We start from the raw sequence: 72,089 nt of genomic DNA on the forward strand, positions 1-72,089 counted from the left end.
GCAAGCTCTCTGGTCCCTGGCAGAGGAGCGGGAGCAACTCACCGAAGAGCAGAAGGCCTTCTTCCTCAAGAAGGCCGAAGTTGAAGAGCAACAGTGGCTTGCCGCTGAGAAGCTGTTTGTGCAGGAGGGCGAGCTGGCGCAGTGGAAAGTTAACCTCGACAGCCACGAGGAGGAGCTTGCCGCGCGTGAGCAAGAATTCGGCGGAGCCCTTAAGCAAGCAGAGGATGCTGCCGCAGTTGCCGAGGCCGCCAAGAAGGAGCTGGAGACGAAGGTAGCGCAGCTGGAGGCCGATCTCAAGGCGAGTGGTGAAGAGCTTGCCGCGCTCAAGCGTGAGCGGGAGAAAGACGCCCACAGCAACTCAGAGCTGCAGGCTCGTCTCGCCGAGAAGGGCAAAGAGCTTAGCGCCGCCAAGGACTCCAACGCAGATCTTGAGTTGAAGCTGACCACTTTGACTAAGACGCTGGAGAAAGTGGAGCACTGGACGGAGGGTCTCGTGAGTGCTGCCGCAGATATCGACAGGGAGCTGGCGCAGCTGGGGGTGGAGGATCTCAGGTATCCCTTTGATGAGAACCTCCAACCCAGCGCCAAGCTCACCTTATTCTTCAAAGGCGCGGCGACGGCCCTGCAACGGCTCCGGGAGAAGATCCCAAAGCAGCTGGCCGACGAGTCGCGCAAGATCTGCGCGGGAGCTCTTTAAAAGGTGTTGGTGAAGGTGGCCTTCCGCAACCCGGGCCTCAACCTCACCAATGTCCTCAAGACCCTGCCGCCGGATGCTGATCTGGAGGCGCTCAAGACCCTTGTCGCACCCATTGTGGATAAGGTGAGCGGGATCAAGAGGATTGAGGGCGATCGCGTAGACTAGGCTGCCCGTTTTCTTCTGTTCTTGTCGCTGTTGGTCATGTTATGAGAACAATCTGTTACAGTCGCGACAAGCTACCTTATAATATAACTCTATTCTGGGTAATGATTGCAATGTCATTCTCTTTACTTGATTCCTCCCTTTGTATGTTTTTGCCCTACGCTTTTAGGGAACTTGCCGGTGCAGGCACCTTAGCCGCGAGCGCTGAGTGCGGGACGTCAGCAGCCTGCTGGCGGTGCCGCTACCGACAAGAAACCTTGTCGCAACTAGTCGCAGCTCACTTAAGTTGTTGAGTGGACTCGAAACAAAGTAAGGGCGCAACTAGCTACGAGTTGGTTCCTCCGCGCACAGGTTTTCCATACAAAGTGCGGTCGTTCAAGGGAGATAACTTAAAATTTTTAAAAATTTGATTGCTCAAACTTTGGCAACTTAGCTTTTCTGTTGTTTGCTTCCCGGTAAGGCGAAACTTTCTTGAACGACGCCTGGTCTATACCATTATCTTCTCCATCTCCGCATCAGTGGTGTCACGGGTGAGGCTATCCTTTTCGTCGGGGCGGACCGGCACTTCTACCAAGCCGTCAAAGAACTGCTGCACGACGTCGTCTGCAGGCTCTTGCCAAGTTGGGACAATTCCATGCGAATCGCACAGAGGCATCATTGCACGGATGCGGTCAAGCGCGGAGTTGTTGCACAGCGGAACGACACCCTTCGGCAACCTGAACACTTCGGGATGTTGAGGGTCATACTTGAACAGCTCCTGGAGCATCGCGTTGAGCTCCAGAACAGTGAAGTTGAACTTGAGGCTCGGACGTAGCCTCATGATATCTGCCGCATTCTTGAATTCCCAGGTGGGTCTCCCCCGTTCCTGTAGGGCGGCGATGCGGCGGCGAAGAAAATCTGCGCCAACAGCGCCTACAGTGAGCCCGGCAAGCCTGAGGCATAGGATCCGGGTGACGGCAATCTTAAGCCTATCATCTTCCGGGGCCACGTCACTCCAATCGCTGCCGCGTGCTATTGGGGCTTGGCGCCGGGCGGTAAACGGCTGCGGGTTCTCCTCGACAATCCAGCACCAGTCTGCTCTCCATTCCTCCCACTTGCCGCGGAACTCTCCCTCCAGATAAGTGTCCTTCTTGCCGGCCCTCGAGATCCAGGCGATTCCGCCGGATAAAGGCTCTCCTCTCTCTACTCGGGGCATAAAGAAGTGGCGAAAAAGGGCTACATTGGGATGGACTACGACAAAGTTTTCGCAGAGATGTGCGAAAACTGCCATGGTCAGAACGGCATTGGGGGTGAAGTCAAGGAGGTGGAATCCATAGGTGTTCATGATATCGCAGAAAAACTCAGAGAAGGGCGGGCAGAGCCCGCAGTAGAAGAACAAGGCGAAGAAAGGATATCCGTTTGGAGCCATTTTACAAGCGGCGGCTGGAAGTACCTTCGTGCGCGGATGCGCTCGCGTCTCCGTCGACCAGAAGAGATAGTAATCCTCCCTCAGCTCCCTCGCGGCAAGCTTGGGGGGGAGATTGCCCGTTCCTTTCGCAGCACCGCAAGCCGCTGCGCCTCGGTCGACTTCACAACCTTCCCCTTGTCGGCTCTCGGAGCCATGGTGGAAGTGGTGGAGGAGGTTGACGGCGTTGGTGGTGCTGGTGGCGATGGGGGGCGGGGCGCTGCTCTCTTTCAGCTTTGGGAAGACGAGGGAGCGGCGGAGGCTTCCAAGATTGGAGTAGCAACTGGCGAATGGGCGAACTGCCCCTGTTTCCCCTTCTTATAAGGAAGGAGGGGGCGGACGTTCCGCATTTCCGAATAAAGAAACCACCCACGATCTCTCCCACGATGCCGCATTCAACGCGTGCCGTTCGGGGAGGGCGCGGTGGATACGGAGAGAGATACGGCGTAACCCAGGCCGCGCGTGCCCGTGCCCTGTTTTGGGCCTGGCCCAACAGCGCTCGGCACCATGTATGGCCCTGGCCCGGGGGCTCCTGTCGGTGTACTAGAGTAGGGGTACCCTAGTATCCCGAACTTGTGCACGGGCAGTCGCAGCATCCCGCGGCGAGGCTTGCCGGGTGTCCGCCAAGGTCCTCCGTGGTTCCTTTGGAGCCATTCAAAGACAAAGTATCCAAGCCAAGGAAACAAGACCCCGGCAAGAGGAGCTTGCCGGGAAGGCCAACCAAGGCATCTCAAGGAACTGGACAAGACCCCGGCAAGAGGAGCTTGCCGGGAAGGCCAACCAAGGCATCTCAAGGAACTTGCCGCGACGCGCCATGCGTCCCGGCAAGGCCCGGTGAGCGACAAGCTCCCGGACGCGACAAGACAACGACCGCGGCAAGGCGTTTGCCGCGGCAAGCCACCACTCTGTGTCCGCGCTCCAGCACATCCACCAACATGTCGCTCTGGGACCCTTCCAGGCGTACGTGGCGGGAGGCTGTGCAGCCAGCGGTGCGCGGTGGCAAGCGGCGCTGACAAGATTGCCATCGTGGCAAGCGGTGGCGTCCCTGACGGTCCCTTTTGCACTATTTAGGCGACACAGGCGGGCATTTAATGCCCTTGTCCCCTGCCGTCAGGGTTAGGTATGATACACTGTAGCAGGTAGTTGTACCAACCGCAGCACCTTTCCATTTTTTACCCTTGTCTGCGTTGCCACCTGTCGGTGACCCCTTGAGCATATAAAAGAAGGCCCATGCGCAATGTAGAGGGGGGGTTCGGAAGGAGAAGAACACTCACGCTCGGTCTTGTTAGCTGCTGGAGTGTATTGTAGCACTCCGCGCTCCCGAGCAAGAACTCAATACAAACCACAAAGCAGGAGTAGGGTTTTACGCATCCGTGCGGCCCGAACCTGGGTAAGCTGCTCGTGTGCTTCGCCTCGATCCGCTCTTCGTGCGACCCTCGCCCCCGCCGAACCGAAAGGGACTCGGTCCGCCGGTCCCATAGGTGCTCGTGGGTCAGTACCCCGGCAAATAGCTTTGGCAACAGGGGTGTACAGGGGAGTCAGGTTTCGATCCCGTGGAAACTGTGGGTTATGGGCCCACCATGTGGGTTAAAAAGTAGGAAGGGAGATGTCGTCTTGCATGAACATGATAGCAAGGCATGTAGGAGAATGGACTGTCAGTTATGTCGGCAACAACATCGGTACCAAGGGCGAGGGACGAAGAGAACCATTTTCGTGCTCGTTGAAATGAGGCGGACCAATAGGCAAAGTTCTCGTCCATCGGTGGCTACCGGAATGTCATCAACAGTAGAAACAAGGTCTCACTGACAGAGTTGTACACCGAGGTGTTTACGTAAGCAGTGAATTATTACTTCTTAGATTATATAGATCACAATAAAGGTTAAACAAAACAATGAAAAGCAAAATGTGATCATCAGATTAAACAGAACAATGCAAAGAAAATGTGTTGATACACATGTTTCAGGGGTATATCCTCTATAAGGACAAGCAGAGCATGATATCCCTGACATGATAGAAAGTAGAAAACCCTTTAGGAAAGGGGAGAGAAATTTCATGACATTACCCATACAAAGATGTTTGGATAATTTGATAAAGAAAATTTAGCATTTGTGCTTCAAATGTTCGTATTGAAGATCAGAGTACTAGTGACATGCTTCGGGATAGCATTGACAAGGTCTTCAAGCAAAGGTCAGACTCTGGATACATGAAGGATCCATCAGGAACAACTTGTAGAATAAGTCTTACAATTTCCTCATGAAAGAATGGATAACCTTGCAGAAAAGGAAACTATAACACTAGGTGCTTCGGCCAGTTGTGCTAGGCATGACATCACTTTACCGTCATATAAAGACCAATGTAATAACTCTTGGGAATATGTGCCAACCATCATATCTGACCGAGAATCATATCTGATTGGTGCCAGGATACCTCAGACTCAGGATGCCTAAGAAGGAAGGGGTGCAACACAACTTGATGAGATGGCATTGCAAGACTCTCGGGAAATGAACTATGGAAGCGACTTCCGAAACAAGAGTTCATCATTAAACCAAGGAGAGGATGAGGAGGTGGCTGATGGACTTGGTGACAACTCATCGAGATTCCCAAAAACATGGATTTCCACCATTAGGGGAACAAGGAGATAACATTTCTCAGATCAAATGGTATGATGATGTATGCTCGACAAAACACACACAATTATACTTTGGTTGAAAAGGGCACCCGAAATATGGGCCAAGTAGCACGATCAATGTTAGAATGGTGATTCAATAACCAAAAGACTTAGAATGAAACTATCGACCATTCACTTCAAAGCAATAGGGTTGCTAGAAGTTTTGAATTCCCGCATCATAGCTCAATTGTCGGTATTCCGGTTAGAGAAAACATGGGTACCAAGAAATGAACGGAGATGGCGAGAAGTATTACTATATCAAGAATTCTTAAAAGGTGGTGAAATTCCCATGACATTCTTGACATAAAATATGGAAATACTCCAAGGTAAAGAAGAACAGATGTTGGGTAGCAAGGAACTCAAGGTATAACACAAAACTTGAACAAGTTTGTGTTGGAGGGAAGTCAATAAAGTGGTCGATTATAACACAAATCATCGAGGGAAAGGATGGTATTTCTCACCATGAACTCAATTGATATCCTAGAAGAGCTCGAAATGCTGATGATGATAATGACACAGTTGTCGAGATATTTCATTAAGATGTAATCGATTGGCGATGACATCAAGTCAAATGAATGATGGAGCGAAAGGTTATTGAAATCACTGGTACAATACAAACTTGAAATCAAAGATTGTTGTTCAAGGCGAAATGATATGCCGAGGAAGATCGACGTAAGTTTAGCTCATCCTCGAAAATTGTGCTCCAAGAAGAAGGACCAGGTAGCACAGTTAAAATTTAGCACACTAATGATATAGCCGTTCAGGCTAGGAATGACTTGAAGGATTATTAAACTCATAAGCAACGACAATTACGGTTATCGATCCAGAATGCGGAATCAATTCACATATTGGAGTTCTCGGTTGATGACAACCCCGAGCCCAGGAAAATTGGAATGGGTGAGAAATGACAGTTGAAGAAGAACCCATAGGAAGCTATGCAGTTCCACATTATTCTCGAGATATCAGAGTGTAATACCCGACGAAAGTAAAGGTTGGACAGTTGCAATGAACTATAGAAGACAAGTACTTCAACTTGTCTGAGAAAAGAAAAAGGAATCAAAGAATATCAATATGGTCGGAACCACGATTTCAAAAGACCTGATCCCAGATATAAGATGAGCTTATACCAAGGGAATAATTAATTTAAGAGTAGCTTCCATGATAAGATCTACATTGTGTCCATGGGCATGAACACAAAGTTCAAGGTCGACTCCCACTTCTCCAATGCATGACCATTCATTCACTGCTCTATTAAAATGAGTTGAGTGTGAAAACCTACCTGGTGAATTACGAGAGGAGTATGACCCGTGAAAACTTTCGGGTTCACACAGATTAAGGAAGGCATAGGTTCAACCCATCGGGGCATCGTGTAAACATATACCACATGCTTCAATAGTAAATATCACCAACTCGAAAGCAGAGCATGGTTGGCCAAACCAGAGAATAGGATTTACCAATGGCATTATATATTAGGGAAAGAACTTCCAAAGTGATTGAACACGAGGGACGTTGTCGGATAAAATCCAGCAAAGGATCCAATGGTCCTCAAGGGATCTGATGTAAACATTGGTACTCAAACAGAGGAAGAAACAATGCAAAGGCATTGGATTCTAGAAACAACTAACTAATTCAAAGCTCAAATGCAAAGGAATTGTGATTTCCAAATCAAGGGATCAGAAGCAAATGCTCTGACTAAGGATGGATAAGTTGGGTAGGCTTAGGGATAACATCGGTGGTAATTTGATTGGTCGAGATCTAGCTCATGTTTAAAATGACATCTGAGCCGGAAGGATGAACTTTGGGTTGGATTGATGATTGTGAGCATTCGCAAACATATTGGATCAAAGACTCAAAATGATAATGATAATGGATGTCAACAAGATTACTAGACTTATGGAAGTAATCATAGTGCAAGCATGTAAGAAAGAACAAGAGCAATAGGCTAGTGAGGATTTTCGAAAGATCGAATAGTATTGCAAAGAATATTGTGAGTCACATGAACAATTGGGGATGAATGGATACTCAGTGAGTGCAAGAATTATCCGTAGGGGTATTCAGGTGGCTTATAACTGCAAGGCAGTAGGCACAAAGTTTTCTCGGAGCAATAGAGAGAATATCGGGGTATCTTGTAATAACAAGATCAATTCGGAGTAATTGTATGAACAACAAGTGTATGTCGTTATCCATATGGATATATCGGTATTAGGGAATTGAAAATCAGAGGGCACAAGGGTCTCGGGAATGATCGAAGAGTGTCTTCAATATCTTCTGGTGAAGCAATCGATCATCTGGAATGAAGCGGATCTTCGGGTGGATGTGATCACGAGATACTAAAGTTAGATTTTAGTAAAGTCATTTAACCCGAATAGTAGAGAGATCAGATTCCCAGAGCATAGATCGAGGAGTAAAAGATCCTAATACCACCCAAACGGCGACGTGGGACCATGGGCCGCACATCCATGTTAGTAAAACAGTTTTCATCGACTAGACTCAACTTCGACCAAGGAGTGTGGAAGAGGGATTCCTACAGGCAGTCGGCTCTGATACCAACTTGTGACGCCCCCGATTTAACCGTACACTAGTCATACACGCAAATGTGTACGATCAAGATCAAGGACTCACAGGAAGATATCGCAACACAACTCTAGACACAAATTAAAATAATACAAGCTTTATATTACAAGCCAGGGGCCTCTAAGGCTCGAATACAAATGCTCGAAGACACAAGAGTCAGCGGAAACAACAATATCTGAGTACAGACATAAGTTAAACAAGTTGCCATAAGATGGCTAGCACAAACTAGGTTATAGATCGAAAGAGGCGCAGGCCTCCTGCCTGGGATCCTCCTAAACTACTCCTGGTCGTCGTCAGCGGCCTGCACGTAGTAGTAGGCACCTCCCGAGTAGTAGCAGTCGTCATCGACAGTGGCGTCTGGCTCCTGGACTCCAATGTCAGGTCGCAGCAATCGGGTATAGTAAGGGGGAAAAGGGGGAGCAAAGCAACCGTGAGTACTCAACCAAAGTACTCGCAAGCAATGAACTACACTACATATGTATGCATTGGTATCAAATGGAAAATGGGTAACATATGTGGACTAAACTGTAGAATGCCGGAATAGGAGGGGGATAGCTAGTCCTGTCGAAGACTACGCTTCTGGCCACCTCCATCTTGCAGCATGTAGAAGAGAGTAGATGGTAAGTTCACCAAGTAACATCGCATAGCATAACCCTACCCGGTGATCCTCCCCTCGTCGCCCTGTGAGAGAGCGATCACCGGTTGTATCTGGCACTTGGAAGGGTGTGTTTTATTAAGTATCTGGTTCTAGTTGTCATAAGGTCAAGGTACAACTCCAAGTCGTCCTATTACCGAAGATCAATGCTATTCGAATAGATTAACTTCCGTGCAGGGGTGCACCACATTTGCCAACACGCTCGATCCCCTTTGTCCAGACACACTTTTCTAGGTCATGCCCGGCCTCGGAAGATCAACACGTCGCAGCCCTACCTAGGCACAACAGAGAGGTCAGCACCCTGGTCTAAAGCCTATGGCGCAGGGGTCTGGGCCCATCGCACATTGCACACCTGCACATTGCGTACGCAGCTGGTGAGTAGACCTAGCGTCCCTTATACAAGAGCAGGCGTTCCAATCCAAACCGGCGCGCGCCACTCAGTCGCTGACGTCACGAAGGCTTCGGCTGATACCACGACGTCGAGTGCCCATAAATGTCCCCGCGTAGTTGGTTAGTGCGTATAGGCCAGTAGCCAGACTCAGATCAAATACCCAGATCTCGTTAAGCATGTTATTTTGAAGTAACCGCGAACACCGACCAGGGCCAGGCCCACCTCTCTCCTAGGCGGTCTCAACCTGCCCTGTTGCTCCGCCACAAAGATCAACTCAAAGGGCCGTCGGGACAAGCGTCCTTTCGGGCCCAATCTGTGAATCACTCGTGGGTACTCTACGAGCCAACCCGGCTTTAATCACCACAGGTATCATATAATATGTATATAAGTATACACCCGTGATCACCTCCCGAGTGATCACGGCCCGATAGTATAGCATGGCAGATGGACAAGAATGTAGGGCCACTAATGATAAACTAGCATCCTGTACTAAGCATTTAGGATTGCAGGTAAGGTATCAATAACTGCAGCAACAATGACAGGCTATGCATCAGGATAGGATTTACGAAAAGCAGTAACATGCTACACTACTCTAATGCAAGAAGTAGGGAGAAGAGTAGGCGATATCTGGTGATCAAGGGGGGGCTTGCCTGGTTGCTCTAGCAAGAGAGAGGGGTCGTCAACACCGTAGTCATACTGGGTAGCAGTGGCGTCGGTCTCGGTGTCTAGCGAGAGAAGAGGGGGAAGAAACAATAAATATTAAGCAAACAGATGCATAGCGATGCATGACATGACAAGTATCGGTGCTAGGGGTGCCCTAACGCGGTATGAGGTGGTACTGGTGAAGGGGGAAAACATCCGGGAAAATATCCCCGGTGTTTTGCGTTTTCGGACAGATAAATCGGAGGGGAAAAGTTGTGTATTTTCTATGCTAGGGATGCGTGGTGGATGAACAGGTTGCATATTCGGATTCGCCTCATCGTTCTGAGCAACTTTCATATATAAACCTTTTTCATCCGAGATACAGTTCATTTTATATTAATTTTTGAAGTTTTATTAATATTCTACAATTTCTAGAATTCTTTTTAATTCGAATATATTGAATACAGAACTGTTATGGGTACACATAAGTGTACCCACCAATGTGTGGATGTCTATGTCAGGTGGGACCTGTTGACTGCTGAGTCAGCAGTCAACAGTCCCTGTTGACTGGTCAAAGAGGGCCAATGGGGCCCAGGTGTCATACATACAGTTTTAACAATTTCTTAAAAAATATATATAGAGGTGGGGTCTACTTGTCATTGGGTCAGTTAACTAACATATTGTTTTAAGTAGATTAAGTGGTGGTAGGTCCCGATGGTCAGTGTCACATGTGGATAATTAAGTTTACTAGTAGACCGCCCGTGCGTTGCTACGGGCTACAATACAATGCATATAAATGAACTAAACAAATGACTAAAGTTGTCTTCAAGGTCGAAGCTCAATTCTTCCTTGTATATTTGGGCATGTTTGGACATCAAACGGACGGCCGATAGGCTCTCCAAATTCAGCTGTGTGGACAATCGCTGCAACATAGCTAACACTTTATTTGCAATCAGCCACTCTCTTCTCGTAACATCCTTTCTTCCTATCATTGTAGCCCAATTGTTGAGCTCCCTCCATAGTCACACATTTCCTCACACCGCCAACCTGTCAATCACGTTGGGGGACACCCGAAGACAACCGTCCTTATCGTCGCCCTCTCGCTAGGAGGGACAAAGAGCGAGGCATAAACACACACATACGTAAGTTAATTCATTATTTCATTAACTGATTACTTAATATGATGTCTTGTATCCTCTACATGGACAAAAAATACAACAAAAATATTATCTTCATTCTACAGAATGAAATTGAAAACTTGTGAACAAAATCACAAATAAGTGTTGAAAAGTAAGAAAACACGAGGATCCTTAAATTGGTGATACGATTTACATGATACTAACTCCTTCCATATACATAGGTCCCCTATCAAAATACTGACAAAAAAGAGAAGTGATTAAAGCCCGTCTCATGGGCCTCGCATACTTGGACAGACGATGTAACTGAAATCCATATATTAGCTCAATTATAAGGTGCTTCCAATCAAAACAAAACATTTACAAGGGAAGGGGCTACTACAACTTGTACAGTCCTGAGCCACCACGCTGCTAACACACTCATTGTCCAGTGCATGCAAGTCATCTCTTCCTCTCCCCATCACAAGTGACATGTTCAAACTCCAAAGTCGATGGATTGGATCCTTCAATGCGAAGACACCAAATTTTGAGCTCCAAGGTGCAACCTTGCAGCCTTCACATGATGCAGTATATTGGCGAAGGTAGCATACTATCAAATTTAGATCCGATTATATTTTTATACCTCTCATAACATAGAGATTGACAAGATACGATGATTATCACTTGAGAATATATACCAGCAACAAAAACATCCACAAAATATAAACACATATCACTTTTAAAAAGGTAAAACTTTGAGACACAGCAAAACACTATATGCCTAGATGTAAAAAATGACAAAAGGAGAATAGGAATAAATATGAAGACGTGGAGTATTTGAACCCGAGCTCACATGCTCCTTGATGAATAGTAAAATCCGAAAACACAGTAAAAAAATATAAAAAATCTGATTTTTTTCAATTAAAATTTATGAAAGTTTTAACTTCTTGCAAATGCTTTTGATGAAATGACATTCGTGTAGGTCTGGTCAAAAATGAATCGACGCTCCAAAACATTTGTTCTCGGAAGCATTTTGGAGCATCGATTTTTTTCTTTTTGTCCAGACCTCCACCAATGTTATTTCATCACCAAAATTTGCAGGAAGTTAAAATATCTATAAGGGAGGCCAAGTGCTACTAAAACAATGTATGAGCACGAACCAGTGGCAGAGCCAGAACATATCTATAAGGGAGGCCAAGTGCTACTAAAACAGGTTGGGGAGGGCCAAAGTGTTGAAAAATAGATTTTTAGCAGCAAATTAGTACTAATTTTGCCACTGTTCATAGCAAATTACATGCAAAATCATGGTGTTAGGGGGGGCCAGGCCCCTGCTGGTCCCCCTGTCTCCGCCACTGGGTACAACCTAGTGAGACCAGCTTAGGACTTTGTACAACTAAAATCATTGCGTGGACAGTTGATCAAGCACAAACATAGACATGGAGAGAGAAGAATAAAAATTCTAATATATTCACCTCAATGTACCAATCATCGTCTTCGTATTGTCTGCAATGAACATTTGTTTCACCGGGAAGTGGACCCCCAAATCTATCGGCTTGTATGTCATGAACCCTCGCCACAGATGGATTGCAAGCTATAAATTTAAGTTTTCAGAAAGGAAATGTCATGAGACCATTGCCCATCAGATCTTCATTGCACCACAGTGAACACATGAGAAGCATCAAACTCACAATAGACTTCCGTGGTTGGTCCATGCATCCATGGTGGGCTGCTTCTTGGGTCCTCTGATGATAACATTCCCAAACAACTCCTCTGCGTCCTCCGGCATGGTTGGCCACATGCTCCTCTCGAGGTCCAGTATTAAGGTTGGCCTTCGGGCTGTGGGTACAAAAATCTATATTAATTGTTAAAAATGCAAAGAAATCATAAATATTATTCATGCATAGACACCTTGCTGGAGAGGACAATTTGACAGAGATGGAGAAGAGGTGTGAAGGAGGGATTCTCCTGGCTGTCATTTTCATCGCCAAGTGTGCTAGTATAGGGAGGATATGGAGGAGGTACTCGTGCTCACCGCAGGTGACCATCCTCGACCGGCCATGAATCATCTCCTCGCAGTGTGATGGAACTGACCATCCCCAACCGGCCATGAATCGTCCTCGCAGGTGATCGTCCGTGACCAGCCATGGATCATCCTCGTAGTGCGATGGAACTAACCATATACAAATGAATTAAAGTAGCTAGAAAATAAAACTAAAGATATTTTTTAAATAAATAATAATAAGTAAGAAGAATGGTGTCAAGGGAGGGAGGCTGGACCTAACGTGCAGCGGAGGACTGATAATTATGTATATATTTTGGCTGTGTTAAACAGTAGAAATGTTTAAATGTTTGACCAATTTTTGCCGTGTTAAACAGTACATAAATATGACGTATGAGCATGTGCGTCGGACTGCTCACTATGTATATATTTTGGCTGTTCAGCATTGAGAAGATGACACTAATCCAAAATGATTATATCAATTTAGCATCATTTGTTCAGATGTTGCGGAAATATTGTGAGTATAGAAATAAGACAAATATGACATATAGTACACTAAATGACGCCTTGAATTTCATAAAAGTCTGTTGGCCAACTAATCAACAACGTAATTCTAAAATCAACCAAGAATTCTACCCTGCACTCAAATCTTCAGTTGACCAAATGATATATATCAAGATGAGAATAATGTAACATGATGCAAAAAAAGAAGATGGAACCAATATGCTACAGGAAGTTACTGAAACAACAAAGCAAACATGAATTATATCACCTAGAGTGGTCATCAACAGTGGCAACAGCTTTTCCTTCAGCGCACTTGGTAATATAGCAGGCAATCTAGACACTCCATGATTAGTTTCCAAATCCATAATTTCAATGAGAGAAAACAAGAATGGAAGCTACAGTACCTATGGGCAGGCTGACGGGTACTGCAAATTGTGTCAAAAAATTGTACTCTCTCCTTGTATTAATTAGTATGTTATTTCTGTAAGCAAATTAGGCAGCGGCAGTGCCTCAATAAGAATAATTATTCCATTCAAAAATAATAAGAAGAATCATTATACAAGACACAATGGCATACATGGCAGCTTGAAAATCACGGCTCACAAGATTGAGAGATAAGACAAATATGACATATAGTACACTAAATGACGCCTTGAATTTCATCAAAGTCTGTTGGCCAACTAATCAACAACGAAATTCTAAAATCAACCAAGAATTCTACCCTGCACTCAAATCTTTAGTTGACCAAATGATATATATCAAGATGAGAATAATGTACCATGATGCAAAAAAAAGATGGAACCAATATGCTACAGGAAGCTGCTGAAACAACAAAGCAAACATGAATTATATCACCTGGAGTGGTCATCAATAGTGGCAGCAGCTTTTCCTTCAACGCACTGGTAATATAGCAGGCAATCTAGACACTCCATGATTAGTTTCCGAATCCATAATTTCAATGAGAGAAAACAAGAATGGAAGCTACAGTACCTATGGGCAGGCTCACGGGTACTGCAGATTGTGTCAAAAAATCATACTCTCTCCCTGTATTAATTAGCATGTTATTTCTATAAGCAAATTAGGCAGCGGCAGTGCCTCAATAAGAATAATTATGCTATTCAAAAATAATAAGAAGAATCATTATACAGGACACAATGGCATACGTGGCAGCATGAAAATCACGGCTCACAAGATTGAGAGATATACATACCAAGAAAAAGACAAAGAAAAGCTGAAGAACCACACCTGCATTTCCCAAGCACGACACAGATAGACGAACGCCCTTGAGGTCGGGGCAGAGCAAGAATCCTACCAGGCCAGAGGCATGATCCAAATCAGGGACGCATGCGTGCATACTGACATCTCCACAAGCTTGTCCGTGCAACCGCAGCTTCATTCGCTCTCGCAACTGCTCGGGTCGACACAGCGTAGGAACATAGTACCACTTGCAACTCTAAGAGCATATCAGAGCAGTAGTTAGTTTCATCTTATCGCAAAATTCTGAACTAACAAGTGCCTACACATCTCCATCCCCATAAACAAACCACATCATAGGAACATACCATCTAGTATGAAACTTCAGACAGGGAAATTGATTGAAATTAAATTCCAATCCGGGTGGCTGCCGCCTCTGAGATATCCGCCCTTACAAACGACCAATCCTCTGATTTTTGTTGTTGCAAACTGCACTAAAGAGCTTTTTGAATCGCGTGGTCGATCAAAAGGCCCTGGAAAAAAATACCAAACAATATCAATAGATTGATGTTCAGACGTGAACATAGTTGAAGGGGCGGGGGAAGACGAACCAACGGTAGTCTTCTCTTTGGGATCATTTGCGTAGCCACCTTCTTGACCTCATCTTCTGTGAGCATCCCATCAATGTTCATGTTCCACTTGTTAATGTGAGACACCCAAAGGAAAATTTTCATCAGTATGTTAGATTGACTTAAACTGAACATAGCTTAGTCCAAGATGTGGTCAGTAATCTCCGTCTAGACCTCTTTGAGCCGATCCTTGTTAATGCCTTCATCCGACTCAATGTTCCTCTGCCTCGACATATCCCGAACAACTTGTTAGCAAACTCCTTGGAGTTCTCCATGCCTTGGATCTGAGAAGCATGCCCATTAGAAAGTTTAACAATTATATGGCACTGCAAAAGTAATTAGAAAGTCTAACACATTTGCGCAATTGTATCATGAAACCTGTAAAAACTCGGTTACTGGACGAGCATACAAACTGAAATCCTACTATTTTATACAATCTTCACATTCCATTCATCAAGCAGATAGTAGCAATCATTCTAATAAATGGAATCAAAACTTGGAGACTCCCAATTACGAAAAGCACAAGCGTTGAACAAAATGAGATGGAACATACATGGCGTAATTTGTTCTTCCCAATTCACCCAAAGTAACCGGCCAGTGATACAATCAGTTGTAGCAGTTAAGCAGCTAACAGATCTATTTTATTAACTGCAAAGAGGAGAGATCATTCGAACCAGCGGTAGTCTTCTCTTTGTGATCATTTGCGTAGCTACCAACTAACAAATATATTTAATTAACTGCAAAGAGGAGGACCGGTATCTATCCTGCACTGTGATTGACCCAGAAATACTTGGAGATGGTGCAGCCTTATGGCTGATGCATCTATTCACATAAACAGAGAATACTCACCGTGTGGCCCGAATGAACATCAACATGTCCTCAACGGCTACCACCCGCATGCACCTGGCCGCTGCCTGTGCCATGCTCACGCCCACCATTGTCGTGAGCATTGACCACGCACCCTGCTATGAGCGGCCTTGCGTTGTCGCCTGCCGCGCCCTCTGGTAGGCCCACAGCCCGTTGGTCACCGTCACCGTCGGATATACGTGTGGAGCAACAGCAAGGACGAGGACGGGACTGCAAGAGGAAGAGGAGGCATCACCGTCGGAGATAGAGGTGGCTAGGGTTAGCCACGGGGCCGCACATGGGACCAGAACAGCGAGGCGGCTGCATATATTGGAAATAGGAGATCTTGTCGGAGTCGGTAGCGCCATGGGGGCACCAATCGACGGCGGAGGTGGCCGGTAGTGGACGCTGACAGCGATGCACGCGCACAGAAGAGAAATATTGGGAAAACGGAGAGAGGCCAGCGAACCAGAAATAGAGAGGGATGGCGATCTCAGAGGTCGATGGCGGCGATCTTGGACCTCGGCGGCAGCGATCTTGGACCTCGACCGCAAAGCGATCACACCCTGCCCTGCCCTTGGGTTCCGCGAGGCGGCGGCGGCCGACGAGTAGGGTGCCCCAGAGGTCGGCGGAGGAGGAAGACGGTGCGGCGGCGGCTCCTCCCGGACCTCGGTGGCGACGGCTCCTCTCGGATCTCGGCGATGGCGAAGGCTGTCGCCGCTGGGCGTCCTGAGGATCAACCTGGGAATAGATCGAGGGGAGCCCTGTCGAACCTGCGTGCGATTTGTTTGTTTTTTTCGCTGGTTAATTTTCGTAGGTTGTTTTTTGCTGGTTAACCTTCGTAGATTTTATTTGCTTTGCTTTTTGGATGGTTTTTCACTTGTGGTGCGAGGGCGTGGGGCGGGTGGGGCCACGGTATGAGGTTTTTTCGGTTCATGATGGCTCAGTGTGAGGTGAGAGGAGGTATCAAAAAAACCATGGGAGGTGGGTCGAAAATTGATCGGTGAAGACTACCAACTGCTCCATTAGGAGTAGAGATCAGAGGGGTAGTGTCCTGATTAATTGGGTTAGTGGTTGGGGCCCACCCAGCTTAGGCCTAACCGGCCAGCCACGCGTGTGCAGACAGGCGCGTAGCTGCCGAACCCGCAGCAGCGGCGGTGGCCAGCTGGGCTGGAGGCGGGTGAGGCGGTGGCCCGCGGGGCCGGAGGCAGGCGCGCCAGCGGCGACCGGCGAGCTGCGGCGGCTCGTGGGCCAGGCCAGGTTGAGGCGGGGCGACGAGCGGAGGGGGGCGCAGCGGGGCCGCGCGGGCGGGCGCCGGAACGGGGCGCCACGGGCGGGCGGCGAAACAGGGCTACGCGGGCGAGCGCAGCAGGGCACCCGCACGCTGTGTGCGCCGGAGCAAGGTGCGGTCGGCGACTAGCAGTAGCGGCGGCAGTAACGAAGCAGCAGCGGCGAGATGCGGAGGCGGCGGTGGAGGCGGGCGAGCAGCGGTGAGGCCATGCGCGGGTGACGGGCTGCGCGAACAGGCGGTGCGCCATCTCGCAGAGGCAGGCTCCGGCGTGGCGCAAGGCCAGGGCGGCAGCAGCACGGGACATCAGAGGCTGTAGGCGCGAGCGGTGGCCAGCGGTAGCGGCAGGATTAGTAGCGGCTGCAGCAGTACGTACGCACACACGGATGCAAAATTTCGGGGAAACCATGGCGAACGGACCTCGCGGGGCGGACACTACGGGCACGGATCGAGCCAAAGAAAAGGGGCAACCGGAGGAGGGGCTTACCACGGTGCCGAAGGTGAGCTCGAGGTGGCCGGGAACGTACTGGAGATGAGGGATCGAGCGTCAATGGCGGCGGCGGCCGTGGGTGAATAGGTGGACGATGCGTCGATTGCAGTGGCGTTCTCGTCCAATCCGGTGATGTAGTCGATGTAGAGGTCGATGGTGCTGCTCCTGGACAACAGTGTGCGGCGCTATAGGGCTTCAGAGGATGTCTACGACAATGGCGTGACGGCGGCTTTGCTCAGGTGGGCTCGGGATCGGGAGGGGGATGCGTGGGGGGAGGCGAACGAGGGGAATAGGGTTCGGAGGGGATCGAAGGGCAGCGGGGGCTCATCTTATCCATCACCGCGACCGCGGGATGGCCGATAGCGCGACATCCACTGCGTGGACGGCGTGCGAGCAAGGCTCGACCTTCCCCTTGGCGAGAGGTTGAGGAAAAGGCCGGCCAGGTTGAGCCGGGCAAGCCTGTAGCAGCGGTTGGGCCGATGCACTATGCACTTAGGCCCAGTGCCTCGGGGAATTTCCTTTTCTCCTTTTTTTGGTTTTGTAATTTATCTTACTATCCGATGATCTTAGTTTAGTAAGAAACTTGGCACTTAAATACTAGGCCATAACTAGGAGTGGTCCAAAATATTTTGAGGTCAAATGGACTTAAATATATATTTGTTTATTTTAAAAGGCTATTTTAGTTGATGTGGGACCTCTTTATAATTTTCCTAGGGATTACTAGGTGAGTCAAATAATGTTGTTTTATGTACGAAAAATAGTTAGTTAAAATTTGCAACCAAAACTACAATTTTATTTTAATGTTTGATGAAGTAATAATTTCACTTGCTAATTAAATTTGGGTTTGAATTTTATCCAGGGGAAATTGATCTTTGTAATTAGGGTGACATGGCAGCATTAACGTGGGATTACTGTATCCCAAGTATCCGGGCATCACATCATGGCATTTATGTGCTGCTTTAAGCCATCAGCTCCTTTACCACCGGATTAAGGGCCGTTTCAGCATCCTCAACCCTCTTCAGCAGAGTTGATTTTTCTGTATCCCTTCCTGTCCGCCCGTTTTTGAAACTCTCCTTCAGTTTTTCCATTGCTGCTAAGGCACTAGTTAGTTCATCCTTGGACTTGGAAGTTTCGTCTTGTTGAGATTTGATATTTTCTTGAAGGACGACGATTTGGGTTTCCTTTTTGCTAAGCTCAGCCTGCAAAAGACAAGTAACTTATGAGATAACAATGCATATTCAAAGTCCCAAGCACATAACAAGTATTATCCTTGTGAAAGTGCAACTATCCCTAGGTGGTTTTGGTAATTTATAACAACATATAGCTCATTGAGCTAATGCTATTCCAAGATGATTATTTCAGGAAAGCTCAATGATTGGCATGGCATGGATGTGAAAGTGGAACCCTCAAAATGCTAAGGACAAAGGATTGGCTCAAGCTCAAAAGCTCAAGACTCTTCATTTTATATTTTAGTGATCCAAGATCACATTGAGTCTTTAGGAAAAGCCAATACTATTAAGGAGGGATGAGGTGTTGCTTAATGAGCCTCTTGCTTCATGTGCTTAGTGATATGCTCCAAAGCCCTCAACTACTTTCCCATATCCACATATGACCTAAACCCTAAGCCAAACTCGGTCCTACCGATTCTTCCTATCCGGCGCCACCAAGTTTCACTTGTCACTAGCCACTGCCAAACCCTAGCAATTCGGTCCTACCGATAAGGATCTCGGTCTCACCGAGATGGGGTTGCAAACTCTCTGTTTCCCTTTCGTAACTTTTCGATCTCACCGAAAGAGCGAATCAGTCCCACCGAGATTGCAATGTAAACTTAGTGTTTCCCCTTTGTAACTTTTCGGTCTCATCGAGTTCCACTCGGTCTCACCGAAAGAGCAAATCGGTCCCACCGAGTTTGCCTGACCAACTCTCTGGTTAGCTAATTACCAAATTCGGTCTCACCGAGTTTGTGTAATCGGTCTCACCGAGATTACGTTATGCCCAAACCCTAACCGAATCGGTCCTACCGAGTTGCATGTCAGTCCCACCGAAATTCCTAACGGTCACTAGGTTTACTACTTCGGTCAGACCGAGTTTTCTGATTCGATCCCACCGAGATTGGTAAATTGTGTGTAACGGTTGGATTTTGTGTGGAGGCTATATATACCCCTCCACCTCCTTCTCATTAAAAGAGAGAGCCATCAGAACACACACACCATTCCTACTCATATGTTCTGAGAGAAAACCACCTACTCATGTGTTGAGATCAAGACATTCCATTCCTACCATATGAATCTTGATCTCTAGCCTTCCCAAGTTGCTTTCCACTCAAATCTTCTTTCCACCAAATCCAAATCCTATGAGAGAGAGTTGAGTGTTGGGGAGACTATCATTTGAAGCACAAGAGCAAGGAGTTCATTACCTACACACCATTTGTTACTTCTTGGAGAGTGGTGTCTCCTAGATTGGCTAGGTGTCACTTGGGAGCCTCCGACAAGATTGTGGAGTTGAACCAAGGAGTTTGTAAGGGCAAGGAGATCGCCTACTTCGTGAAGATCTACCGCTAGTGAGGCAAGTCCTTCGTGGGCGATGGCCATGGTGGGATAGACAAGGTTGCTTCTTCGTGGACCCTTTGTGGGTGGTTGCTTCTTCGTGGACCCTTCGTGGGTGGAGCCCTGTGTGGACTCGCGCAACCGTTACCCTTGGGTGGAGCCCTGTGTGGACTCGCGCAACCGTTACCCTTCGTGGGTTGAAGTCTCCATCAACGTGGATGTAGGATAGCACCACCTATCCGAACCACGGGAAAAACATCCGTGTCTCCAATTGTGTTTGAAATCTTCAAACCCTTCCCTTTACTTTCTTGCAAGTTGCATGCTTTACTTTCCGCTGCCTATATACTCTTTGCATGCTTGCTTGAATTATGTAATGATTGCTTGACTTGTCCTAAATTATCTAAATCTGCCAAGAACTAAAATTGGGAAAAGGTTAAGTTTTTATTTTGTCAAGTAGTCTAATCACCCCCCTCTAGACATACTTTCGATCCTACAAGTGGTATCAAAGCTTTGGTCTCCATTTGCTTGATCTCCATAGCTTTTGGTGGTCATAGCCTTGATTTCACAACCTAGGAGAGTATGGCATCTAGCGAGGGAAATTATCACCGTAGAGGTCCTTACTTTGATGGTACTAATTTTGCTAGTTGGAAGCATAAAATGAAAATGCATATTCTTGGACATAACCCCGCCGTTTGGGCTATTGTGTGTGTTGGTTTGCAAGGTGACTTCTTTGATGGGAGAGAACCAAACCGTGAAGCTACCACGGATGAGTTGAAGATGTTGCAATACAATGCTCAAGCTTGTGATATTCTCTTCAATGGATTGTGCCCCGAAGAATTCAACAAAATCAGCCGCCTTGAGAATGCAAAGGAAATTTGGGACACTTTGATTGATATGCACGAAGGTACCGACTCCGTCAAGGAATCCAAGTTGGATGTGCTTCAAAGCCAACTTGACAAGTTCAAGATGAAGGATGGTGAAGGTGTCGCTGAAATGTACTCTAGGCTTGCTCTCATCACAAATGAGATTGCCGGCTTAGGAAGTGAAGAGATGACCGATAGATTCATCATCAAGAAGATCCTAAGAGCCTTGGATGGAAAATATGATACCGTGTGCATATTGATCCAAATGATGCCCAATTACAAAGATCTCAAGCCAACGGAGGTGATTGGAAGAATTGTTGCTCATGAGATGTCACTTAAGGATAAAGAGGAACTTCACAACAAATCAAGTGGTGCCTATAAAGCCTCATGTGAAGCCCCTACATCATCAAGTGAGAAACAAGACTTCAACGAAGAATTGAGCTTAATGGTGAAGAACTTCAACAAGTTCTACAAGAGTAGAAGCAAAGATAGAAGCTCCAAGTCAAGGTCCTACAATGACAAAAGATCTTCTAGTCGAGAGCGAAACTGTTACAATTGTGGAAGACCCGGACACTATTCCAATGAGTGTACGGCTCCCTACAAGAGAAGAGAAGATTCTCCAAAAAGAAGAAGCAAAGGATCACCACCAAGGGAAAGAAGGAGTAGAGATGATCGTTATGAACGAAGATACTCACGGAGAAGCAAGGATTCGGAAAGGAAGGAAAAATCATCAAGGAGCTACACAAGACGAAGACATCAAGCTCATGTTGGTGAATGGGTATCCGGCTCCGACTCCGACAGCCACTCCGAGAGAAGTTATCACTCCGACTCCAAAGATACTCAAGATGAAGGTGTTGCCGGTCTAGCACTTGTGTCAACCAACTCCTACGACATATTTGACTCACCAAATGTAGGAATTGGAAGATGCTTCATGGCCAAAGGTCCTAAGGTAACACACCCCGAGTATGTTGATTTCAATAGTGATGAAGATGACTTGTTAGGTGATGATTTGCTTGGTGACAACTCTAGTGATGAATACTATGATGAAAGACCAATTAATCATGCTAATCAATATAAAACGAATGACAATGATAAGGAGAAGATTGAGGCTCTAACTAAAGAACTAAAAACTCTTAAGTTAGCTCATGACACTATCTTCGAAGATCATCAAGAACTTTTAAGAGCTCATGAGAAACTACGCTTTGAAAAGCTCAATCTTGAGCACGAGCATGAGTTCTTAAAGGCAATCAATGATGATCTCCGCAAGAAAAGTTCTTCTTACATTGCCAAGCGTTTACTCTTATCCACTTACATGCCTCAAGTCAAGTCTAACAAGAAAGATTCTTCCTCTAGTAGTAACAATGATCATGCTAAATCCAATATTGTTGCTTCTAGTAGTTCTCTTGATTCCACTAATGATTCTCTTAGCCAAGTTACACTTGAGCAAGAAAATAGCTTATTGAAGGGAATTATAGAGAAAGGAGTGTACAAAAGCCTTGCCGGGAGTAAGCAATTCGAGGAAATTGTGCGCAAGCAAGGAATGCACCGGAAGAATCAAGGTGTTGGTTTTGAACAAAAGTTCAATGCCAATGGAGTTGAATGGGAAGAAGATCAATACCCCAAGACAAAGTTTGTCCCTCAACAAGAGAAGTATACTTCTTTCAAGGGGACACAAGCTCAAGATGATCTTCCACCACAAGACTACGAGCAAAAAGGCAAGGACAAGCTTCAAGAGGAAATTGATGCATTTGAAGAAGCTCCAAAGACCTTAGTCAAGTGGATTCCCAAGACTACTTCAAGTTCCACTTCATCAAGTACGACTACAACTCCAAGGATTCCCATTAAGATGATGTGGATCCAAAGGAAGAAGAACTAGAAAGTTCTTGAGGGTGACTCCGCCAATATACTTCACTCTTATCATTTTGGCAAGAACAAGTGCAATCAACTTCCACATCTTGCACTAGTTCAAGGAGTCACAAACCCTCTTGTTGGTAAGACAAGGGACAAGGTAATCTAAAAGTTTTCATGGACATCATCTTTTGTGTGCATCACTCTATGTCTATGGATATCCTTGTTTGTTCCTTGTGGGACTAACCCATGTAGGTATTGAAAGAACAATTCACTCAAATGGATAGCTCCAAGAGATCTACATCAACATTGAGCATCCACATCTTCAATATCTACACGAAGTCATCATCGACAAAACCCAAGGTTAGTTCATCCCTCTTAGGGGGGATATCACATCTAGGGGGAGCTTTACTCTAAGACTTGAGCTAAAGCAACTCTAAAGATGTGAACACAACAATGCTTTATGTAAAAGTGGTAACCCCACTTGAGCTTAAACGATGAGTATGACCTATGATCAAGTGTTCTCACTTGACTCCTAAGTCAATATACTCATATATAGATGACCTAGTCATCGCAAATTGCTTGATAGATGCTAGAATTGGTTGTGCATGCCTTGCCACATATTTCATTTGCCATCTTATTGTGTGAGCATGCTGGTTGCATAATTTACTCATTCGAGGACATCCACTTGTTGTTTTTGATTGTTCGACTTTATTTCTTTTTGCCAAGTGGATGGACAAGAATGCCTAAGAACCTCCTCTAGCTATCTATGCTTTTCTCGTCTCAAACTCCATTCATGCTGCATCACAAAATTTGATCAAGTCAGATTCGAACCACTCTGTGTGAGGAGCTCTCAGAGTCCCCGATTCGTCATAGACTTAAACTTCCAAAACCTCTTTATGATTCTCGGTCTGACCGATACTCCACTTTTGGTCCTACCGAGATCATTAAGTTGATCTAGGTTTTCGATCTCGGTGCAACCGATTTGAACCTTTTGGTCACACCGAGTTTCAGTGAATCTCGGTGCCACCGAGTTGTTCCACTCGGTCACACCGACAGGGTCGGGCTATATATAGTCACGGGTAAAATTTGGAAATTTCTCCGAACCCCTTCGCCCGCGCGATAGCCTGCTCTTCCCTTGAGGTCTCCGGATCGTCTTCTCACCGCCAGCAGCCTCCATTCGCTGGTCTCCATCACCGTCAACGGGAATTCTGCCCCGCCGTTGCCGCCGTAGCAAGTCCACGCCGAACTAGGGTATGGACTTGATCTTTGTGCTATTCCTCAATCTGATTCCTAGCACATTGTGATCATATTGTTTCTAGCCACGTTTGATAAACTTCTATCCAGTCAAAACTCTCATAGGTTAGGTTTGATTCGAAAATTCTAGGTTTAGGTTTCCGCCGAAACCATCTCGGACCCACCGAGTTGAAAAACTCGGTCCCACCGATTTGGCTTATGCCATTGCACAAGTGAGACTCGGTCTGACCGAGAATTACTTATCGGTGTGACCGATTTTTGAGTTCAGTGAAACCCTAGCAGTCTCGGTGCCACCAAACTGTGACTCGGTCCTACCGAGTTCACTAGTTTAGGTTCCAAAACTGCTTCGGTATCACCGAGTTTGAAAATCGGTAGATCCGAGATGATTTCAGTGGGAAACTAAAACTAAGTTTTTGGATCATTCTTTTTGCAAAAATCTCTGCATTTTGTGATGCTCATCCACTCTATCTCCTCTATAATCTATTCACAGGGTCAGCAGTCAGTTTGCAGCATGTCAGACCAGAGTGATAGCCAGAATCTGTCAGAGCAGCAAGTGGTCATGAGTGAGGGCACTAGTCCCTCCAGTTCATCTGATGAAGGCAGCAGGAGCACTCCTAGCAATTTGCCAAAGGCTGCCACGAGACAAAGGAAGAAGAAAACTTCAGACTCTGAAGATGAGGACTATGTGGCAGAGGAAGAGGCCACTTCCAAGAGAGTTGAGCCAGCTCAAGGCACAAAGCCAGGGCTGAAAATCAAAAGGCCAGCAGGCAGGCAGCCCATGTCAAAGGCAAGAGCCTCAACTGAGAAGCCCACTCCCCAAGAGCCAGTTGCTGCAGAAGGCAAGAAGAGAAAGGAAAGGGTAAAGAAGACTGTTGCTAGAGTACTTGGCAAAGCTTCCATCATGGAAGAGGAGGAAGAAGAAGAGGCAGCTGCACCAGCGCCCAAGGCACCCAAGCTAATGGGAGATGCCATAAAATCAGGGGGAGCTACTTCCAAGGCCAAGCCAGCTCCAAAGCCAAAGCCCAAGAGGAACACACGGAGCATTCCTGCAGCTGAGAAGAACAAGGCCCCAGTGCCTGAGACTGTTGCTGAGGATGAGGAAGAGAATGTCCTTCGGAAGCTCAAGCCCAAGATCCCAGACCACAACGATGCTCATCCTGTGGCTGAGGATATGAAGCTCAGGAGAGACTCAGGGCTCAGGAAGTGGAGAGAAGCAGATCCATATGCTTCTAGGAGAAGGACTGCAGTGGACTACAGGTTTCATACCAAGGAGCAGCAGGATTTCTATGAGACTGTGCTGCTAGATAAGAAGCCCATTGTCTGTGATATGCGATGGGTTGATTGGACATATATCAAGGAGAATGAGGAGTACTACCCAGGAGTATTTGACAGTTTTAGTGCTTGTGGAGTAGCTGACTTTGTTGGGCAGAAGCTCACAAAGTGGAACGAGGAACTTATCATGCAGTTCTACTCCACGACACACTTTTATCCAGATGGGAGGATCACATGGATGTCTGAGGGTACAAGGTACCAATCTACAGTGGCTGAGTGGGCACAGATCATTAATGCCCCAGAAGAGCAAGATGAGGACTTGGATATCTATGCCAAGAAAAAGATGGACCACAACTCCATGTCCAACATGTACAAGGAGATTCCGAATGAAGCACTTGACACATTCAAATTTGGCTCAGTGCATTATCTGCTCTCAGGACTGCCTACGATCAACTGGATCCTTAGGCACACCCTTCTGCCCAAGTATAGAGATCACAAGATGATCAGAGGCCATGCTATCAACTTGCTACATGTGTTTGATGTGCCTCAGAAATTCAAAGTCATGAGCCTCATAGTGGAAACAATTAAGAGGACTGCAGCAGATCAAAAGAGGAGCTGTGGATATGCCCCTCAGATTCAGGAGCTCATCAACTCCAAGATGGGCAAGGGCGTATATTTGTTGGATAAGGAACACCTGCCCATCCGTCCAGATTTCGAGGACAATGAAGTTGTTATGACTGAGAACAAGCCATCGTCTGCACAAGCATTTGCAAAGAAGGAGAAGGCGAGGAAGGAGAAAGCTGCCAAGATGCTTACTCAAGAGGAGGCATCTGAGTACTTCTTGAAGACCAAACAAGAGCAGCTTGGTTACTTGATTGCATCCACGCTGAGGATTGAGCAAAGTCTGGCCACCCTCACTAAGAATCAGCAGAGCCTAGAGAGAATCATGGAATAGAAGTTCTATGACTTGGATGTCAAGGTAACGGAAGTTCAGTCTGCAGTGGAGCAGCTCCAGGAGGACATGAATGAGAGGAGAGGCAGGACCACGACTCATGCTTTTTCTAGAGTGCCACGAGGCCCGAGGTCGTCTGCTGTGCCAGTTTCTGACACCAGAGCCACCACCTCAGCACCAGCTACAGCCTCAGCTCCAGCGTCTACTTCAGCTCCAACTCCAGCGACTACTTCAACATCTACAGAAGCCTTCGTCCTTGGAGTGATCCGGACTCCACCACCACCTGAAGATCAAGCCTGAGCGTCGATCTAGTGCTATGCATTTTCTAGGAACTTTTTGGTAACTTGTTGCCAAAGGGGGAGAAGATGTATAGATCATAGGCTTCGAGAGAGAGAGTGTTGCTTTTCTCTCTTGCTTTATTTGGTGGTTTTTCGAACTTTTTCTGCTTTTGAGTGCTTGATACTACGTCATTATTTGTGAGACATTGATGATCATGTGTTTGATCATAAGCTACACTTAATGCTTGCTTAATGCTATTATCTTATCTTATGTGATCATTCATTATTCTTGGTGATGAGTGCATGTATTTCATTCTTATCATTTTGAGCGCTCCACCAAGATGTATGTGACATGGAAGAGTAACCCATGACTCTAACTCTTTGTGCATTTGCAGTCCAAAGCAAATTTTAAATATGCACAAATTTAGGGGGAGCTCTTACTTATCACATACTTCTCAAAGCGACGATATATTTCATGCTTATTATCATTTGTCGAAGCTTTGATCTATATGTTGTCATCAATTACCAAAAAGGGGGAGATTGAAAGTGCAACTATCCCTAGGTGGTTTTGGTAATTTATAACAACATATAGCTCATTGAGCTAATGCTATTCCAAGATGATTATTTCAGGAAAGCTCAATGATTGGCATGGCATGGATGTGAAAGTGGAACCCTCAAAATGCTAAGGACAAAGGATTGGCTCAAGCTCAAAAGCTCAAGACTCTTCATTTTATATTTTAGTGATCAAAGATCACATTGAGTCTTTAGGAAAAGCCAATACTATTAAGGAGGGATGAGGTGTTGCTTAATGAGCCTCTTGCTTCATGTGCTTAGTGATATGCTCCAAAGCCCTCAACTACTTTCCCATATCCACATATGACCTAAACCCTAAGCCAAACTCGGTCCTACCGATTCTTCCTATCCGGCGCCACCGAGTTTCACTTGTCATTAGCCACTGCCAAACCCTAGCAATTCGGTCCTACCGATAAGGATCTCGGTCTCACCGAGATGGGGTTGCAAACTCTCTGTTTCCCTTTCGTAACTTTTCGGTCTCACCGAAAGAGCGAATCGGTCCCACCGAGATTGCAATGTAAACTTAGTGTTTCCCCTTTGTAACTTTTCGGTCTCACCGAGTTCCACTCGGTCTCACCGAAAGAGCAAATCGGTCCCATCGAGTTTGCCTGACCAACTCTCTGGTTAGTTAATACCAAATTCGGTCTCACCGAGTTTGTGTAATCGGTCTCACCGAGATTACGTTATGCCCAAACCCTAACCGAATCGGTCCTACCGAGTTGCATGTCAGTCCCACCGAAATTCGTTACGGTCACTAGGTTTACTACTTCGGTCAGACCGAGTTTTCTGATTCGGTGCCACCGAGATTGGTAAATTATGTGTAACGGTTGGATTTTGTGTGGAGGCTATATATACCCCTCCACCTCCTTCTCATTAAAAGAGAGAGCCATCAGAACACACACACCATTCCTACTCATATGTTCTGAGAGAAAACCACCTACTCATGTGTTGAGATCAAGACATTCCATTCCTACCATATGAATCTTGATCTCTAGCCTTCCCAAGTTGCTTTCCACTCAAATCTTCTTTCCACCAAATCCAAATCCTATGAGAGAGAGTTGAGTGTTGGGGAGACTATCATTTGAAGCACAAGAGCAAGGAGTTCATTACCTACACACCATTTGTTACTTCTTGGAGAGTGGTGTCTCCTAGATTGGCTAGGTGTCACTTGGGAGCCTCCGACAAGATTGTGGAGTTGAACCAAGGAGTTTGTAAGGGCAAGGAGATCGCCTACTTCGTGAAGATCCACCGCTAGTGAGGCAAGTCCTTCGTGGGCGATGGCCATGGTGGGATAGACAAGGTTGCTTCTTCGTGGACCCTTTGTGGGTGGTTGCTTCTTCGTGGACCCTTCGTGGGTGGAGCCCTGTGTGGAATTGCGCAACCGTTACCCTTGGGTTGAGCCCTGTGTGGACTCACGCAACTATTACCCTTCGTGGGTTGAAGTCTCCATCAACGTGGATGTAGGATAGCACCACCTATCCGAACCACGGGAAAAACATCCGTGTCTCCAATTGCGTTTGAAATCTCAAAACCCTTCCCTTTACTTTCTTGCAAGTTGCATGCTTTACTTTCCGCTGCCTATATACTCTTTGCATGCTTGCTTGAATTATGTAATGATTGCTTGACTTGTCCTAAATTATCTAAAATCTGCCAAGAACTAAAATTGGGAAAAGGTTAAGTTTTTATTTTGTCAAGTAGTCTAATCACCCCCCTCTAGACATACTTTCGATCCTACACCTTGGCACTTGGGGGCTAATGTATATTGCTTCGTATCAATTTTTTTACAAGTCCCAAGCTCAATACAAGTATTATTCTTGGCACTTGGGGGCTAATGTGTATTTGCTCTAGTTAACACTATGGATTTTTTTCTTCCACTACCAGCTTGTTGGTTTACCAGTTTACTAAGGTCCTAAAACAAGAATTTTGTGCCTTATAGCATAATCAGTCCCAACTTCACATATTTGTTAAGTCGGCCCTTGGGGGCTACTCAGGCAAATTTGAAGAGCTGTTATTCTAAAGTCCCAGTTCATCTTGAAAGTATAAACCGGCCCTTGGGGGCTGAACAGGCAAAATTGAAGAGTTGTTATTCTACAAGTCCCGGTTCATATTGACAATATAAACCGGCCCTTGGGTGCTACTGGAGTTGTTCTATATAGTTCTTGGAAGTCTACAGAACATTCTATTCTATCATGTTCAATAAACTTGGCGGCTAAGGGAAGAATATTTATGTAGAGTTAGCAGCAGTTACCTCATATCGTTCCTTCATCATATTCAGTAAACCGGCTTCATAGTCGCGGCTTGTGTACAAACGATTTAAAAACCCATAATAAATATCTTGGGCGCTGAGGTGTGATAACCCACAAGTATAGGGGATCGCAACAGTTTCCGAGGGTAGAATATTCAACCCAAATTTATTGATTAGACACAAGGGGAGCCAAAGAATATTCTCAAGTATTAGCAGCTGAGTTGTCAATTCAACGACACCTGGAAACTTAATATCTACAGGAAAGTATTTAGTAGCAAAGTAATATGATAGTAGTGGTAACGGTAGCAAAAGGTAATGATAGTAAACGTAATGTTTTTGGTATTTTGTAGTGATGATAGAAATAGCAATGGAAAAGTAAATAAGCGAAGAACAATATATGGAAAGCTCGTAGGCAATGGATCAGTGATGGAGAATTATGCCAAATGCGGTTCATCATGTAACAGTCATAACCTAGGGTGACACAGAACTAGCTCCAATTCATCAACGTAATGTAGGCATGTATTCCGAATATGGTCATACGTGCTTGTGGAAAAGAACTTGCATGACATCTTTTGTCCTACCCTCCCGTGGCAGTGGGGTCCTTATGGAAACTAAGGGATATTAAGGCCTCCTTTTAATAGAGTACCAAAACAAAGCATTAACACATAGTGAGTACATGTACTCCTCAAACTACGGTCATCACCGGTAAGTATCCCGATTATTGTCACTTCGGGGTTAACGGATCATAACACATAATAGGTGACTATAGACTTGCAAGATAGGATCAAGAACTCTCATATATTGATGAAAACATAATAGGTTTAGATCTGAAATCATGGCACTCGGGCCATAGTGACAAGCATTAAGCATAGCAAAGTCATATTAACATCAATCTCAGAACATAGTGGATACTAGGGATCAAACCCTAACAAAACTAACTCGATTACATGATAAATCTCATCCAACCCATCACCGTCCAGCAAGCCTACGATGGAATTACTCACGCACGGCGGTGAGCATCATGAAATTGGTGATGGAGGATGGTTTATGATGACGATGGTGACGGATTCCCCTCTCCGGAGCCCCGAACAGACTCCAGATCAGCCCTCTAGAGAGGTTTTAGGGCTTGGCGGCGGCTCTGTATCGTAAAATGCGATGATTTCTTCTCTCTAATTTTTTTCTCCCAGAAAGCAAATATATACAGTTGGACTTGAGGTCAGAGGAGCTCCAGGGGGCCCACGAGGTAGGGGCGTGCGCCCTAGGGGGGCAGGCGCCCCCCACCCTCGTGGACAGGTGGTGGGCCCCCTGGTCTTCATCTTTTGTAAGGATTTTTTATATTTTCTAAATAGATGTTCCGTGAAGTTTCAGGTCATTCCGAGAACTTTTGTTTCTGCACATAAATAACAGCATAGCAATTCTGCTGAAAACAATGTTTGTCCGGGTTAGTTCCATTCAAATCATGCAAGTTAGAGTCCAAAACAAGGGCAAAAGTGTTTGGAAAAGTATATACGACGGAGATGTATCAACTCCCCCAAGCCCAAACCTTTGCTTGTCCTCAAGCAATTCAGTTGATAAACTGAAAGTTATAAAGAAAAACTTTTACAAACTCTGTTTGCTCTTGTTGTTGTAAATATGTAAAGCCGACATTCAAGTTTTCAGCAAAGATTATGACTAACCACATTCACAATAATGCTTAGGTCTCAAGCTTACTCATATCAATGGCATAATCATCTAGCGAGCAATAATAATAAATCACGGATGACAACACTTTCTCAAAACAATCATAATATGATATAACAAGATGGTATCTCACTAGCCCTTTCTGAGACCGCAAAACATAAATGCAGAGCACCTTTAAAGATCAAGGACTGACTAGACATTGTAATTCATGGTAAAAGAGATCCAGTCAAGTCATACTCAATGTAAACTAACAGTAATGAATGCAAATGACAGCAGTGTTCTCCAACTAGTGATTTTTAATAAGAGGATGATGACTCAACATAAAAGTAAATAGATAGGCCCTTCGCAGAGGGAAGCAGGGATTTTTAGAGGTGCCAGAGCTCAGTTTTGAAATAGAGGTGAATAATATTTTGAGCGGTATACTTTCATTGTCAACATAACAACCAAGAGATGGTGATATCTTCCATGCCACACACATTATAGGCGGTTCCCAAACAGAATGGTAAAGTTTATACTCCCCTTCCACCAACAAGCATCAATCCATGGCTTGCTCGAAACAACGAGTGCCTCCAACTAACAAGAGTCCTAGGGGGAGTTTTGTTTGCAATTATTTTGATTTAGTTTGCATAAAGCATGGGACTGGGCATCCCGCTGACCAGCCATTTTTCTCGTGAGTGAGGAGCAGAGTCCACTCCTCTTGAGAATAACCCGCCTAACATGGAAGATACGGACAGCCCTAGTTGATACATGAGCTATTCGAGTATACAAAACAAGATATTTATTTGAAGGTTTAGAGTTTGACACATACAAATTTACTTGGAATGGCAGGTAGATACCACATATAGGTAGGTATGGTGGACTCATATGGAATAACTTTGGGGTTTATGGAGTTGGATGCATAAGAAGTATTCCCGCTTAGTACAGGTGAAGGCTAGCAAAAGACTGGGAAGCGACCAGCTAGAAAGCGACAACAGTCATGAACATGCATTAAAATTAATCAACACTGAATGCAAGCATGAGGAGGATATAATCCACCATGAACATAAATATCGTGAAGGCTATGTTGATATTGTTTCAACTACATGCGTGAACATGCGCCAAGTCAAGTCACTTAAATCATTCAGAGGAGGATACCACCCTATCATACCACATCACAACCATTTTAATAGCATGTTGGCACGCAAGGTAAACCATTATAAGCTCCTAGCTAATCAAGCATGGCACAAGAAACTATGATCTCTAGTTGTGATTGCAAACATGTTTATTCATAATAGGCTGAATTAGGAACGATGAACTAATCATATTTACAAAAACAAAAGAGGTCGAGTTCATACCAGCTTTTCTCATCTCAATCAGTCCATCATATATCGTCATAATTGCCTTTCACTTGCATGACCGAATAGTGTGAATAATAATAGTGCACGTGCATTGGACTAAGCTAGAATCTGCAAGCATTCAATAAACAGGGGAAGACAAGGAAATATGGGCTCTTTTGTCAGATCAACAATAATGCATATAAGAGCCACTTCAACAATTTAATCATGGTCTTCTCCTATCAACCCCCAAAGAAAAGAAAAGAAATAAAATTATTTACACGGGAAAGCTCCCAACAAGAAAAAGAAGAACATGAAATCTTTTTGGGTTTTCTTTTTAATTACTACTACAAGCATGAAAAGTAAACTAATTAAAAGCTACAACTATTTTTTTTGGTTTTTCTTAAGGTTTATTAAACACACAAGAAGAAAGCATAAAAAGGAAAAATAAACTAGCATGGATGTTACAATGAAAAAGTATGAGCACCGACATCTAGCAATGAGTGTGTGAACATAAATACAATGTCGGTGAGAAATACGTACTCCCCCAAGCTTAGGATTTTGGCCTAAGTTGGTCTATGGCCACGGCTGACCTGGCGGATATCCATAATAATAGTTGGGGTCGTATTGCGATGCAGCGGCTATCGCCTCCTGAGCTGCAGCGTGGCGACGAGCGGCCTCCGCCCTCCTCTCGTACTCATCTGCCTCCTCCCTAGTAATAACATATCTTCCTTTTGCCCGATAATCAAAGAAGGCAAGAGCAGGGAGAGTAATACGGACAACACGCCGTCTGTCAAAGATTAGTCGATACAGGAGAGGTGATTCATTCCTCTCGACAAACTGGTGGTAAACCATAGCATTAAAGTCTAGGTAAGCAGGAGGTAATTCAATATCATCTTCACGTATGGCTATACCAAGAAAATTAGCTATGCGGGTTGCATAAATTCCACCAGAGAAATCTCCATTAAATCTATTAAGATGCAACCTACGTGCAACAATGGCTCCCAAATTATAAGATTTATCTCCTAACACCGCACTCCTAAAAATACTGAGGTCAGGGACACACATGTGACATGCCTCATCTTTACCATTAATGCATCTACCTATGAAGAGAGCAAAATAATGTATAGCAGGAAAATGAATGCTCCCTATGGTAGCTTGTGTTATATCTCTGGATTTTCCCATAGTTATACTAGCAAGAAAATCTCTAAATTCAGATTTGCGAGGTTCCCTGATACTACCCCATTGTGGAAGTTTGCAAGCAGTGGTAAAATCCTCTAAGTCCATAGTGTAAGAATTTTCATAAAGATCAAACAGGACAGTTGGAGAATTACGTGAAGATGAAAATTCAAACCTCCTCACAAAGGAACTAGTGAGATAGTGATACTGGCTGCACTTCTCTTCCTCGAAGCTCACAAGATCCGCGTTACGCAAATATGCGTTAAATTCTTCCTTAATTCCCTCTCGATCCATAAAGTTCTCAGAAGGCCATTCACAAGGACGCACTGGAGCGTCTCTTGGTGGTTCTTCATCAGCATCATGCATTGCAAGCCTGGGTCCTTGCTTCCTTGAAGAACCACCTTGGACATTTTCCTAAGCATATTTCTTCCTCTGAAAAAATTTCTGAAATTTTTAGTAACTTCAAAACAAAAGTGAACCAAACTCAATAATATTGATAGCAGCTACTCATACAAGTGCCTAGAGCCTATATCATGCATCAAAACTACTTGGAACCATATAAATTTGACATGCAAGCTCAAGAACATGGTCACCTAGGCAGCACAAATTTGCAATGAATAAAGCACTAGAACAAAAACTAATTGGACCAATGGAGGAGTCACATACCAAGGAACAATCTCCCCAAGCAGTTTTGTGAGAGATGCTTTAAGCAAGGAGATCGAAAATGGCAGCAAAATGAGCTTGGACTCGGGTTTGAGCTGGATATTCATGTTTGTGGGAGGAAGAAGGAGTGTGTGGGTGAAAGGATAAGTGGAGTAGGGCCACCATGGGCCCACGAGGTAGGGGGTAGGGCGCGCCCCTGACCCTCGTGGCCAGTTGCCAGCTCCTCCCGCTGTGTTCTTAGTGCCAAATATTCTCAAATATTCCAGAAAAAAATCATATTTAAATTTCAGGGCATTTGAAGAACTTTTATTTTCGGGGTATTTTTATATTGCAAGGATATTCAGATAACAGACAGAAAAATACTATTTTTATTTTATTTAATATAAATAACAGAAAGTAAAAGTGGGATACAGAAGGTTGTGCCTTCTAGTTTCATCCATCTCATGCTCATCAAAAGGAATCCACTAACAAGGTTGATCAAGTCTTGTTAACGAACTCATTCCGAATAACATAGAACCAGAGTCATTTCGAATAACACTATGTTACCTCAACGGGGTATGCACATCCCCAATAATAAGAATATCATATTTCTTCTTGACAGTAGGAAGAGGAAATTCAAAACCTCCAAATATAATCGATGGAATTTTTCCAATAGAGTTGATACTATGAACTTGAGGTTGTTTCCTCGGAAAGTGTACCGTATGCTCATTACCATTAACATGAAAAGTGAAATTGCCTTTAGTGCAATCAATAACAGCCCCTGCAGTATTCAAAAAGGGTCTTCCAAGAATAATAGACATACTATCGTCCTCGGGAATATCAAGAATAACAAAGTCCGTTAAAATAGTAACGTTTGCAACTACAACAAGCACATCCTCACAAATACCGACAGATATAGCAGTTCATTTATCAGCCATTTGCAAAGATATTTCAGTAGGTGTCAACTTATTCAAATCAAGTCTACGATATAAAGAGAGAGGCATAACACTAACACCGGCTCCAAGATCACATAAAGAAGTTTTAACATAGTTTCTTTTAATACAGCATGGTATAGTGGGCACTCCTGGATCTCCAAGTTTCTTTGATATTCCAGCCTTAAAAGTATAATTATCAAGCATGGTGGAAATTTCAGCTTCCGGTATCTTCATTTTATTAGTAACAATATATTTCATATACTTAGCATAAGGATAAATTTTAAGCATATTTGTTAATCGCATACGCAAAAAGATAGGTCTAATCATTTCAGCAAAGCGCTCAAAATCCTCATCATCCTTTTTCTTGGATGGTTTGGGAGGAAAAGGCATGGGTTTCTGAACCCATGGTTCTCTTTCTTTACCATGTTTCCTAGCAACAAAGTCTTTCTTATCATAACGTTGATTCTTTGATTGTGGGTTATCAAGATCAACAGCCGGTTCAATTTCTATATCATTATCATTACTAGGTTGAGCATCATCATGAACATTATCATTAACATTATCACTAGTTTCAGGTTCATTACCAGATTGTGTTTCAGCATCAGTGATAGAAATATCATTTGGATTCTCAGGTGTTTCATTGATAGGTTTACTAGAAGCATGCAAAGTCCTATCATTTTTCTTTATCTTCCTATTAGAAGGACTAGGTGCATCTACATTATTTCTCTGAGAATCTTTCTCAATTCTCTTAGGATGTAAACTCTGAGTCATTTTACCACCTCTAATCATAACTCTGACAGCATTATCATTATTCTTGCTATTCAATTCATTGAGCAAATCATTTTGAGCCTTAAGTACTTGTTCTACTTGAGTGGTAACCATAGAAGCATGTTTACTAATAAGTTTAAGTTCACCTTTAACATTAGCCATATAATCACCCAAGTGTTCAAGCATATTTGAATTGTATTTCAATTTTCAACCAAAATAAGCATTAAAGGCTTCTTGCTTAGCCATAAATTTATCAAACTCATCTAAGCATGGACTAGCAAACTTAGTAAATGGGATTTCAGCTTTATCATATCTACAGAGAGAATTTACCTTTACTACCTATGTTGGGTTATCAAGACCATGAGTTTCTTCATTAGGTGATGGATCAAGATCATATGTTTCTTCAACAGGCGGTAAATTAAGACCATGTATTTCTTCAATAGGAGGTAAACTCTTAACATCTTCAGCTTTAATACCTTTTTCTTTCATAGATTTCTTTGCCTCTTGCATATCTTCGGGACTGAGAAATAGAATACCTCTCTTCTTCGGAGTTGGTTTAGGTATAGGCTCAGGAACTGGCTCAGGAGGTGTCCAATTATTTTCATTTGTCAGCATATTATTCAATAGAATTTTAGCTTCATCCGGCGTTTTCCCCTGAAAACAGAACCAGCACAACTATCCAAGTAATCTTTGGAAGCATCGGTTAGTCCATTATAAAAGATATCAAGTATTTCATTTTTCTTAAGAGGATGATCAGGCAAAGCATTAAGTAACTTGAGAAGCCTCCCCCAAGCTTGTGGGAGACTCTCTTCTTTAATTTGCACAAAATTATATATATCCCTTAAAGCAGCTTGTTTCTTATGAGCAGGGAAATATTTAGCAGAGAAGTAATAAATCATATCCTGGGGACTACGCACACAACCAGGATCAAGAGAATTAAACCATATCTTAGCATCACCCTTTAATGAGAACGGAAATATTTTAAGGATATAAAGGTAACGAGTTCTCTCATCATTAGTGAACAGGGTGGCTATATCATTTAATTTAGTAAGATGTGCCACAACAGTTTCAGATTCATAGCCATGAAAAAGGATCAGATTCAACCAAAGTAATTATATCAGGATCAACAGAGAATTCATAATCCTTATCAGTAACACAGATAGGTGAAGTAGCAAAAGCAGGGTCAGATTTCATTCTAGCATTTAGAGATTGCTGCTTCCATTTAGCTAAGAACCTCTTGAGTTCGTATCTATCTTTGCAAGCTAAAATAGCTAAAGAAGCTTCTTTATCAAAAACATAACCCTTAGGAATAACAGGCAAGTCTTCATTATCAGTTTCATTAGTATTATCAGATTCAATATTTTCACTCTCTCTAACCCTAGCAAGTTGTTCATCAAGAAATTCACCAAGTGGCACAGTAGTATCAAGCATAGAAGTAGTTTCATCATAAGTATCATGCATAGCAGAAGTGGCATCATCAATAACATGCGACATATCAGAACGAATAGCAGAAGTAGGTTTAGGTGTCGCAAGCTTACTCAAAACAGAAGGTGAATCAAGTGCAGAGCTAGATGGCAGTTCCTTACCTCCCCTCGTAGTCGAGGGATAAATCTTGGTTTTTGGATCTCTCAAGTTCTTCATAATGATAAGCAGATACAAATCCCAAGTGACTCAAAGAATAGATCTATGCTCCCCGGCAACGGTGCCAGAAAATAGTTTTGATAACCCACAAGTATAGCGGATCGCAACAGTTTTCGAGGGTAGAGTATTCAACCCAAATTTATTGATTCGACACAAGGGGAGCCAAAGAATATTCTCAAGTATTAGCAGCTGAGTTGTTAATTCAACCACACCTGGAAACTTAATATCTGTAACAAAGTATTTAGTAGCAAAGTAATATGATAGTAGTGGTAATAGTAGCAAAAGGTAATTATAGTAAAAGTAATGTTTTTTGTATTTTGTAGTGATGATAGTGTGACGCCCCCGATTCGAACGTACACTAATCATACACGCAAATGTGTACGATCAAGATCAAGGACTCACGGGAAGATATCACAACACAACTCTAGACACAAATTAAAATAATACAAGCTTTATATTACAAGCCAGGGGCCTCGAGGGCTCGAATACATAAGCTCGAATACACAAGAGTCAGCGGAAGCAACAATATCTGAGTACAGACATAAGTTAGACAAGATTGCCTTAAGAAGGCTAGCACAAAAGCAACAACGATCGAAAAGGCAAGGCCTCCTGCCTGGGAGCCTCCTAACTACTCCTGGCCGTCGGTGGTCTCCACGTAGTTGTAGGCACCCTCGGGGTTGCAGTAGTCATCAGTGGTGTCGTCTGGCTCCTCGGATCCGTCATCTGGTCGCAACAATCGGGCATGGGGGAAAAAGAAGTAGCAAAGCAACCGTGAGTACTCATCCAAAGTACTCGCAAGACTTACATCAGATCTAAACTAAGTATGCATCTGTATCAAAGGGAATGAGTTGTATCTGTGGACTAAACTGCAGAATGCTAGAAGGGAAGGGGAAAGCCTAGCCTATCGAAGACTAGCATCTTCTGGAAACCACCATCTTGCAGCAACAGGAGGGAGTAGAGTAGCATAAAGTAAAGTAGCAGTAATGTTATCAACCTCGGCCAGAGATCCTTTCTCGACTCCCTACAAGAAAGCAATCCTAGAGCCATACTATCCAGTTATCATCTCATAACCAAGTCTCATCTCCATGTCTCATCTCAAGTATTCAGTTCTAGTTGTATCGATCGGGATACAACTCCAAGTGTCCATTACCGTAGGACCAGCTATCGATAGATGTTTTCTTCCCTGTAGGGGTGCACCAACTTACCCACCACGCTCGGTTAACTCCGGTCGGACACACTTTCCTGGGTCATGCCCGACCTCGGCCAAACAATACGCCGCAACCCGACCTAGGCTTAATAGAGAAGTCAGCACGCCGGACTAAACCTGTGCCCCCAGGGGTCATGGGCCATCTCCCCGGGAACTCCTGCACATTGCGTGGGCGGCCGATGAGCAGACCTAGCTACCTCCTTCGACAAGGCAGGTGCTTACGCAGTCCAACCCGGCGCGCGCTGCTCAGTCACTGACGTCTATTAAACTTCGGCTGATGTATACGACGCAGAACGCCCATACTATGCCCACGTGATGGTTAGTGCTATCAGGCCAGAGGCCCCTCGGATCAAATATCCAAATCGTAGTGGATTAGGAACGCGCGGTAACGAGTAGAGACTCACGATAGATGTGACCCCGTCGCCTCATCTCGAGTACTTGCGGCAAGGGCTAAGAATGCCCGGCCACGCCTCGTAAGTATCTCGCGGGCACCTTCCAGGTCAACCCGACTCCACATCACTCGCTATTAAGCTCGCGCGGGTACCCCTCAGGGTCGACCCGTCTTTAGTAACATGGCTCAGTGTAAAGTCATAGTAATCATAGTAACTATGTGTCTAACACCAAAGGGAAAACCCGAGGAATCACCCTCAGTGAATTCCACTCGATGTTGTCATCGAGGTGAACATAAGAGGATCCACCCTTGAGGTTCACACTTGAGGGGTTGCACGACAGAGCCATACCGAAATTGGTTATGGAGGAAATCACCCTCGATGATCATGATCGAATAGCTACAGTACAAAGATCTCATCAGGAGTGATGTCTGAGGTTCACCCTCGGCACTCGATAGTAACTCTGTAGTGTCGTACAACTAGGGGGGTGATGTGCGGTGTCGGGGCCTGGACGTCGATCACGTTGATCGAGTCATCGAGCATAAAGCGAGGCAACTGGGACAAGGTGGGGGTCACTAATGGATCACTAACCAACCTATACTAAGCAGTTTAGGATAAGCAGGTAAGGTATGAAAGCAGGTAACAACAACAGGCTATGCATCAGAGTAGGATCATACAGAAAGCAGTAGCAGTTCTAATGCAAGCATGAGAGGGAAGGAAATGGGCGATATCAGAATGCTCAAGGGGGGTTTGCTTGCCTGGTTGCTCTGGCAAGGAGGGGGGTCGTCGTCGACGTAGTCGATCACAAGGGCAGCATCAGTCTCAGGGTCTACCGGAAAGAAGAGGGGGAAGAAACAGTAAATATAAAGCAAACATAGCATCACAAAGCATAACGTGGCAATATGCTGTGCCGGGAGTGACCTAACGTATGGCTACACGATATAGGTGAAGGGGGGATTCAACCGGGAATGTTTTCCCGGTTCCGAACCAGTGTCAGATAGATGATCAGAGGGAGAATGTTCCAAGTTCAGCATGCTAGGGGCATGTGACAGATGAACGGACCGTGTAATCGAATTCGTTGGATTTTTCTGAGCAACTTTCATATAGAAAACATTTTCATCCGAGTTACGGTTTAATTTCTATGAATTTTCAAAGTTTAAACAAAATTCTGAACTATTTAAAAAGCAGAAAAGGTTTATTGCGTCAGCAGTGATGTCAGCATTGCGTCAGCTCTGCTGACCAGTCAAACTGATAGGTGGGGCCCACCTGTCAGCCTCTCTGTCTAACAGAGGCTTAACTAAACTAACAGGGTTAGTTAGGGGGCGTGGGCCCCAGCAGTCAGTGACTAGTTAGTACTAATTAACTAACTAATTTAACTAAAGTTTTAATTAATCGTTTGTTTTTTAAAACGTTTTACTCACGGGACCCACACGCCAGCGAGCCAGAGCTGCCACGTGGGCAGTTGACTTGGTCAAGCGGGCCCTCGGGGCCCAGCGGTCAGCGGCCCAACACGTGGGGCCCACGGCCACGCTGGCGCCACGTCGGACGCGTCGCCGGAGCTGCTCCGGCGACCCAAAGCACGGCGGCGCATGGCGGAGCAACCCGGAAAGGCGCTAGAGGGCACCATTTGCCGCGCGGTTGGCTGCGTTCGGACGAGTCCTCGCCCGCGAGTCGAACGGTGGTGTTGGATTCGCCGGGGTTGGCCGGGAACGGCACCGGCGACGAGGGGTGGCAGAGGCGAGGTTCGGGCGGTGACGGAAAAGGTGCTACGGCGTGCTACAGCTCAGGCGAAAGGGCTAGGCGAAGCAGGAGGAGCTCGGGAGCTCGTGCGCGGTAGCAATGGCGGACGGCAGAGCCGGCACTTACGGCCAGCTAGCTAGGGAAGGAGGAAACAAAGCAAGGACGGGGAGGAAGGAGGCAAAGCTTACGAGGCAGGCACACGGAGGCCTCTCGGGGTTCGGGAGCGTAGAGGGAGGCTTGTGGTTCCGGTGATCGCCGGTGACCACCGAGAAGGGGAAGAGGCCGATGCCGACGTCGCCGACCTCCCCGACTCTAGCTGATGGACAAGGACGGTGAAGCGGAGGACGGCACACCTCCCAGGCTCGGTTGCCGGGCTCGGGGACACCGGTGGCCGCGGGGACAATGGAGAATGGCGGGATCGCGCTCGGGCGTCGATGGGGAACGAGGAGGGATCTGGGGGAGAGGAAAAATATCTGCGCGGGGAGGGAGGGATGAAGAGGACGAGGTCGAGGGGGGAGGGCTCGTCCTGATCCCCGGCGTTGCCGTGGAGTGGGGCGGTGAGCCGGTCGGGCGGTGACCGCGGGCGCGGGCACTCGGTCGCCCGCACAGTGAAGACGACGCGGGAGGGGGAGCTGGTCGGCCTGGGTTGGCCAGGTGGGCTGAGGCCCAAGGGGGGCGTGGTGGCCGGCTGGGCCAATCGGCCCAATTGAGGGGGGGGGGGCTTTTCCTTTTTCTTTTACTTTAAACAGTTTTTTTTCTTTTGTGTTTTAGCTTTTCTTTATTAACAAAGAGAGAAAGGGAATTAATTGGTCAACTATTTCACTTAGGAAAAATTTGGGAGGAGTCCCATTAAATCCCTGGTGATTATAGACAGTGCCATAAATATTTTGGAGACCAGAATAATTCATTTGATATTTTTCATAAGCAGGATAGCATTTAAAAATGCTGAATTGGTGCTGTTATAATTGCTAATGCTCATCTTTGCGCAAATTTGATGTTGTGTTCCTTAACAAATAATTGTTATGGAAGTTTTGGCAACTGATGAACATTTTTCTAGCAACTTTTCAGCAACTTCAAACTTCACTTGAATTTGAATTGACTAGAATTTGAAATGAGATATTGAACAAAGGTGACTAAGCACTGTTTTGGAAAAATGATTAGCTTAATTAGAGAGGGTTACTGTAGCATGACACTGGGGGTGTTACAAATAGCAATAGCAACGGAAAAGTAAATAAGCGAAGAACAATATATGGAAAGCTCGTAGGCAATGGATCAGTGATGGAGAATTATGCCGGATGCGGTTCATCATGTAACACTCATAACCTAGGGTGACACGGAACTAGCTCCAATTCATCAATGTAATGTAGGCATGTATTCCGAATATAGTCATACGTGCTTATGGAAAAGAACTTGCATGCCATATTTTGTCCTACCCTCCCGTGGCAGCGGGGTCCTTACGGAAACTAAGGGATATTAAGGCCTCCTTTTAATAGAGTACCGAAACAAAGCATTAACACATAGTGAGTACATGAACTCCTGAAACTACGGTCATCATCGGTAAGTATCCCGATTATTGTCACTTCGGGGTTAACGGATCATAACACATAATAGGTGACTATAGACTTGCAAGATAGGATCATGAACTCTCATATATTGATGAAAACATAATAGGTTCAGATCTGAAATCATGGCACTCGGGCCCTAGTGACAAGCATTAAGCATAGCAAAGTCATATTAACATCAATCTCAGAACATAGTGGATACTAGGGATCAAACCCTAACAAAACTAATTCGATTACATGATAAATCCCATCCAACCCATCACCGTCCATCAAGCCTACGATGGAATTACTCACGCACGGCGGTGAGCATCATGAAATTGGTGATGGAGGATGGTTGATGATGACGATGGCGACGGATTCGCCTCTCCGGAGCCCCGAACAGACTCCAGATCAGCCCTCCCGAGAGGTTTTAGGGCTTGGCGGCGGCTCCATATCGTAAAACGCGATGATTTCTTCTCTCTGATTTTTTCTCCCCGAAAGCAAATATATAGAGTTGGACTTGAGGTCGGAGGAGCTCCATGGGGCCCATGAGGTAGGGTGGCGCGCCCCCACCCTCGTGGATAGGTGGTGGGCCCCCTGGTCTTCATCTTTTGCAAGGATTTTTGATATTTTCCGAATAGATGTTCCGTGAAGTTTCAGGTCATTCCGAGAACTTTTGTTTGTGCACATAAATAACACCATAGCAATTCTGCTGAAAACAGCGTCTGTTTGGGTTAGTTCCATTCAAATCATGCAAGTTAGAGTCCAAAACAAGGGCAAAAGTGTTTGGAAAAGTAGATACGATGGAGACGTATCAAGGTGGACATAGCTTTCCAAATCTGCCTTCCACTTGCCTTTGTCAATAGCATACAATTCTTCTTTGGCACTATGTTTTGACGGAACAGTGGGATTGCCTGGAGCTGTGTAACCAACACCAGTGACTATGACATCTTCAGTCTTGTCATCAGCAACACCAGTGACGGATTATCAGTATGAGGCATCGGATCAACTTCGATATGCTCAGCTGAGATTTCATGGTCTTGCAACGGCGGATCATCAAGAATAGCCTCAGTATGTGGGTTAGAATGTTCCGGAGTATCTTCCGGATCAGTGGGAATGCTGTCCTTGGATGGTTTATTTGGTTTGGCCCTTTTACTGGCGCTGGCTTGGGCCCTGAAAATAACAAGTGTAGGTCAGGTCAATATAAAGATCAAGTATAAGATATGAACGGTTAGTTAAATATGCTCACCAATGAACAGTTTTAAGGATTGGAATCTGCGTTCCTGTTGACTCGCCAAAGGAACAATGTGAAGTTCCCTGATAATTTGAATCAGACGGATTAAGAGGCTGTCAGAAATAACCCGCCTTGGGATAACATGGGTCAGAAGTATAAGAGACCTCTGGGCGGCGTTTATGAACCGGCGTGTTCGGTAAACCGGAAGAAGTCACCACATGGTGGCTGTGCTGGGTTGTGCGGCAAGCTTTGTGTTGCTGTTTCTTCGAAAGAAAGTTTGGATCCAAGTAAGCAAGAGGGTGAGAAAATCTTACTTTCCGTCTTGCTTGTCGGGTTTTTTGTGTGGGCAGAGGTTCTGAGCCGGATGAGAGAGTAATTACCTCTATGTCATTTGCACGGCTGGCTTCTGCATCGTCCTGATAATAATCATTGTCAATGAGGTGTATGAAAAAGGAGCCAAGTGAGTCAATTTCTACCTCTCACTCCAGGTTATCATCGTCATCGTCAGGATTTAACTCGGCGGTCTTCTTCTTGGTGGGTTTCTTGGCCTTGGTCTTGGGACGAGCTGTTTTGGCCGGTTTATCCAGTGGTTTCCTCTTCCAGAACGGATCATCACCCTGTTAAAAATTGGAAAGATAGTAAGGGAGTGTCAAGAGTATGGATTAAGCAGGAGTTGGGCAATTCTTACAGCTGGCGGTTTATTTGAAGTGCAGAAAGGACTAAGTCCTGTTTTGTTGCACTCAGCCACCAGTTCATTCAGCATTTTCTTGACGGCTTCTGTAATTTCAGCATCAGTCAGCTAAATATCAGTGTGGCATTGAGGGTCTTTCATGTTCCCTGTTTATTCACACATTAACCCGGAGCGACGGCTTAAGGGCAGAATACTCCAAGACACCCAACACCGGACAAAATCGATGCCTGTTAAACCATTCGCAACAAAGGCTTTGAGTTTCGAAAGCTGTGGTGCATACTTGGCCCCCTCTTTTTTGCAGTGAGTCTTTGGGGAAGTGGATGTGTGCTGGTAAGCCGGTGAGCACGATAACCCGACAGAGGATTCTCACCAATTGGAGATGTATCTTGGAAGTAGAACCAAGTTTGATTCCAGTCTTTGGGGTGGCTATGATGGTTAGCGTGAGGGAAGCTGACATCTTTCCTCTTTTGGATGGAAACCCTGCCAAGTTCAGTATTGGGCCCATCCACAAACTCTATATGGCAGTTTAAATAGTAGAAATCTCTGAACAGTTCAACTGTGGGATCCTCTTGCAGATAAGCTTCACAGAACACTTGAAAGTTGCAAATATTAGACACGGAGTTTGGTCCAATATATTGAGGCTGAAGTTGGAGGAAATGAAGCACATCACAATTTTTTTTGATCCGGGAGGGCTGAATCCTCGACTTAGGTGATCAGCAAACATGATCACTTCCCGTTCCTTGGGTTCAGGCAGATTTTCTGGACCAGGGACTCTCAAGTGGATGTCTTCCTTTTTGGCTAAAGCGCCAGTGGCAACATACTCGTTCAACTCCTCTTCTGTAACCCGGGATGGAACCCGGTTACAGGAATAAAAGGACTTGGCCATTTATCGGATAGCCTGAAAGAAGATTTATGCCAGTTTAAAAATTCATGGTTAATTTGTTAAAGGTTAAGAGGCATAAAGTGTTGGGACGTGTATATGTGTTAAGCCGGAGATTGACATTATTAAGTTGCAGAGATAAGAAATTGGCGGGTTATTATTTTTGGAGTTAAACAACCTACACAGATATTGAAATGATAGATCTGATCATAGAAAATTTGCTAAGTGGTGAAAAACAAGTTTCACAGACTGATCTTATAATTTTGGATCTACGCATAACAGGAAATGAACATAAATTCAGGCTTAAATATTGGTGCTTGAGCAGTTCATATGAGCCAGACTAGATCTTTCACTCAAAAAAGAGGCGCTCTGATAATGAAAACGGGGCTATAATCATTACCGCACAAGGAATATAACAAGTTTGGATCAAATACTAGAGCTACAGTGAAGAACAACACCGAACCTATATGAGCTCGTACGAACCCTAATGAGATCTATGGAGGGGGAAGGAGGAAGAACATACCGAGGCTGCTGGAGCGGTGGAGGCGCGCGAGCGAGATCTAGACCAAATCAGGTTGATGCAGAGGAGGGGTCGACGGCGGAGACTGAGCCCGAGAAGACCATGTTGCGAGGAAGACGATGGAAACGAAGAGGCAAGGGGGAAAGTGAAAAGGACCCCTGGCCCTATTTATAAGGCGAATGGATAAGTGGCATGCGCGGGAATCTAGGAGCTCAAAATTGGATATGTGACAGGGCCGATGCCTCGATTGCCAGAAGTTCATTAAAGATAAAGGTTCATAAATGATTTTTTGGATTTTTATACAATTTAATGATAGGTGACGTCATGGCGACTTATCATGATCTCAGAAGATGACGTCATGATGAGTTACAAGTCTTCGCGAAGGTAATGGAGAAGGAATTTTCCTAAGTGTTGAAGATTGACATGAACAAGTTCAAATCAACCTGGGGCCTAATGTTGGGGACATAACTATTGAGTATAAACCTCCCAGGAGGGGTCGGGTTATGATCATGATGATTCATCAATATTGAAGTCCATGAAGACATAGAAGATGGCGAATTACGAAGGAGACATAGTAAGAAGGCCTAAAGCCCAAAGGCGGATTAGGGCCCATAAATGTAAACCGCCATAGGAGGATGACTTGTATTGAAAGATAGGAAAGAGTAGATACCGAGCCGGACTTGTGTATGAGCCGACCGGGAATCTGTGAACCGCCTAGGCGTCAACCTGTGTATATAAAGGGACAACCCGACGATGGTTTAAGAACAAGAAACAACAGATCGAGGGCCGGGTCAAGCGTATTCGCTCCCTGCTCATCGAAACCCTAGCAATACCACCTACAGCTAGATTAGGCTTTTACCTTCACTGCAAGGGGCCGAACCAGTATAAATTCCTCATGTCCTTTGTCCTGATTAACCCCTTTAAGTTAACCTATTTGCGATGGCTCCATGACTAAGTCCTCACACTAGGACATCTGCCGTGACAATTCCACGACACTCTGAGAACAAAGAACCCGACAAATATAATATCTGGTAAGGTCCCTCGGTAGGAGTTCAAAGTAATTTTTGAGAGATGCAGATCTAGGCATTCGACATTATTGTTATATTGTATCACATTATCCACCACTGGGTCTAATCTTATCTGCAAAAGAATAAAACGTGTTAGTGCCTACATGCAGTTTTGACCATTAGTACAAGCCTATTTGGTTTACAGGATTTGTAAAATGCACTAACATGCCATCTTAGATCTGACATGATTAACATCGGCATTTGATTAAATTCTAGAAAAATGTATCCTTCTTCACAAGAGGTTGGAGTGGATGAAAAGTTCCCTAAGAAGACTAGTATAGATGAATCAAGGGAGAAATGCTTATTGATTGTAACCATATGGATCAAGCAACCAATATGGGCGGGGGGGGGACATGTATGTACTAAAATCGTCCAAAAGAACATTCAAAAATCATAGTACACTGTCATTGTAAACTTGGAAAAAGGTGTCACAAATTGAACTCCCTTATGGTTAACATTTAACAGGAAAGGAACATCACCTCGATATAAAGCTTCTCCAGGCACGGAAAGCATCTTAGGAAACTGACAACTTGCTCCAGGTTGGGGCCGATATATTCTAGTGCCAAGACCTTCACTGTGCGCTATTTCGGGGTCAAGCTTGTTGGAATCATTTTCTGAATGATAGACGAACAAACATCTTCAAAATTAGAAATAATGTTAATTTGTAGAAGGAGAGGTAGAAGGCGGCTGTTGTACCTGAACGAGTGTTGATCCAATAACAAGTTCGGAGTATTTGTGAGATGAGTAGCCCACCACTATCAATTTCGACGCAGAAATGACATTGATTCTTGTTGGACCTTCTTGATCAACTACAAGTAATCTCTCAAGTGCAGGTGTGTCCTCAATGACCATACCATGGTACACATCTTGTGATGTCTTCCTGCCGCACCAGCAAGACACATAAATAGTCCGGAGAGTCATGGAGGTGATGTGGAAGGTACTCAACCCATTGATCGCCTGAAGATGAAGGTACATGAGTGCAGTACAGCCACGGAGCAGGCGCTCCATGTCACTGTTTGAGAGGCAGACGACGACGAGCTCGAGGGGCTTCAGTCGTGGTAGAATAAGAGCGAGCGCATCATTAAGGGGGGGGGGATGGCAGTTCCTGAACTTGGCGACGCGTAGCGTGGGCGCGAGGCGGAGTGCGGACATTGGTAGCGACCGCATATGCCCATCATCAAAAGTGAGCTCCTCGAGCTGTTCTAGGGCGGGGGATCGAAACCTGTCGTCAAGCTTGGCTCGGTCCTTGCTGTTGTAACGGAACTTGCCCATTCTAAGGCCTTTGGTTGGGCCAAGGTGACTGCCGAGGATCTTGGAGAATGCATCTAAGCTTTTGCGATAGCCATGGCAGAGCTTGTGGGTGTCGATGAGGTCGAGAGGGCTAGAGTTCCATAGGTGGCGCCACCGCCGGGAAAGGATGGTTGTCCGCGCCCCATATTTTATTGGGAGGAGGGAGATGATGACTCGCAACATATCATCGGGGAGGCTGCTGATGAAGTCTAGGCCTGATGGAGTCGCTTGCGGTTCTAGCACGCCCCGCCTCCGCTTGTTGGCGGCCCTGTTCTCCATCTCCGGAGTCTCCTTGTCAGCGGCGCTTTCTAATAGAAATGGGAGTACATGGAATATTTAGTTAAAACAGGGCAATAGGAAAGTGTATTGGTAATTAGAAGTTATTAGGTACGAATATAGTAAGAAAAGGGAATAACAATTGGTTGCTTAAATACTACACAATTCATTTGACATTGCTGGGTAAGTCAACATGCAGATAGGTGAAAAGAAAACTTACTTTGAACAAAGTCTGGACTGATGATTTTGTCGGGGAAGTTGGCATATATCTCATGACCAGGCCCTTTTATGTGTAGTGCAATTTTAGTGCCAGCTTTCAGTACATAAAACTTAGAAATCTCTTTCCAACAGCCAGTGCCAAAATAGGAGTCACCATGTTCATCAAGTCTTACAGTAGCAACGATTGTAAATCCATGGTTTGTGTGTAGTATGACATCCATGGAGCATTGATCTATGTAAAGAGAAAATTTGTGCACTACATAATCTGTTGCATAGCAAGGGATGTGCTGCAGAAAATGGTAGGATTGTTAAAGAAAATATGGTAACATGCAAATATGGGCCCAAATTGAAAGAACTATACAATAGTTGAAATCGAAGGACAAAAATCTATAATTAAAAAGATAGGGTAAACATGATGTCATGGAAAAATGAGAGTAATCGAAAGAACAATACATCATTAATTGGCCTAATACAGAAAGAAGAGGGGAAAAATCCCCTTTGACGTATATGGTGCATGTGGCACCTTTTATCCAAATGTAGCCATATTTAGAATATGTTCAAGAAAGTAGGCCATGCCAACCGATTTAGGGTGAGATCGAACATACCGCGCGCGTCCTCAAGTTATCTGGTACGGTGAGATGGAATCTCTAGCGAAGGTCGCAAAGTCCTGAAGTGTCGCTGCACGGTACAGTCTATGAATGAAAGAAAACCCTCAAATTAGCTCAAATAAAAATGAATTCACGGCGATTTCCATTGGGTGATTAAAGGAGGAAGATGAACTGGGATAAGAGATGAGATAATATCTCATTAAATTAGTTACCTTGTCGTGCATGAGAAAGAACCATCAGTACGGCAGATTCCCCAACCAAGCGGAGCTGGGTCGACCACGAGCAGTGTCGAGAAAGTCGATGGCGATAGGCCGCAACAAGCAGAAGTGGCGAAATGCAGTGGGCTTTGTCGGCAGCCTGGCGGCGGCGGCAGGCGTCAAGCTAAGTGTTTACTGCCGCGATTGGCAGTGCCATGGCATAGACGCGGAGGAGCTTGTGCAGGTGTGAATGGGGAACTTACCGGAGGGGGTGGCGGGCGGGGTGGAGGTTTTTGTGATGTGGGGATGGTGAGGGTTTTCTTTTTTCTTTTTTGAATTGGCTGGTGAGGGTTTTCTGTCCCACAAAGAATTTTGGAGGCGACGGTTTGCTAAAGCAAACCATGTGCGATTGACGCAACAGGCAAAATGAAAATCATTGCACACGGTCCCAATTTTGCGAACCGTGTGTGATTGGCGTACTACCTTTGTCATGGTTTATTGGTCCCCCTTTGTAATTTTTACCAAAATTTGACCAAATATTTAACATACTCAAACATACATAATAAGCGTACACGTACATAAGCATAGTTCAACCATAAGTACATAGTTCAACCATCATTAAGTATACTCAAGCGTACACAGTTCGATCCATCCCACATCTCATCTCACATGCCGACACAATCCTGAAGCTTCTCCAGGTACTCAGTGTCCGCGCCGTGCGCCACCCTGCGAGAATACTTCTGCTTGAAGGAGCCAATGGCCCATCCTCTTGCATGCGCCAGAACACTTAGATACGCGTCATGAAGCTTCTGGTTGCAAAATGGGCATCCATAGCCACCGTTCCAGGTCCTAATACGCCTGTTATGCATTCCCGCATAAAGCTCCCTCAGGATTTTCCTCTTGTACCTCCTCTGGCCATCTTCATCCTCGTTGTCCACATTGTCAGACAGCACCTATACAAATAGTAAAACAAATTTGGCATCAAATCAATGATTACGTGCTATGAAGTAGGATTAGGAATTTATGGCTATTTATTTATACATATCCAGAGACTATGGTTCGATTTTTAAGCACAGCCGTCTATGTATAGACCAATCTTGAAGAAAATAATGGCACAAACATATGTAGGTCATTCAAAATCAATTGTCAAGTCCTGGCTAGGAATTATTAGCATGAACACTAACCCTAGTAGGATTACTAGCAGAAATCATTTGCACAGATGAAACAACTAATCACTTATCAACTGTACCACTCAAACAATCAATACACTACACAGATCTAATGAAACTTACTCAGATTTCATGGATTGGGAGAACATACCAATAAGATTTCTATTCCAAAAAGGTGGAGGCAGGAGTAACCAGAGAAACCCTATAATCTATTTGACACATAAATGGGTATAGATGACTACCCAGCTGTCTGTCATCGTTGGAGTCGTTGCCGGAGTGGTCATCAGAGTCGTCGCCGGAGTGGTCATCGGAGTCGGTGTGGAACTCTACCTCCGGCTGTGGAAGCTCGACGCCGTCAACGACATCAGGGTGCAGGGATAACTCGCCGGCGGTGACGGCAACCTCTGTCTCTATCTCCACACCATGCTCCGGTGCTTCAGCAGCCTCGGCGTCGCCACTCCCTTCGATGGGGCGCTTCGGCGGCATCCTCATACACTGACAGCTTTAAGGACTAAGAGGGGAGTCGAGGATGCAAGCGGAGAGAGAGGATTGTGTGTGTGTGTGGCGAGGATGGAGGGTGCGGCCGCTCAGGCGCACCATTAATATAGAGTAATGGGAGTTGTGGGAGAGAGGCGAGCAGCGGTTAAACCAATGGCTCACCTCCCAGTGAGCCTGTGCACCGGAATGCTGGCACGCCTCTCGATGACACTACACTGCGAGCACGCCTCCATCAATTCACACACCTGCATGCACACCTCCCTCTCTGCCTGCACGACGAACTTCTCGCATGCGTCCCGTCAACTCACGCCTGCTCACGCGGCACACGGGTCGAGCGGCGGCACATATATTATTTTTCTATTTGGATGATTAATGATGCTGCTTTATTGCTTAACCAAAGCATGGCACGTATCCATTGTTGGTCTAATGCTCATGGTTTGAATAAATAACCCGTTTGGGATATTGGTTCCCAATTATTAATAATCTCTTGTCTGCAATTAGATAAAGATTACATCAAAACTGATCTCAAATTTGACAAAAAAAGTACAATGCCACTTTGTATTGGTGTCCATATGACAACACGATAAGTTTCATGGACTTCAAATAAGTTTTGGATGTACTAGAATTAAAAATCAAGATTCTCAATGTTTGAAATTTGTTGCACGCGGAGTAAACATGCACCCAGTGAGACACATGTGTTTTTGCAATCCATTTAGGTGCACTGTCACGTGTGCATGTAGCTCAAATTTGATTTTTGCACATTATACCCGTAGAAAATCAATCAATTAATGTACTAAAACGTCTTAATGATATCTGTGATTTTTTTGAAATTAAAACGTCCCTCCTTTGGTAACATATATGTTCACCGCGGGATAATTAATTTAACATGCATAATAGTTGTGGTGGATTCACGGTGTGTGTGTGTGTGGGTCTGTGCGTCTAGGGGTGGCGGGTGGCTTGTAGTACACTACCAGTTGTGAGCCACCGTGTGGGTTGGCCGTTTTGTTAGGCAGGCCAATGCCACATTAGAGTCGTGAAATCATTATTTAAAACATTACACAACCCTTTCATACATACATGTTTGGCCACATGCAGTCGATGGTTGTCCTACACGACACTTGATACTTGTGTGTGACGCTTTCAGTGGGCCCGCGAGGTCATCGTCCATCACTTTCACGAATAGCCGGCAGTGAGGTTAATTTGACCAGCAAGGTAGAATCTTTTTTGTTTGTGTTATGGTGGTATATAGTACGCGTCGAAGAGGTGGGAGGGGACTAGCATATATACTATATGTACGCGTCTGTGAACAAGTACACCTCACTCAGTGTCGGGACTTTTTGGTTTTTTCGAGGCACGTGCCACATCAAAATTGTGAAATTGGCTATTCAAACATCACACAACACCTTTTTGGGCCACATGCATATCCTAGCTAGGACACTCACGTGTGATGCTTCCATCCGTGCGCCCATGAGGCCATCGTTGATGCATGCATGCATCACTTTGACCTACATCGGGAGAGGTTAATTAATTTTACCATCGATGAGGATTATTTTGGGTTGTACATATATTACGGTAGGAGTATATAGTATGCGGTGAAAAGGGGGGAAGGGGACCATCATATGTAGTACTCTTGATGAACCTCGCTCTGTGTGGGTGCATGGTTTACGGGTTTTGAGGCATGTGGCACATCAAAGTTGTGCATTTTGGGTATTCAACATATATATGTTTGGCCCACATGCAAAGCGGTGGTGGTTGTCCTCTCACACCCACTTAAGCGGTTATCAGCAATATCGATGCTTTCCATCTGTGGGCCCGCTTGGTCCATCACTACTTTTTGCCTGACAACAAGAGAGGTTAATTTGACTTAGGAGGGGATTATTATTTTTGCTCTGGGATGACATGCATGATACAGTTTGAGCACACACACATGCATGTGTATGCATGAATCCCTCCCGTCGAGTCGAAGTGGCTAGTACAATGACACATCATGAACCGATCTCGCTCCATGTGGGGAGCTAGTGTACGATTTTTGACGCATGCACCACATCAATGTTGTGTATTAAAACACGCATGCACGCATCACGTCCATACATATGCATGTAGTGGTTGACTTCGAATGGTACACTCCCTCGCATTGTTATCGGTGACAAGCCTATATATTCGCGGGCCCGCGTGGACATCCATTATCACCTTGACCAACAACAAGATAGGTTACCATGGTGGATTCTTCATTTGGTTCGTGTTATCATAGTATAGGTCATGGTGAGATTTAGACGTTAAGTTTGAGCGCATATACTATGCATGCATGCATGCATGAATTCCCGTTGTTGGCTTGAAGTGTGGTGTAACATACATATGCATCGTCAACCTAACCCTCACTAAGTGTGGGGACTTCTAGTTCAAAATCACGGTGCCACATCAAAGTTGTTCCGTTGTTACTCAAAACACACCTCTCCATACATATGTTTGGGCCACATGCATGCAGTCGTTGTCTTCGGGGACTAGCTACTTGCATGATTATTGGCGAGCTAGCCCATCTCCGGGGTCGCATGGACGACCATCACTTTGACCAACAACAAGAGAGAGGTTGTACAACCAAGGTGGATTATTCTTGGTCCATTTTATGATCCATCTTGGTGAGATATGCCTCTCTGGCATGTCGACTGAAAGTGTGTGTGTGGGGGGGTGCTACTTCGCACTTTGGTAGGTGAACCTCGGTTGGGGGGCATGCATTCATAGCTTAGGATTCCCTTCGTGGCGACACGGGAGGGGGCTGCTAGCTACTTCGCACTTTGCTAGGTGAACCTCGGTTGGGGGGGGGGAGGGGGCATGCATTCATAGCTTAAGATTCCCTTCGTGCCGACATGAGGGAGGGGGGCTGCTAGCTACTTCGGACTTTGCTAGGTGAACCTCGGTTGGGGGCATGCATTCATAGCTTAGGATTCCCTTTGTTCCGACACGAGGGAGGGGGGTTGCTAGCTACTTTGCACTTTCCTAGGTGAAGAAACCTCGGCTGGGGGGGGCATGCATTCATAGCTTAGGATTCCCTTCGTGCTGACACGAGGGAGGAGGGGGGCTGCTAGCTACTTCGCACTTTGCTAGGTGAACCTCGATTGGGGGCAGGGGGCATGCATTCATAGCTTAGGATTCCCTTCGTGCCGACATGAGGGGGGGTGGGGGCAAGCAATACCATGCGCTTTGCGAGAGAGGTGCCACATCGAAGTTGCATTTGGTATTTGAAAATCAAACCACCCTTTTGATACATAAATTTGGTCCACGTGCAAGTGTGTTCGTCTTCTGACCCTCTCCCGCGTCATTTTCACCAAATTTATGAACATTAGACAAGTCAGATGATGCAACAGACACAGTTCACTCAAACTAACCGTGTGCCACGCCGGTGCCCCTGTCACGCACACATCCGCACAGTACATTGGGCTCCACGTGGCTCCCCCTCTCAAAAATATCTGCCCGCCTCGAGGGTTTTTCCGTTTCATAACACACGGTTGTTATCTTCGGACCGTGTGTGATGTTTATGTTGGGGAACATAGTAATTTAAAAAAATCCTACGCACACACAGGATCATGGTGATACATAGCAACGAGAGGGGAGAGTGTTCATATTGGCTCCCACATATTCTACGAAGATCTTTATCGAGAACTATGTAGACATGACCGAGACACGTCTCTGGCCAATAACCAATAGCGGAACCTGGATGCTCATATTGGCTCCCACATATTCTACGAAGATCTTTATCAGTCAAACCGCATAACAACATAATCCCTTTGTCATCAGTATGTTACTTGCCCGAGATTCGATCGTTGGTATCTCAATACCTAGTTTAATCTCGTTACCGGCAAGTCTCTTTACTCGTTCTGTAATACATCATCCCACAACTAACTCATCAGTTACAATGCTTGCAAGGCTTATAGTGATGTGCATTACTGAGTGGGCCCAAAGATACCTCTCCGACAATCGGAGTGAAAAATCCTAATCTCGAAATACGCCAACCCAACAAGTACCTTTGGAGACACCTGTAGAGCACCTTTATAATCACCCAGTTACGTTGTGACGTTCGGTAGCACACAAAGTGTTCCTCCCGTAAACGGGAGTTGCATAATCTCATAGTCATAGGAACATGTATAAGTCATGAAGAAAGCAATAGCAACAAACTAAACGATCAAGTGCTAAGCTAACGGAATGGGTCAAGTCAATCACATCATTCTCCTAATGATGTGATCCCATTAATCAAATGACAACTCATGTCTATGGTTAGGAACCTTAACCATCTTTGATTAATGAGCTACTCAAGTAGAGGCATAGTAGTGACACTATGTTTGTCTATGTATTCACACATGTATTATGTTTCCGGTTAATACAATTCTAGCATGAATAATAAACATTCATCATGAAATAAGGAAATAAATAATAACTTTATTATTGCCTCTAGGGCATATTTCCTTCAGTCTCCCACTTGCACTAGAGTCAAAAATCTAGTTCATATCGCCATGTGATATAACACCAATAGTTCACATCACCATGTGATTAACACCCATAGTTCACATCGTCATGTGATTAACACCCAAAGGGTTTACTAGAGTCAGTAATATAGTTCACATCGCTATGTGATTAACACCCAAAGAGTACTAAGGTGTGATCATGTTTTGCTTGTGAGAGAAGTTTAGTCTACGGGTCTGCCACATTCAGATCTGTATGTATTTTGCAAATTTCTATGTCAACAATGCTCTGCACGGAGCTACTCTAGCTAATTTCTCCCACTTTAAATATGTATCTAGATCAAGACTTAGAGTTATCCAGATCGGTGTCAAAGTTTGAATCGACGTAACTCTTTACGACGAACCTTTTGTCACCTCCATAATCAAGAAACATCTCCTTATTCCACTCAGGATAATTTCGACCGCTGTCTAGTGATCTACTCCTAGATCGCTATTGTACTCCCTTGCCAAAAAACAGTGTAGGGTATACAATAGATCTAGTACACAGCATGGCATACTTTATAGAACCTATGGCTGAGGCATAGGGAATGACTTTCATTCTCTTTCTATCTTCTGCCGTGGTCGGGCTTTGAGTCTTACTCAATTTCACTCCTTGTAACACAGGCAAGAACTCTTTCTTTGACTATTCCATTTTGAACTACTTAAAAATCTTGTCAAGGTATGTACTCATTGAAAAAACTTATCAAGCATCTTGATCTATCTCTATAGATCTTGATGCTCAATATGTAAGCAGCTTCACTGAGGTCTTTCTTTGAAAAACTCCTTTCAAACACTCCTTTATGCTTTGCAGAATAATTCTACATTATTTCTGATCAACAATATGTCATTCACATATACTTATCAAAAATGTTGTAGTGCTCCCACTCACTTTCTTATAAATACAGGCTTCACCGCAAGTCTGTATAAAACTATATGCTTTGATCAACTTATCAAAGTGTATATTCCAACTCTGAGATGCTTGCACCAGTCCATAGATGGATCGCTGGAGCTTGCATAATTTGTTAGCACCTTTAGGATTGACAAAACTTTCTTGTTGCATCATATACAACTCTTCTTTAATAAATCCATTAAGGAATGTAGTTTTGTTAATCCATTTGCCAGATTTAATAAAATGTGGCAATTGCTAACATGATTCGGACAGACTTAAGCATAGATACGAGTGAGAAACTCTCGTCGTAGTCAACACCTTGAACTTGTCGAAAACCTTTTGCGACAATTCTAGCTTTGTAGATAGTAATACTACTATCAGCGTCCGTCTTCCTCTTGAAGATCCATTTAATCTCAATGGCTCGCTGATCTTTGGGCAAGTCAATCAAAGTCCATACTTTATTCTTATACATGGATCTCATCTCAGATTTCATGGCCTCAAGCCATTTCGTGGAATCTAGGATCATCATCGCTTCCTCATAGTTCGTAGGTTCGTCATGGTCAAGTAACATGACCTCCAGAACAGGATTACCGTACCACTCTGGTGCGGATCTCACTCTGGTTTACCTACGAGGTTCGGAAGTAACTTGATCTGAAGTTACATGATCATCATCATTAGCTTCCTCACTAATTGGTGTAGTAGTCACAGGAACAGATTTCTGTGATGAACTACTTTCCATTAAAGGAGCAGGTACAATTACCTCATCAAGTTCTACTTTCCTCCCACTCACTTCTTTCGAGAGAAACTCCTTCTCTAGAAAGGATCCATTCTCAGCAATGAATATCTTGCCTTCGGATCTGTGATAGAAGGTGTACCCAACATTTTCTTTTGGGTATCCTATGAAGACGCACTTCTCCGATTTGGGTTTGAGCTTATCAAGTTGAAACTTTTTCACATAAGCATTGCAACCTCAAACTTTAAGAAACGACAGCTTAGGTTTCTTGCCAACCATAGTTCATAAAGTATCATCTTAATGGATTTAGATGGTGCCCTAGTTAACGTGAATGTAGCTGTCTCTAATGCATAATGATTTCTACTACACAACCTTCTTCTTGTAGACGTTGTTGGGCCTCCAAGTGCAGAGGTTTGTAGGACAGTAGAAAATTTCCCTCAAGTGGATGACCTAAGGTTTATCAATCTGTAGGAGGCGTAGGATGAAGATGGTCTCTCTCAAGCAACCCTGCAAACAAATAACAAAGAGTCTCTTGTGTCCCCAACACACCCAATACAATGGTAAATTGTATAGGTGCACTAGTTCAGTGAAGAGATGGTGATACAAGTGGTATATGGATGATAGATAAAGGTATTTGTAATCTGAAATTATAAAAACAGCAAGGTAACTAATGATAAAAGTGAGCGTAAACAGTATTGCAATGTGTTGAAACAAGGCCTAGGGTTCATACTTTCACTAGTGCAAGTTCCCTCAACAATAATAACATAATTGGATCAGATAACTATCCCTCAAAATGCAACAAAGAGTCACTCCAAAGTCACTAATAGCGGAGAATGAACGAAGAGATTATGGTAGGGTATGAAACCACCTCAAAGTTATTCTTTCCAATCAATCGGTTGGGCTATTCCTATAAGTGTCACAAACAGCCCTAGAGTTTGTACTAGAATAACACCTTAAGACACAAATCAACCAAAACCCTAATGTCACCTAGATACTCTAATGTCACCTCAAGTATCCGTGGGTATGATTATACGATATGCGTCACATAATCTCAGATTCATCTATTCAACCAACACCTAGGACCTCAAAGAGTGCCCCGAAGTTTCTACCGGAGAATCATGACGAAAACATGTGCCAACCCCTATGCATAGGTTCATGGGCGGAACCCGCAAGTTGATCACCAAAACATACATCAAGTGAATCACGTTGTATCCCATTGTCACCACAGATACACACGGCAAGACATACATCAAGTGTTCTCAAATCTTTAAAGACTCAATCCGATAAGATAACTTCAAAGGGAAAACTCAATCCATTAAAAGAGAGTAGAGGGGGGGGGGGAAGAAACATCATAGGATCCAAATATAATAACAAAGCTCGCGATACATCAAGATCGTACCATCTCAAGAACACGAGAGAGAGAGGTCAAACACATAGCTACCGGTACATACCCTCAGCCCTGAGGGAGAACTACTCCCTCCTCGTCATGGAGAGCACCGGGATGATGAAGATGGCCATCGGAGAGGGATTCCCCCCTCCGGCAAGGTGCTGGAACGGGTCTAGATTGGCTTTCGGTGGCTACAGAGGCTTCTGGCGGTGGAACTCCCGATCTATTGTGCTCCCTGATCGTTTTAGGGTATATGGAGATATATAGGAGGAGGAAGTGTGTCAGGGGGCCACGAGGGGCCCACGAGGGTGGAGGGCGCACCCAGGGGGTGGGCGCCCCCCTACCTCGTGGCCTCCTCATAGGTCCCCCGGCATGCACTCCAAGTCTTCTGGGCTTCTTTCCTTCCAAAAATGAGTTCCGTGAAGTTTCGGGTCAATTGGACTCCGTTTGATTTTCCTTTTCTTCGAAACCCTAAAACAGGGTAAAAACAGAAACTGGCACTGGGCTCTGGGTTAATAGGTTAGTCCCAAAAATGATATAAAAGTGTATAATAAAGCCAATAAACATTCAAAACAGTAGATAATATAGCATGGAGCAATCAAAAATTATAGATACGTTGGAGACGTATCAGCATCCCCAAGCTTAATTCCTGCTCGTCCTCGAGTAGGTAAATGATAAAAGAAAGAATTTTTGATGCGGAGTGCTACTTGGCATAATTTCAATGTAATTCTTCTTAATTGTGGCATGAATATTCAGATCCGAAAGATTCAAGACAAAAGTTCATATTGACATAAAAATAATAATACTTCAAGCATACTAACCAAGCAATCATGTCTTCTCAAAATAACATGGCCAAAGAAAGCTATCCCTACAAAATCATATAGTCTGGCTATGCTCCATCTTCACCACACAACATATTTAAATCATGCACAACCCCGATGACAAGCCAAGCAATTGTTTCATAATTTTGATGTTCTCAAACTTTTTCAATCTTCACGCGATATATGAGCGTGAGCCATGGATATAGCACTATAGGTGGAATAAAAGGGTGGTTGTGGAGAAGATAAAAACGAGAAGATAGTCTCACATCAACTAGGCGTATCAACGGGCTATGGAGATGCCCATCAATAGATATCAATGTGAGTGAGTAGGGATTGCCGTGGAACGGATGCACTAGAGCTATAAGTATATGAAAGCTCAACAAAAGAAACTAGTGGGTGTGCATCCAACTTGCTTGCTCACAAAGACCTAGGGCATTTTGAGGAAGCCCATCATTGGAATATACAAGCCAAGTTCTATAATTAAAGATTCCCACTAGTATATGAAAGTGACAACATAGGACTCTCTCTATCATGAGGATCATGGTGCTACTTTGAAGCACAAGTGTGGTAAAAGGATAGTAGCATTGCCCCTTCTCTCTTTTTATCTCATTTTTTATTTGGGCCTTTCTCTTTTTTATGGCCTCTTTTTTTCTCTTTTTTTATTTGGGCTTCTTTGGCCTCTTTTATTTATTTATTTTCGTCCGGAGTCTCATCCTGACTTAGGGGGGAATCATAGTCTCCATCATCCTTTCCTCAATGGGACAATGCTCTAATAATGATGATCATCACACTTTTATTTACTTACAATTCAAGAATTACGACTCGATACTTAGAACAAGATATGACTCTATATGAATGCCTCCGACGGTGTACGGGGATGTGCAATGATACATGAGTGACATGTATGAAAGAATTATGAACGGTGGCTTTGCCACAAATACGATGTCAACTACATGATCATGCTAGCAATATGACAATGATGGAGCGTGTCATAATGAACGGAACGGTGGAAAGTTGCATCGCAATATATCTCGGAATGGCTATGGAAATGCCATCATAGGTAGGTATATGGTGGGTGTATGATACCGGCGAAAGGTGCGCGGTATTAGAGAGGCTAGCAATGGTGGAAGGGTGAGAGTGCGTATAATCCATGGACTCAACATTAGTCATAAAGAACTCACATACTTATTGCAAAAATCTATTAGTTATCGAAACAAAGTACTACACCCATGCTCCTAGGGGGATAGATTGGTAGGAAAAGACAATCGCTCGTCCCCGACCGCCACTCATAAGGAAGACAATCAATAAATAAATCATGCTCCGACTCCATCACATAACGGTTCACCATACGTGCATGCTACGGGACTCACAAACTTTAACACATGTATCTCTCAAATTCACAACTACTCAATTAGCATGACTTTGATATTATTACCTCCTTATCTCAAAACAATCATCAAGCATCAAACTTCCCTTAGTATTCAAAACACTCATAAGAATATTTTACTAATCTTGAATACCTAGCATATTAGGATTTTAAGCAAATTACCATGCTATTTAAGACTCTCAAAATAATCTAAGTGAAGCATGAGAGTTCATCTATTTCTTCAAAATAAAACTACCACCATGCTCTGAAAGATATAAGTGAAGCACTAGAGCAAATGACAAACTACTCCGAAAGATATAAGTGAAGATCAATGAGTAGTCAAATAATTATGCAACTATGTGAAGACTCTCTCTCATCTAATAATTTCAGATATTGATAATTTATTCAAACAGCAAGCAAAGCAAAATAAAATGACATCTAAGAATAGCAAACATCATGTGAAGAAGCAAAAACTTAGGATCAACCGATACTAACCGATAGTTGTTGAAGAAGAAAGGTGGGATGCCAACCGGGGCATCCCCAAGCTTAGACACTTGAGACTTATTGAAATATTATCTTGGGGTGCCTTGTGCATCCCCAAGCTTGAGCTTTTGTGTCTCCTTAATTCCTCTCATATCACGGTCTCCCTAAATCTCAAAAGCTTCATCCACACAAAACTCAACAAAGACTCGTGAGATAAGTTAGTATAAACCATTGCCAAAACCTTATCATACTCTACTGTAGAAAATCACTAAATTTATTATTCAACATTGAATACTAAAGACCTCTGCATATTTAATAGTCCAATCCTCAAATAGAATCATTAAAGAAGCAAACATATGCAAACAATGCAAACATAACAGCAATCTGCCTAAACAGGATAGTCTGTAAAGAATGCAGCAACATCCATACTTCCCTAGCTCCAAAAATTATGAAAGAAAATTCCCACTGTAGTAAATTTATCAGATCTTAATATTCAAAATGTTTCAACATTTTATCACATTCTTACTTTTCTAGGGAATTATTGCAACAACGGTAAACTTTCTGTTTTCAAACAGCAACATGTATACTTGTAACATAGGCATAGTAAAGGCTATCAATGCCACTTTATTGAAATAAAAGATGCAAAACATTTTTCTAAATAAAAGCAAGCAAATCCTAACAAAATAAATTGACGCTCCAAGAAAAACACATATCATGTGGTGAATAAAAAAATAGCTCCAAGTAAAGTTACCGATGAACGAAGACGAAAGAGGGGATGCCTTCCGGGGCATCCCCAAGCTTAGGCTCTTGGTTGTCCTTGAATATTACCTTGGGGTGCCTTGGGCATCCCCAATATTAGGCTCTTGTCACTCCTTATTCCATAGTCCATCGAATCCTTACCCAAAACTTGAAAACTTCACAACACAAAACTTAACAGAAAACTCGTAAGCTCCGTTAGTATAAGAAAATAAATCACCACTTAAAGGTACTGTAATGAACTCATTCTTTATTTATATTGGTGTTAAAACTACTGTATTCCAACTTCTCTATGGTTTATAAACTACTTTACTAGCCATAGATTCATCAAAATAAGTAAACAACACATGAAAAACAGAATCTGTCAAAAACAGAACAGTCTGTAGTAATCTGAATCAAACATATACTTCTGGAACTCATAAAATTCTCAAATAAATTGATGGACCTGAGGAATTTATATATTAATCATCTTCATAAAGAATTAACTAAATATCACTCTCCAAATAAAAATGGCAGCAATTCTCGTGAGCGCTAAAGTTTCTGTTTTTTACAGCATGATCAACAAGACTTTCCCCAAGTCTTCCCAAAGGCTCTACTTGGCACAAACACTAATTTAAAATAATAAAACCACATCTAAACAGAGTCTAGATGAATTATTTATTACTAAACAGTAACAAAAAGCAAGGAACAAAAATAAATTTGGGTTGCCTCCCAACAAGCGCTATCGTTTAAGGCCCCTAGCTAGGCATGATGATTTCAATGATGCTCATATAAAAGATAAGAATTGAAACATAAAGAGAGCATCATGAAGAATATGACTAGCACATTTAAGCCTAACATACTTCCTATGCATAGGGATTTTGTGAGCAAACAACTTGTGGGAACAAGAATCAACTTGCATAGGAAGGTAAAACAAGCATAACTTTAAAATTTTAAGCACATAGAGAGGAAACTTGATATTATTGCAATTCCTACAAGCATATGTTCCTCCCTCAAAATAATTTTCAGTAGCATCATGAATGAGTTAAACAATATAATCAGCACCTAAAGCATTCTTTTCATGATCTGTAACCATATAAAATTTTCTACTCTCCACATAAGCAAATTTCTTCTCATGAATAGTAGTGGGAGCAAACTCAACAAAATAATTATCATGTGAGGCATAATCCAATTGAAAACTAAAATCATGATTACAAGTTTCATGAATATCATTATTCTTTATAGCATACAAGTCATCACAATAATCATCATAGATAGCAACTTTGTTCTCATAATCAATTGGAACCTCTTCCGGAATAGTGGATTCATCACAAAATAAAGTCATGACCTCTCCAAATCCACTTTCATCAATATAATCATCATAAATAGGAGGCATGCTTTCATCATAATAAATTTTCTCATCAAAACTTGGGAGACTAAAAATATCATCTTCATTAATCATAGCATCCCCAAGCTTGGGACAAACATTAATTGCAGCAAATATATTCTCAAAAACATCATCTTCATCAAACATAGCATCCCCAAGCTTGGGCCTTTTCATATCATTAGCATCATGGATATTCAAGGAATTCATACTAACAACATTGCAATCATGCTCATCATTCAAATATTTAGTGCCAAACATTTTATAGATTTCCTCTTCTAGCACTTGAGCACAATTATCCTTTCCATCATACTCACGAAAGATATTAAAAAGGTGAAGCGTATGAGACAAACTCAATTCCATTTTTTTATAGTTTTCTTTTATAAACTAAACTAGTGATAAAACAAGAAACTAAAAGACTCGATTGCAAGATCTAAAGTAATACCTTCAAGCACTCACCTCCCCGGCAACGGTGCCAGAAAAGAGCTTGATGTCTACTACACAACCTTCTTCTTGTAGACGTTGTTGGGCCTCCAAGTGCAGAGGTTTGTAGGACAGTAGCAAATTTCCCTCAAGTGGATGACCTAAGGTTTATCAATCCGTAGGAGGCGTAGAATGAAGATGGTCTCTATCAAGCAATCCTGCAACCAAATAACAAAGAGTCTCGTGTGTCCCCAACACACCCAATACAATGGTAAATTGTATAGGTGCACTAGTTCGGCGAAGAGATGGTGATACAAGTGGTATATGGATGGTAGATAAAGGTATTTGTAATCTGAAATTATAAAAACAGCAAGGTAACTAATGATAAAAGTGAGTGTAAACGGTATTGCAATGTGTTGAAACAAGGCCTAGGGTTCATACTTTCGCTAGTGAAAGTTCCCTCAACAATAATAACATAATTGGATCACATAACTATCCCTCAACATGCAACAAAGAGTCACTCCAAAGTCACTAATAGCGGAGAATGAACGAAGAGATTATGGTAGGGTATGAAACCACATCAAAGTTATTCTTTCCAATCAATCCATTGGGCTATTCCTATAAGTGTCACAAACAGCCCTAGAGTTCGTACTAGAATAACACCATAAGACACAAATCAACCAAAACCCTAATCCCACCTAGATACTCCAATGTCACCTCAAGTATCTATGGGTATGATTATACGATATGCATCATACAATCTCAGATTCATCTATTCAACCAACACATAGAACCTCAAAGAGTGCCCCAAAGTTCCTACCGGAGAATCACGACGAAAACATGTGCCAACCCCTATGCATAGGTTCATGGGCGGAACCCGCAAGTTGATCACCAAAACATACATCAAGTGAATCACTTGATATCCCATTGTCACCACAGATATCCACGGCAAGACATACATTAAGTGTTCTCAAATCTTTAAGGTAATTCGATAATATAACTTCAAAGGGGAAACTCAATCCATTACAAGAGAGTAGAGGGGGGGGGGACATCATAGGATCCAAATATAATAGCAAAGCTCGCGATACATCAAGATCGTACCATCTCAAGAACACGAGAGAGAGAGAGATCAAACACATAGCTATTGGTACATACCCTCAGCCCCGAGGGAGAACTACTCCCTCCTCGTCATGTAGAGCACCGAGATGATGAAGATGGCCACCGGAGAGGGATTCCCCCCTCCGTCAAGGTGCCGGGACGGGTCTAGATTGGCTTTCGGTGGCTATGGAGGCTTCTGGCGGCGGAACTCCCGATCTATTGTGCTCCCTGATCATTTTAGGGTATATGGAGATATATAGGAGGAAGAAGTGCATCAGGGGGGCCACGAGGGGCCTGCGAGGGTGGAGGGCGCGCCCCCCTACCTTGTGGCCTCCTCGCAGGTCCCCCGGCGTGCACTCCAAGTCTTCTGGGCTTCTTTCCTTCCAAAAACGAGTTCCGTGAAGTTTCAGGTCAATTGGACTCTGTTTGATTTTCCTTTTCTTCGAAACCCTAAAACAGGATCAAAACAGAAACTGGCACTGGGCTCTGGGTTAATAGGTTAGTCCCAAAAATGATATAAAAGTGTATAATAAAGCCCATAAACATTCAAAACAGTAGATAATATAGCATGGAGCAATCAAAAATTATAGATACGTTGGAGACGTACCACATAACCCCAAAGTGATTGTGGTAAATCGGTAAGAGACATCATAGATCGCACCATATCTAATAAAGTACGGTTACGACGTTCGGACACACCATTACACTGTGGTGTTCCAGGTGGCGTGAGTAGTGAAACTATTTCACATTGTTTTAACTGAAGGCCAAACTCGTAACTCAAATATTTTACTTCTACGATCATATCGTAGAAACTTTTATTTTTCTTACGATGATTCTCCACTTCACTTTGGAATTCTTTGAACTTTTCAAATGTTTCAGACTTGTGTTTCATCAAGTAGATATACTCATATCTGCTCAAATCATTTGTGAAGATCAGAAAATAATGATACGTGCCGCGAGCCTCAATATTCATCGGACCACATACATCAGTATGTATGATTTCCAACAAATCTGTTGCTCGCTCCATTGTTCCGGAGAACGGAGTCTTAGTCATCTTGCCCATGAGGCATGGTTCGCAAGCATCAACTGATTCATAATCAAGTGATTCCAAAAGCCCACCAGCATGGATTTTCTTCATGCGCTTTACACCAATATGACCTAAACGGCAGTGCCACAAATAAATTGCACTATCATTATTAACTTTGCATCTTTTGGCTTCAATATTATGAAAATGTGTATCATCACGATCGAGATCCAACAAACCATTTTCATTGCGTGTATGACCATAGAAGGTTTTATTCATGTAAACAGAACAACAATTATTCTCTAACTTACATGAATAATCGTATTGCAATAAACATGATCCAATCATATTCATGCTCAACGCAAACACTAAATAACATTTATTTTAGGTTTAACACTAATCCTGAAAGTATAGGGAGTGTGCGATGATGATCATATCAATCTTGGAAGCATTTCCAATACACATCGTCACTTCACCCTTAACTAGTCTCTGTTCATTCTGCAACTCCCGTTTTGAGTTACTATTCTTAGCAACTGAACTAGTATCAAATACGGAAGGGTTGCTATAAACACTACTAAAGTACACATCAATAACATGTATATCAAATATACCTATGTTCACTTTGCCATCCTTCTTATCCGCCAATTACTTGGGCTAGTTCCGCTTCCAGTGACCAGTCCTTTTGCAGTAGAAGCACTCAGTTTCAGGCTTAGGTCCAGACTTGGGTTTTTTGACTTGAGCAACAACTTGCTTTCTGTTCTTCTTGAAGTTCCTCTTTCTTCCCTTTGTCCCTTTACTTGAAACTAGTTGTTTTGTTTACCATCAACATTTGATGCTTTTCTTGATTTCTACCTTCGTCGATTTCAGCATCACGAAGAGCTTGGGAATCGTTTCCGTTATCCCTTGCATATTATAGTTCATCACTAAGTTCTACTAACTTGCTGATGGTGACTAGAGAATTTTGTCAATCACTATTTTATCTGGAAGATTAACTCCCACTTGATTCAAGCGATTGTAGTACCCGGAAAATCTGAGCACATGCTCACTGCTTAAGCTATTCTCCTCCATCTTTTAGCTATAGAACTTGTTGGAGACTTCATATCTCTCAACTCGGGTATTTGCTTGAAATATTAACTTCAACTCCTGGAACATCTCATATGGTCCATGACGTTCAAAACATCTTTGAAGTCCCGATTCTAAGCCATTTAAGCATGGTGCACTAAACTATCAAGTAGTCATCATATTGAGCTAGCCAAACATTCATAACATCTGCATTTGCTCCTGCAATAGGTTTGTCACCTAGCAGTGCATCAAGGAGATAATTCTTCTGTGCAGCAATGAGGATAAACCTCAGATCACGGATCCAATCCACATCATTGCTACTAACATCTTTCAACTTAGTTTTCTCTAGGAACATTTCAAATAAAACAGGGGAGCTAAATGCAAGCTATTGATCTACAACATAGATATGCTAATCTGCCAGAACTAAGTTCATGATAAATTTAAGTTTAATTAGTCATATTACTTAAGAACTCCCACTTAGATAGACATCCCTCTAATCCTCTAAGTGATCACATGATCCATATCAACTAAACCATGTCCGATCATCACGTGAGATGGAGTAGTTTCAATGGTGAACATCACTATGTTGATCATACCTACTATATGATTCACGCTCGACCTTTCGGTCTCAGTGTTCCGAGGCCATATCTGTTATATGCTAGGCTCGTCAAGTTTAACCTGAGTATTCCGCGTGTGCAACTGTTTTGCACCCATTGCATTTGAACGTAGAGCCTATCACACCCGATCATCACGTGGTGTCTCAGCACGAAGAACTTTCACAACAGTGCATACTTAGGGAGAACACTTGTACCTTAATAATTAGTGAGAGATCATCTTATAAAGCTACCGTCGAACTAAGAAAAATAAGATGTATAAAATATAAACATCACATGCAATCAAAATATGTGACATGATATGGCCATCATCATCTTGTGCCTTTGATCTCCATCTCCAAATCATCGTCATGATTTCCATCGTCACCGGCATGACACCATGATCTCCATCACCTTGATCTATATCAATGTGTCGTCACATGGCCGTCTCGCCAACTATTTCTCTTACAACTATTGCTATCACATTGCGATAAAGTAAAGCAATTATTTGGCGCTTGCATCTTATGCAATAAAGAGACAACCATAAGGCTTCTGCCAATTGTCGATAACTTCAACAAAACATGATCATCTTATACAAAAACTTATATCTCATCACGTCTTGACCATATCACATCACAACATGCCCTGCAAAAACAAGTTGGACGTCCTCTACTTTGTTGTTGAAAGTTTTACGTGGCTGCTACGGGCTGAGCAAGAACCGTTCTTACCTACGCATCAAAACCACAACGATAGTTTGTCAAGTTAGTGTTGTTTTAACCTTCTCAAGGACTGGGCGTAGCCACACTCGGTTCAACAAAAGTTGGAGAAACTGACACCCACTAGTCACCTGTGTGCATAACGGCGGTAAAACTAGTCTCACGTAAGCATACGCGTAATGGCGGTCTGGGCCGCTTCATCCAACAATACCGCCGAACCAAAGTATGACATGCCGGTAAGCAGTATGACTTGTATCGCGCACAACTCACTTGTGTTCTACTCGTGCATATAACATCTACGCATAAAACTAGGCTCTGATACCACTATTGGGGAATGTAGTAATTTCAAAAAAATTCCTACGCACAGACAGGATCATGGTGATGCATAGCAACGAGAGGGGAGAGTGTTGTCCATGTACCCTCGTAGACCAAAAGCGGAAGTGTTAGTACAATGCGGTTGATGTAGTCGTACGTCTTCATGATCCGACCGATCCAAGTACCGAACGTACGGCACCTCCGAGTTCAGCACACGTTCATCTCGATGACGTCCCACGAACTCCGATTCAGCAGAGCTTCGAGGGAGAGTTCCGTCAGCATGATGGCGTGATGATGGTGATGATGATGCTACCGACGCAGGGCTTCACCTAAGCACCGCTACGATATAACCGAGGTGGAATATGGTGGAGGGGGGCACCGCACACGGCTGGGAGAGATCAACAGATCAACTTGTGTGTCTAGAGGTGCCCCCTGCCCCCATATATAAAGGAGGGAGGGAGAGGCCGGCCCTAGAGGGGGCGCGCCAAGTGTGGGGAGTCCTACTAGGACTCCCAAGTCCTAGTAGGATTCCCCTTTCTTTTCCGGAGTAGGAGAGAAGGAAAGAGGGGGAGAGGGAAAAGGAAAAGGGGGCTTCACCCCTTGTCCAATTCGGACCAGAGGGGGGCGCACGCCTCCTTCCTTTTGGCCTCTCTCCTCTATTCCCGTATTGCCCAATAAGGCCCAATACTTCTCCCAGTGAATTCACGTAACTCACAGGTACTCCAAAAATACCTGAATCACCCGGAACCTTTCCGATGTCCGAATATAGTCGTCCAATATATCGATTTTTACATATCGACCATTTCGAGACTCCTCGTCATGTCCCCGATCTCATCCGGAACTCCGAACTACCTTCGGTACATCAAATCACATAAACTCATAATACAATCGTCACCAAAACTTTAAGCGTGCGGACCCTACGGGTTCGAGAACTATGTAGACATGACCGAGACACGTCTCTGGCCAATAACCAATAGTGGAACCTGGATGCTCGTATTGGCTCCCACATATTCTATGAAGATCTTTATCGGTTAAACCGCATAACAACATACGTTGTTCCCTTTGTCATCGGTATGTTACTTGCCCGAGATTCGATCGTCGGTATCTCAATACCTAGTTCAATCTCGTTACCAACAAGTCTCTTTACTCGTTCCGTAATACATCATCCCGCAACTAACTCATTAGTTATAATGCTTGCAAGGCTTATAGTGATGTGCATTACTGAGTGGGTCCAGAGATACCTCTCCGACAATCGGAGTGACAAATTCTAATCTCGAAATACGCCAACCCAACAAGTACCTTTGGAGACACCTATAGAGAACCTTTATAATCACCCAGTTACGTTGTGACGTTTGGTAGCACACAAAGTGTTCCTCCGATAAACGGGAGTTGCATAATCTCATAGTCATAGGAACATGTATAAGTCATGAAGAAAGCAATAGCAACAAACTAAGCGATCAAGTGCTAAGCTAACGGAATGGGTCAAGTCAATCACATCATTCTCCTAATGATGTGATCCCATTAATCAAATGACAACTCATGTCTATGGTTAGGAAACTTAACCATCTTTAATTAACGGGCTAGTCAAGTAGAGGCATACTAGTGACACTATGTTTGTCTATATATTCACACATGTATTATGTTTTCGGTTAATACAATTCTAGCATGAATAATAAACATCCATCATGAAATAAGGAAATAAATAATAACTTTATTATTGCCTCTAGGGTGTATTCCTTCAGTTTCTTGTTCCCAAACCCGCCCGCAACCCTAGAAAATATTTACCCGCCTCGAGGGTTTTTCTGTTTCATAACACACGGTTGTTATCTCCGGACCGTGTGCAATGTTTCTTGTTCCCAATCCCGCCGGCATCCCTAGAAAATATCTGCCCGCATTGAGGGTTTTTTTGTTTCATAACACACGGTTGTTATCTCCGGATCGTGTGCGATGCACTATCATCAAAAATTTCAATAGCCCGGCATTTCACTCCCATGTTTGACTCCCGCGTAGTAAAATTTTCAGTACCCGCGTCATTTCCTCAAACACCCCACGCCCCCTCCACACACACACACAACACACACACACACAACAAAACCTCCTCGGGCGTGCGCATACACACACCCTCCCTCGCTCGAAACCTCAGCAAGGTCCCCGCCGCCGCTGCCGCCGCCGTAAGGCCTCCATTGTCAAGATGTGCCAGTTTGCCCGTGCAGCTTACCCACCGATCTCCATACCTAGGCCGCCCTGAGTTTCTTAGATGATGCCTTCCAAACACCCCCTTTCCCATAGATCACCATCCCCAACCCCCACTCCAGAGGGTCGCAGCCTAAGCCCGGCTACACTTCCCGTGGAGCTCGAGGAGCGACTGGCCCAAAAGAGGTGTATAGCAATCTATTCGCCCAATGTCGCCGTAGAAGCTGACGACCATTACTGGCGGCAGGCACTCAAGCAGCGGGCATGTCTCGGCCGCCAGCTATGACATTGAGGTCATCGACAGCGACGGCCTGAGGTAGGCTATGTCACAGGTTAAGTGGCCCACCCCAACCCCTCGGGTTCAACCACCGTCGATCTCATCCATGGCCCCGCCGCTGATCTCCTATGGCTCGCTGTCAACAATTTGCCATTCAACATCGCCATTGAGCCCCTTTTGTAATTTCTGAAGGACACGTTCTGCGACGCTATCTTGGGATCCACAGCTTCCAAGTCAGACCTCATCGACGATGACCACGAGGAGGGCACCCTCTCCGGCTCTTCCAAGGGGAAAGAGCCCATATGCTCTTCTAAGGGGAAAGTGCTCGTCTGCGACATCAGGGAGGGCACCTTACAGCCGTGCTATTCCAAGGGGAAGGAGCCAATCTACAACAACATGGAGTGCATCCAGGGTTCGTGCTCTTCCCACGGGAACGAGCCCATCTATGACAAGTGAGGAAACCCATGATTTGTTTTGCCGTGTCTCTTCACAGGGGGGAAATCCATGATTTGTTTTGTCGAGTCCCTTTTGTAGTGTAGTGAGAACATGTCCAGTTTTAATTGCTATATCTGGTTGTTTGCAGTATACCTTGTTTATTTTAGTTGTTCACAATGTGATGCTCTATATGTGCAATTATTTACTGTGCAGTACATTTCATCAATCCAGTTTTAAACATATCGATAGGAATGCATATGTTTGCTTGTTGTTAAACCTGTTATAGCTAGCAAATGCCTCTTTTCAAGTTTTTTGATTGGTCGGTTGTTTGTAGTTAGCATATGTCCAGTTTCAAATTCTATCTTTGGTTGTTCGTAGTATGCCTTGGTTATTCCAGTTATTCACAACATGATGTTCTATATGTGCAAGTATGAACTGTGCAGTTCAATTTCATCAGTTTCAACAATACCACTATGAATGATTACACTTGGTTGCTGCATCTTGTAGTTAACACGCCTTTTCATTTTTATTTAACAATAACCAGCGTACTTAGACCGGCACAATACCAATTTGAATGACTATGTTTTCTTGTTGTTAAATGTTAGGCCTGTTGCAGTTAGCACACCTTTCCACTTGTTTTGCTTTACTAGTGTGCTTAAACCTGCACACTAAAGCTATCTTTTGGAGATTATTTTGTCTGTCATGGATAATTTTGGTTGATGTTTAGCCTGTTGTGCTTAACATACTTCTTGATGTACCTACACAGGACAATTTTGGGAACGACTGTTGTTTTTCGTCGAGGTTAGTTTCATCCCATGTCTTATATCTGCTCACTATTCAAGACAT

At 44.1% G+C, this 72,089-nt stretch overlaps 1 protein-coding gene across 19 annotated transcripts; it reads right to left on the minus strand.

Moving 5' to 3' along the window:
- Positions 1-10,516: 10,516 nt before the first annotated feature.
- Positions 10,517-17,726, minus strand: LOC123189395 (uncharacterized). Of its 19 annotated transcripts, XR_006495779.1 has the most exons (13): positions 17,296-17,691; positions 15,524-15,751; positions 14,657-14,958; positions 14,414-14,578; positions 14,097-14,304; positions 13,842-13,895; positions 13,707-13,770; positions 13,256-13,332; positions 13,120-13,184; positions 12,381-12,518; positions 12,037-12,184; positions 11,821-11,939; positions 10,666-10,958 (listed from the first exon to the last, which is right to left on the minus strand). XR_006495779.1 is itself a non-coding variant. In XM_044601807.1 (8 exons), exons 4-8 carry the CDS (start codon positions 13,130-13,132, stop codon positions 10,811-10,813), a joined length of 654 nt encoding a protein of 217 aa, XP_044457742.1. In that variant the 5' UTR covers positions 13,133-13,184; positions 13,256-13,332; positions 13,707-13,770; positions 13,842-14,090; the 3' UTR covers positions 10,517-10,810. The 19 variants fall into 19 exon arrangements, 4 of the variants coding, with proteins under 4 accessions (XP_044457742.1, XP_044457741.1, XP_044457740.1 ...); XR_006495780.1 differs by having other exon boundaries at positions 12,037-12,200; positions 13,256-13,770; positions 17,296-17,693; XR_006495778.1 differs by having other exon boundaries at positions 13,256-13,770.
- Positions 17,727-72,089: the final 54,363 nt, after the last annotated feature.

This window comes from Triticum aestivum, chromosome 2A (assembly GCF_018294505.1).
Source record: "Triticum aestivum cultivar Chinese Spring chromosome 2A, IWGSC CS RefSeq v2.1, whole genome shotgun sequence".
Classification (NCBI taxonomy): domain Eukaryota; kingdom Viridiplantae; phylum Streptophyta; class Magnoliopsida; order Poales; family Poaceae; genus Triticum; species Triticum aestivum.

Excerpts from the sequence above, each read along its gene's own strand:
- LOC123189395 (XM_044601806.1), bottom strand. The coding sequence starts at position 13,216 with ATGGATTTGGAAACTAATCATGGAGTGTCTAGATTGCCTGCTATATTA. Across the intron at positions 11,940-12,036 it reads ACCAACCACGGAAGTCTATT|CTTGCAATCCATCTGTGGCG; the intron begins GTGAGTTTGATG and ends TTAAATTTATAG. Across the intron at positions 10,923-11,820 it reads ACGATGATTGGTACATTGAG|GCTGCAAGGTTGCACCTTGG; the intron begins GTGAATATATTA and ends CATCATGTGAAG.